This window comes from Cupressus sempervirens, chromosome 1 (genome assembly GCF_028749045.1).
Source record: "Cupressus sempervirens isolate cs-2001-9-10 chromosome 1, ASM2874904v1, whole genome shotgun sequence".
Classification (NCBI taxonomy): Eukaryota; Viridiplantae; Streptophyta; class Pinopsida; order Cupressales; family Cupressaceae; genus Cupressus; species Cupressus sempervirens.
Genome location: NC_143118.1, coordinates 206162063 through 206234151, shown reverse-complemented (window position 1 = coordinate 206234151; position 72089 = coordinate 206162063). Strand labels below are relative to the sequence as shown.

At 36.3% G+C, this 72089-nt stretch overlaps 1 pseudogene; it reads right to left on the bottom strand.

Moving 5' to 3' along the window:
* Positions 1-14144: 14144 nt before the first annotated feature.
* LOC149576847 (allene oxide synthase 2, chloroplastic-like) lies at positions 14145-59697 on the bottom strand (annotated as a pseudogene).
* Positions 59698-72089: the final 12392 nt, after the last annotated feature.

Genomic DNA, 72089 nt, shown 5'->3' with positions numbered 1-72089 from the left:
TTAGGGATGAAATATGAGCCCATTGTTAGGGATGTGTTACAATTAGATGGTAGTATCGTCAAAACTGTAGCTATCCTTAGGAATGTGGAAATGGCCCTACATGCATGCCTAGGTTGCACTATAATTCAAGACATATCCATTGCCGAGGTCAAGCCATGCATTGCTATTTGTCTGTCAAGAGACTTGACTACCCAAATAGGTGGATTCATATCTGCTGATTGGTCATATATGTCTTTTAAGACCAAATATGGAGCCAATGCCTCAATTAGAGCAGAACCTCAAGCTCTTCATCACACTGAATCTTACACCCCCAATCCCATCAACATGAATTGCCCTATTCTAGAGATGGATGAAAATGACATAGGAAATGAGCCTACCACTTCCATAGTAGAGATTCTTGATTTCTTCTTGGATGAATGGGCTAGTACATATCAGTTTGAGCCTATGTCAGAAACTCTTGAGACAGGCCTTAGTACATATTGCATAATAGAGAAAGACGTTCAAGTCCCTAATCTAATTGGAACTAATGATTATATAAGTGGAATATGGAGTATGTACTTTGATGGCTCAAGGAATAGAAATGGATCAGGGGCTGGTGTTATGTTGATCTCTCCTGCACAAATAAGATATTACTTCTCCTTTAGGCTCCAATTCAATTGCACCAATAATGTGGCCGAGTATGAATCCTTGATTCAAGGCCTTTTACTTGCCCAAAAGAGGGGAATTTGAGCCTTGAGAGTATATGGAGATAGTGAGTTGGTAGTGAACCAAGTGAGAAACCAGAACATCACCGAAAATGGCCTGCTCAAGTCTTACAAACACAAAGTCTAGGATTTTCTTGAGGGCTTCAACACATTTAATATTCAGAGCATTCCTAGGAAAGAAAATAAACATGTCGATAGACTTGAAGCAGTGGGTGCATCTTATGATGTACCAGGGAATCTTGAGGAGGAGAGGGAGAAACAAATAAGGGTGGTAGTGAGACCTGTTGTCCCTGATAATAATACTCATTGGCAGGTGTTTGATTCTGATGAACAAATTGTGAGCTTCTTGCAGAATGAGGCAAAGTTTTCAGGGAGAAATCAGTCAAGGTTGCAAGACCAATATGGTGACTAGATTATTCACCTCAGTTCCAAGAAGTTGCCCAAGGGTCTCATTACCTTGGAGAGTGTCTTTAATCCTGATGATCAGACAAGAGACAAGAAAGGAATGAATCTAGCTGCAGAAAGGGATGATCATGCCCCAGTTACAATTGCTAATGGAAAATCTCTGAATTTGGGGAAGGTATATTTGAAACTGAACAAGAAAATTTCATTCATCTATGTCAAGAGTTTAATGATGTGTTTGCTTGGACATATGATGACTTAAAAGGGTTTAACCCTAGTTTGTTTCAGCATACCATAGATTTAGTTGATAGGGTCAAACCAGTAAGGCAAAAACAAAGGCCAGTGAATCCCAATATTGAACCTTTAATGAGGAAGGAACTATCCAAGTTGATTGAGGCTAACATAATTTTTTCTACCAAGCACTCATCATGGGTAGCTAACCTTGTCCCTGTAAGGAAGAAGAATGGAGAAATCAGACTATGTGTGGACTTTAGGGATCTTAATCAGGCTTCTCTTAAAGATCACCATCCTCTCCCTTCCATGGAGCAAATTTTGTCCAAGGTCAGTGGGTCAAGGAGATTCTCTTTTCTTGATGGGTTTTCTAGTTATAACCAAGTGTTGGTTAAAGAATCTGATAGACATAAGACAACATTCACTACTAAATGGGGCACCTATGCTTATTGCAAGATGCCATTTGGGCTAACGAATGCAGGTGCCACATTTTAGAAGGAAATGGAGATGGCCTTAAAAAGGTTAATTGACAAGTTTGTCTTAAGTATACCTTGATGATATAACTATATATTCAAAGAATGTAGAAGATCATTTTGATCATCTGAGACAGGTATTTCTAAGATGTAGAGAGTTTGGGGTTTCCCTCAACCTAGCCAAGTGTGTCTTTGCTACAAGCCAAGGAAAATTATTGGGACACATTGTATCTAAGGATGGGTTGACCATTGATCCAGAAAGAACAAAGGCAATACTTGCCCTTCCTCTCCCTAAACACAAGAAGGGGCTGCAAAGTTTCCTTGGTAGAATAAATTTTGTAAGAAGGTTTATTCCTAATCTTGTTACCATGGTGAAACTTCTTACAACTATGCTTAAGAAAGGTATGGTCTTCTCATGGATCAAGGAAGGGAAGGAGAGTTTTGAAGAAATCAAGGTAGGCATAGCCTCGGCCCCTACTCTCACGAACCCAAATTTTGAGAAAGATTTCATCCTCTACACTTTAGGTGGTGAGTCAAGTATTTCTGCTATCTTGACTCAAACAAATGACAAGGATGAAGAGCAACCAATAGCCTTCTTTAGTGAAGGGCTCAAGGAATATGAAGATAAGTATAGCTTTATTGAAAAGCAAGCCCTTGTGGTCATTAGAGCCTTGAAGAAATTTAGACACCTCTTATCCCACAATAAAATCCATTTGTTGGTGCCCCATGCCAGTGTAAAAGACTTCCTATTAAGCAAGGATATCAATGAAAAGAGGGTTGGATGGATCACTAAGGTAATGGAGTATGATGTTGATATTTAGATTACCAAGCTACTAAGAGGGAGAGGATTATGCAAACAAATGTTATCAGACCAGGATTCAGATGAAGAGGCTGCTATGGTAATAACAGAGAAGCAAGAGGTAAGGAATGTTAACGGTCCAAGGAGCTGGATAAATGATATGGAGAACTTCCTATTAGGGAATGGATACCCTCAGGGATTGGACAGATCTAAAAGGAGACAATATAGACTGTAGTCCATTCCCTACGTTGTGATTGATGGTATCTTATTTAGGAGAGATTTTAATGGGACCCTGTTGAGATGCATCGAAAAGGATCAGGCTGAGAGGATGATTAAGGAACTTCATGATGGCCCTGATGGTGGCCATTTCTCTGCAAAAACAACTGCTATGAAGATCATGAGGGCTGGTTATTACTGGCCATCCTTGTTTCATGATTGTTATGGATATGTGAGAAAATGTGAGAAGTGTGCTTTCTTCTCAGGAAAACAGAGGCTTGCAGCCCTCCCCCTTCGTCCTATTCAGGTTGATTAGCCCTTTACCCAGTGGGGGTTGGATTTTGTAGGCCCCATTAATCCTCCATCTAGTGCAGGCCATAAATGGATTTTGGCCGCTACTGATTATTTCACTAGATGGACAGAGGTAGTTGCCTTGAAGGATGCCATAGAGCCATCAGTTGTTGAATTCCTTGATGGGATTGTGTCTCGGTTTGGTGTTGCTTCTACCATCATCTTGGACAATGCTAAGTCTTTTTTTGGGACCCAAATTTGTGCATGGGAAATGGATCACAACATCTACCTGAGCACATCATCAAATTACTATCCCCAGGGTAATGGTTTGGCTGAGTCTTCTAACAAGAATCTGACCAGAATCATGAAGAGGACAATAGAAGACAATCAGAGGGCCTGGCATAAGAAATTAAGAACTGCTCTGTGGGCTGATAAGATAACACCCAAGAGGTCTATTGGGAATTCACCTTTTGTGTTGGTATATGGTAGGGAGGCCAGACTCCCAATCTCATTGGAATTCCCATCCTTGGAGTTGGCTCATCAGCTGGAATTAATTGAAGATAGTGCCATGTCAGTAAGGATGGTAGAGCTAATTGAACTAGAAGAGAAGAGAAATAAAGCTATGCAAACCCTAGAGATACATCAGCAGTAGATGAAGAGGACTTTTGATAAGAAATCCAGGGTCAGAACCTTTAGAGAAGAAGATTTAGTCCTCAAATTGGATTCAGATAGACCAAAACCAGGAAGACATTCTAAATTCGATGCACTATGGAGTGGCCCCTATCTAATTGCCAATTGCAAATAGGCCAATGCATTTCAATTAAGCAGGCCCAATGGAGAGATTTTGCCCATTCCAGTCAATGGGATCTATCTGAAGTCTTGCTTCTGATGAAATTGTAAAAACCATGTACATCTCAGTTTAGGTTCCTTTCTGTTGTTTCTTGTTTTCAATAAGTGCATGGGCACATGGTTCTCTCTTTGAGTTGCCAGCTTCCAAAATTTTGACAGTTTCGAGGTTGCAGAACAGTTTTTTGTTTCTGGTACCAGTTATAGGTTTTCATGTTTTGATCTCCTCATAGAAGGGTTAGGGTTTTCACAATCCTCAGTTTTGTACCTTTGAGATCCATTTTTGACTCCATAGCCCAATGGATTTTTTACAGGCACTGGTCATGCATTGAGCAGGCTCATGCCCCCTGTGAGTCACCAAAAATGTTGTATTTTAACTTCCCGCCAAAATTTGTATTTCATATTGCCCTCCCGACCTTTTAAATGCCCATATTCAAATACCCGTAGAGATATTAAAATTACTAAAGCTTTAAACCTTATAATATATTTTTGCAACCCGTAAGTTCTCTGCCGTCAGATCGAGGTGGATCGACAGATGGCACCATCGCGCTATGGGGAAGTTCCATGAGATTTACGATGGCGACATAGCGCCTGGTGGACATGTGTCTCGCTGGCCTAGTCAAGGTCGACGATCGACAGCTGGCAGTTAGTGTAACCGTCACAATTAGTGTTAATATTTGAAAGGTGGCGCTGTTAGGTGGTCAAACGTGGAAAAGGTGCCCAAGATGGAAAAAGGAAGAAATGTGATTGGCCCGTGTGGCCCAGTCAACATGTGGAACCGTTGACTTTGATTTGACCTCGCAGATTCATGAGCTGGGAACGATAAGGGATTAAAGTTTTGTCACGAATCTAATCGTGTGATCAATTGCCACCAACTCAGAATGAATGCAGTGTGCAGAAGGACCTTCCATCATTGTTGTCAATCCATCTACAGATCATTCATTGGCGTCGCTTCTGTCTACTCGAGGCATTTCTTTTAGTTGAATTTTTTATTTTTGTACCTCAGAGCCATGCCGCAATCAAATTTCCATATTAGATTTCAGTGCAGAACTTATGGCAGTGGTTGGATAGTAATTGCAAAGTAAAATATCAATTATGCCTGAACTATAAAGGAAATTTTTGTACATTTTGTCAGGGGGGACCCTTCTCTGTTGTTCTCTGCTATTGCTCTGCAATTCTCAGTGCAAAATTCCCTGTGCCTCTCAACTATGTGACATTCTGTATCATCTCCTTCAGCCATCAATGTGCATGTGCATCCATCTTGCCTCTCATTGGTGTATTGTTGAGATCTTTAGCCTGCATACTATATCTATTTTGCCTATTGGATAATATATAAGTGAGATCCTTTTTTCCTTGTGTTATTCTATTTGGTTTCCTGATCTGTATGTAGTTATTGATTGACATAAATCTGGATGTGTATGTCTCTTGAATGTTATCTCAGTTTTGTAGTGCATATATGGGCAGAAATGGGTCTGAACACTCTATTTTGGTGCATCACCTCCGTAGTTTAGGTAGGGTAGGGTTGTTTTCTGCATCTCCTTCTTCCCCTTTTCCTTCCAAGAGTAGATAGGTGCACCCTGATAGTAAGAGGAAGCCATCCTTCTCCAGAAACTCAACCTCACAGTTCAAGTCCCACAGCTTGGAGGTTGTTTCCATTGTTTCACTAGGTTGTCCTCGCGCATAGGCCTTGGACAAGGGTGCAAACCTAAGTGACAACAATATGGTTACTAGAGTATAGGTTTAAATTTGGCTACAATTTCTCTTTATTTTGTCACCTTTATGACTCCTCCTATGGATTTGAAATCCTCTCCTACTGTGGCGGAGAGGATTGTTGCAAGTATGGTGTAGATTGGATAGCAGGATGCTATGATTCAAAATTATATTTTACTTTGGGGATCCATTTCAAACCCCAATTTAAAGGTTTGGGGAGCCTTTCAAAACCATTTGGTCCTCTTCTTCTATTGAAAAAAATCATGTCAAGGGAACACATTATCATGTTAAGGGAGCCTAATAAAAACACTTTACTTTTATTTCTTCCAATGAGAATTTATTATTTTCTTTGGTTGGTTGTAAAAGTGAAGGTTACAAGAGCCTTGTTAAAAAAACCTAGGGCCTATTATTACTAACATTAGGGGAGCCTTTAAAAACGTTGATGTTTGATGCTTCATCTTATTCTTCCTTTAGCTTTTCATTAGTATCATGATACTATTCTAGATTTCTATTATGTGTTGTTGGTTGTCTACTACTCTAAAACATTTTATGTAAGATGTAATTATTTGATGTTAGGTAAATTAAACTCCTCTTCAAATTGATTTGTAATAAGATTTTGGGTAGCCTTCAACACTTCTTTTCCCATACTAAGAAAATGAAGAAATAATTATAGTGAAATTATTATATTGATTTGAGGTATATTATACTTTATCTCATGTAATTATTACCCAAAAATCAATCCTCAAATTTTTAATGGCAATCCTGCACCTAATAGTATTAAGGGAATACTCAATAATAAGTTCTCTATGCTTCTCAAAATTCAATGAATTGTTTGTATTATATATGATTAAATTATCTTTAGTTTATATTCTTGACATACTGCCTCTCAATTAAACTTGAAATCTAGTTAAGCATTGTGAATAGTATTTTTCTCCTTACACAAAGTGGACAAAGGTTGGAAACTAAATTGTTTGATTTGGAATTCTACATTAATATGATTGAGATATCTTCAAGTTCCACTATCATTTGATTCATCCATACTGAAATATAAAGAAGTTTTGGGTCTCACTTTTGGGCAAAAAGTGGAAGTTTTTTTCCTATTTTTGAAATTTCTTGTCAATTGATGTCAAAATTTGATGTATTTTGAGATCGAATATACAAAAAATTCAAAAATAAAAATTGTAGCATTCAGAATCTACTTTTTGAATATGTAATCTATTTGTGTACCCATATGATATAGTTTTTTTTTTTGGTATATATCTTTAAAAACCACTTTTCCAAAATGCCTATTTCAAGACCATACCAGACTCATGTACAAACACCATAATTTGAAACAAATAAATAATTTTTTGTAAATCCTTTTTAAAAAAGTTACCTAACACACCAAAGATTGATGATAGTATTTTTCATTAACTATTAATTATTAATTATTAATTGGCTATAGAGGTAAATTTTAAAACCTCTCATATATGGACACCATAATTTGATCAAAATTTCACTTTTTTCAAATTTTTATCCTTTTAAACTTCAAAAGAACTCAATATAGATTGATGACATATAAATTAATTTAAAAAAATCATAAAATAAAAATGTTATTAAAGTTTTAGTGAATGTCACTATTTTACATTTAGATACCATATTTGATTAAAAATAATACAAAAATAGTAAATAAAATCATACCACTAAAAATTTATATTTCTAAAATCAGGATAGTGAGAGCTCTAATGAGTTTTTTGTTTTGTAAAAAAAATTGATCGGGAAGACCCTCTAAAAATTATGGCAAGGAATAAATTTGTCTGTTCAATGCCTTAGCCAAATCTTGAGAGGCCAAGGCATAGGCTTGGCCTCACCAAGCCTATCTTGAACCAAAACCTGAGGTAGGAAAAAAAAAATCCTACCTCATGTTGTAAGAAATAGGCACCTATTATTTGAAATTCAAAAAATGAGTACATGTTTTGAAAAATTAAAAGAAACATTTAAAATCCACCCATAAATAATTTTTTTTAATTTTTTAGAAATGGGTACCCATTTTTTACTTTAAAAAAATGGGTACTCGTTTCGAAAAAAAATATCTTTTTTTTTTTTCAAAAATGGGTACCCATTGGGTATCTAATTTTTTTAAAATGGGTGCCCATTTTTTAAATTTAGGGTTAGGTACCAGAGCCTAAAATGGGTGCCCATTTTTAAAATTGGGTACTCGTTTCTAAGAGGTCTCATTCTACAGATTTGACTTCCACGAAGTTGTCACCCAACTTTGTGCATTCACCCTATTTTTAATGAATTCATTATTTGCGTTATTTTAATTGGCCAATCCTTCATCATGTGATAAAAAAAAAAATGTAATTTCTTGAATAAGGGAAAGATTCACTATTCTATAACAATTTATCACTATTTATTCAATTAATGTCTCATTTTTTATTAATGTGTTACTTGTATGTTAAAAAATTAACTCACATTGACATAACTCATATAAGATTTCAAATGTAAGCATCAAATGTTAGGAAGCTAAGGACCTTATATCCCTTGTGAGAAAGGTAGCTAAATGTAATACAAATGATGAATACATAAATTACCTCTTATAAAATTTCAATCTACCTTTTTTCTTTTAGAAAAACAAATTCTCCAACACTAAGTCAGTATAAATTGTATAAAAAACTAAAATTACTACAACTAAAATTTGAAGTTATCCTTTTTCATTCAAAAACATAGACTTTCCAACACTAAGGCTATTCAAATTGTAAATAAATAAAAAGTGTGGCAACTTAAGAACTTCAGAAGCTTAAAATTATTGTTAATGTGTAGAGTATTTATACTTGACTTAGCTATGGCCCCAGCTATCATACAACTTATATACACCATTTTCTAATGAAAATACAATATATTTAGGTTATTTAACAATTAATATGGGTGCATATAAGTTGCTGCATAGCCACTAGCCTCAAGAAATATAACCTTTTTACCTAAAATACACAAAACATATATAAAAGTAATCAACAAATATACTTGAATCAAAATAAAAATCTTTCCAAGTATATAAACTACTTAAGACCCTAACAGTAAAAGAATTTTTTTATAGTTACCTCTACTCATTATCTGGTCAAGAAAGTTGCCCTATCCCCATATTGATTATTCTTCTAAATCATGACATGCAACAACAATAGAATAAAAAACTCTACAATCATCCCACATATATGTAGAAAGGTTTGATTATGCAAACGAAGAACACTCCTATTTCTGAGAAGACTTGGTGGGCTCTGTAAAAATGGTAGACAATGATGACTCATCAAGAGTGAAAGAATCATACTGAAGGAATAGATGCACCACAAGAATCTTGATGACCATAACAATAAAATAATTCCCCACACACTGCTTATTATTAGTCATCGGCGCCTACGTTTTGGGCCCATTATACCACACCACATACTATAACAACATCTCCCCTTCCTCTCCCATAAACCTCACCATGAAAAACTCTTTCGTATTGGCAAAAACTATAGGATATGAACAATAGAAATTTGAAAAGAAAATTGAAAAGAAAATTGAACAAAGAATACTCTATTTTCAATAATAGATATAAATTTATTTATTTTTCTATATTAATTATAAAATAAACTAATTAGATATATATAATCACCAAACAAACTATGTTTGAAAACTTACGCTGAAAATGAACAACACTTAATTGTTTGTAATAGGAGTTCAAATAGTTAATCACTACCTTTACTCATTCAAATATATAGTGGACCGATTTCTCTTAATCAGGCAATTGTATAAGACTGCGATGAACTCTCAAAACTAGTACATTGACTCAGCCTAACTACATTGTTCATTGCCTTTAATTTATGCAACTAAAACCAAACTATTCCATCTATTCAATCATGCTTTTTTTAAACTAAACTAAACTAGAGAATTAATGGAAGAGTTAAAGTTTGGTGAAGTGGTGGATCTGGAATAGATCTTGGCATCAATCTTTATACTCCTCCATGATGCTGAGAGGACTCATAATCTAATCTTTGAGTGCAAAAAACTAATCATTTGCAATTGCTTTTGTGAAGATGTCCACTATTTTCTCTTTTGTGCTTATATACTTCAATTCAACCACTTTATTTTGAACCAAATATCTGATGAAATGTTGTTTCAAATCAAAATGATTTTCCTACTATGATGAACTAGATTTTTGGCCAATTTAATGGCATTGATGTTGTCACAAAATTTCATAGTATGCTAAACCTAAATCTCTCCAATTTCTTCAAGAAGTTTTTTGAGCCATAAAGCTTGTGTGCCTATTGAACTAACTACAACATATTATGCTTCTATAGAAGAGAGGGAAACCATACTTTTCTTCTTTGAAATCCATGTGATTAAATCAGTAACCCAAAGAAAAATAGTTACCAGATGTAGATTTTTGGTCTAAACTACCTCCCCAATCTGAATCGCTGAAGCCAACAAGCTCAAACTTATTAGAAGAATAGTGAATGCCAAACTCTATAGTGTTTTTCACATACCTCAAAATTATTTTTCCTACCTTTATATGTTCCTCTGAAGGATTTTTCATATAAATTGAAATCAATAAAATTGAATGAGCAATATTAGGCCTTGTGTGTGTTGAAAACATCAAACTCCTAACTATGCTTCTATATGATGTCTCATCAACAATTCTAGCAGCTTCATCTCTACATAATGCAACTCCATGAGAAATTTGAGCAGAAAGAGGTTTACAATCAGCCATATCAAATTTCTTCAACATATCTTTTGCATATTCTTCTTGAGAAATAAAACTTCAATCTTTACCTTGATAAAATTCCATACCAAGAAAATACTTTGAGACCTAAATCTTTCATCTCAAACTCATTCATCATAGAAACTTTGAAATTATCTTTCATCAATGAACTACTACCCGTATATAGAAAATCATCAAGATATAAACTCACAATGAGAATATCATTACTTTCTTGTTTATAGTATAGGGTAGGTTCACTCTTACTTCTTTGGAAGCAATTTTGTAAAAAATATCCATCAATTCTTGCCTACCATGCATGTGGTTCTTGAGGCCATACAAAGCCTTTTTCAAATTGTAGACATGATCTTCTTTGTCTTGAATCTCAAAACCTTATGGCTATCCAACATATACGTGTTCTTCTAAGTACCCACTCAAGAAGGCACTTTTCACATCCATGTGATGAATACTCCATTTCTTTTGAGTTGTAAGAGAAATTAGCATCTTAATAGTTTCTTTTCTTTCTACTGGTGGAAAATTTTCTTCATAATCAATGGCATACCTTTGAGTGAAACCTTAGCAACTAATCTTGCTTTGTATCTTTCAACACTACCACCACTATTATACTTGGTCTTGTAGACCCATTTTGTGCTAATCATCTTCTTCTTATGTGGAAGATCTACAAGCTCCCATTCCTCACTCCTATTAATGGAATTTAATTCTTCATGCATTTCTTGCATAAAAGCCTCATTAGCACATGCATCTTCAAAACACGATGGGTCAAAATTAGCTTTAGAAAGTAATGCAAAATTTATTGTCTTTCCTATTGGATCTTCTTCATGCACTTGATTTTGACACCTCTCATAGATATCACTTAATCTTCTTACCTTTCTTGGAGGACTTGAGGATGGACTTTCTCTTGAAATTGGTGAGGGGTTACTTGGTGGGATTGGTGATCTTGTAATAGATCCATTAGCTAGCTAATCATTATCATTATTAGAAATAATATCATCATCCAAAACTGATTTTGGCTTTTCAACATGGCCTTTTTTATGACCATCAACTCCCCCTTCATCAAAAATCACATCTCTTGAAACAACAATCTTATTAGTAATAGGATTAAAAAAATTGTAAGCCTTGCTTTCCTCACTATAACTCACAAAAATGCATGATTCACTTTTAGTATCTAGCTTTTTCATATTCTGATAAGGAATGAGAACATAAGCCAAACAACCAAAACCATTAAAATGATTTACATTAGACCTTTTCTCATACCATGTTTTATGTGGAGTCATCTTGTCCAAGGCACCTATAGGACTCCTATCAAGAATATATATAGTTGTAGCAATTGAATTAGCCCAATAGGAATTTTTCAAACCCTTGGTTTGTAACATGCTCCTTTCCATTTCTACCATAGTACGGTTCTTCATTTTAGTCACTTCATCCTATTAGAGTGTGTATGCAGTTGTGAGTTGTCTTTTGATCCCATTCATCTCACAAAAATTTTGAAAATCTTTTGAGAAAAACTCTCCCCTACGATCTATTCTCAAACATCTAATTGTGTCCCCTTTCTCATTCTCTATACAAGCTTTAAGCCTTTTGAATGTATCAAAGGCTTCATCCCTAGTCTTCAAAAAATACACCCAACACATGTGTGCATAATCATCAATAAAAGTAATGGAATATGATGACTTACCCAAGCTGTGTGTTTGTATAGGACCACAAATATCTGAATGAATAAGCTGAAGTGGGTATTGGGTCCTCCATGCATTTCATTTAGGAAATGATTCCCTTGCATGCTTCCCTTTTGCACACCCTTCATATATCTATTTATACTCTTCAACCTTAGACATTCAAGGAACAAATGCATTTGGCGTTAGTATTTTCAAACTATTTAAATGCAAATGGCCATACCTAAGGTACCACAACCAAGTTTTATCCTCATAAGCCATATTGACAAGTTGATTGTCATTTTTACAAAACTTCAAAGGAAACATCCTATTCTTTGTCATAGGAACAACTATAATCACTTTATTTTTCTGATTCTTATCATAGATAGTACATTTCACATTCTCAAATACCACTCTATAATTCTTCTCACATAGCTCCCCAATGTTCAATTAATTATGCTTAAATTTGGGAGAATAATAAATATCTTGAACACTTTTCATACCTTCCTTTGTCGGAATATCCATGATTCCTTTGGCTACAACATCCACTATATTGTTATTACCAAGTGTAATATTAGATCTATAACCATCATCAAGCTCTAGAAAAAAATTCTTGTTACCAGACATATGGTTAGAGCATCTAGAATCCAAATACCAAATATCATTCACATTACTCTCACCTTTACCATAACACAAAAATAAATTACCTGAGGAAGGATTCTTATCTTGTTGAACATAATTTGGATTATTGTTATTTGATTTTAGTCTACACTCTCTCTCAATGTGTCCATAATTATTGCAATGATAGCGTTGGATGTTCCTTTTATCAAATCTGTCTCTACCTCTTCCTCCATGAGCACCTCCTCTTCCTTTGGATCCTCTTGAATAATTATGATTTTGACCCCTTCCTAAGCCTTTGTTGTTGTTATTACTACTACTAGCACCATCATTCTTTAAAACTTGCAATTGGGAAGCAAAAGCCTTCTCATTAACACTAGTAGACATGTCCCTTCTTCTATCCTCATGTGATATGAGAGATGCAACAAACTCATCATACTCCATGGTAGCTAATTTTTCTCTTTCTTTGATAACAATTGCTACAGTATTCTATCTTGGGGTTAGAGATCCTATTAACTTCTGTATTACATGCTCTTGACTCATAGGTATACCCAAAGTGTCCATTTTATGAGGCATGTCTTTGACTCACACAGAAATCTCTCACATTCTCTATTTCCTTCATCCTTAAGTTCTTGTATTCTCTTTTCAAGGTTTGTAGCCTGACAACCTTGATATGATCATTGCCATGGTAAGCATCTTTTAGAGTCTTCCACACCTCTTTTGTTGTCTACGCATCAACAATTCTGGGAAACAAGCTCTTCTCAAAAGCCATCTCAATGTGAAACAATGTCATTGCATTCTTCTTCTTAATTTCTTTCTTCAATCTCCTATCATTAGGGTGGAGAGTATTCCAATCTATAGGCCCTTCATATCCATATTCCACAATCTCCCAATAATCTTAAAAATGTCTTCATCTTGATTGACCGGTATTGATAATCAACTCCATTAAACTCTGGGATTTATAAATTATTTTCCATGCTATTGTATTACAAACACCTTGAGCTCTAATACCAAATGTAGGATGTGAACAACAACAATTTAAAAAGAAAATTGAACAAAGAATACTCTATTTTTAACAGCAGAGCTAAAATAATATTCATTGTTGCATTAGTTATAACAAAGACTAATTACATATATAATCACCTAACAAAATATACTTGAAAACCTACACTAAAAATGAACTACACTTGACTATTTATAATAGTAGTTCAAATAGTTAATCACTACCTTTATTCACTCAAATCTATCGTGGACTGATTGCTCTTAATTAGGCAATTGTACAAGACTATGGCGGACTTTCAAAACTAGTACATTGACTGAGCCTAACTGCAATGTTTATTGCCTTGAATTTATAAAATAAAATTATTTCATGTATTCAATCATGCTTAATTTAAACTAAACTAAATTGGAGAATTAATGGAAGAGTTAAATTTTTGTGAAGCCATCGATTTGGAGTAGATCTCCGCATCAATCTGCAAAAACACAAGGATCCTTCATTGCCAGTGGCTAATATCCAATGAGCAACTCACCTTTCTTCACTTCATATGTTGCATCATATGACTCGACAATAAAATCCATCTTTGCTCACCTATACTACAATGCACAAGTAGATCCATCATCAATAATTCATACACAATAGAGCTTACAAGCAGCATGGACTCCAATGCCTTCATATTTGCCCTTGGCTAAATAGCTGAACAAATGCACCCAAAGTGACAATTTTTTAATCCTCCATTCCCTTACAGTGTCCCACAAACATCTTTTACAATCTCTCTATGCAAATCCTCACCCGCCTTGGCAACATACTTGAAAATACTAGGGAAAATGATAGGCATTCCCCTGAATACACTGAACCCCAAGATAAAAAGAAAGTCGTGGCAACCCTCGTCTCTTAGAAGCCCTAACTCCTTTATGGTGAAATTGAGAAGAGTAGACCCGTGCTTATCAATGAAATTGTAGTGTTGGAATATTTAATATCGAAGTTGACATTTGCCCCTAGAGCCAAATGCCCACCTACCACTTGACGACCAGTAGAATAGATAGAAAACATAAATATGGTGGGTGAGATTTTGAAATAAAAAAAGAGGGAAAAAATGGAATGTGACAAAAGGAATGTTTATTCATTCATTCAGTGAGATCAAGCAGATCAAAAGTTGCAGAGGAGAAGAAGGGAGAAGAAAGGAAGTGTGTGCCTACAGTTGCACATGTTTCCCCTATTCTCTCTATAAATTTTTGTTTGGATTCGTCTTATTGAAGCAGTGATTTCTCCAGGCACCATTGTATGTAGCCATTAGAGTTGCAGGTTTAAAGTTTATTGAAGCTTGAAGTTTTATCAATTTAGGGTTATTTTAGGGTTTTTCTGGTTGAAGCTGAATGCTCCTAGATTTTGTAATAGTTTAATGAAAGATTGAATGGAAAGCAAGTAGGCATACTTGAATCTATTTTCCTCTTCTATTCATTGCATTTGACAAGTTTTCTTGAAAGGTTAAAGCTTTGGCTTTGTAGTTTTAATGGTGAAAGCATTCACTTGAATTTCTCTAAGTTATAAATTTTTCAGTTTGGAACATAACACTCGGCATCCTCTTCACTTTATTGTGGATGCTGAGCATTTCCTTTGTGAGCTGAGCTCACTCGACATCCATTGGTTCTGAGCATTTGTTGTCGTGCATTTTCTATTGTATGCCGAGCTCAGTCGGCACCTGTTGCCTATCACTCGACATCATCAAGTGCCGAGCAACCTGTCACTCGACACCATCATGTGCCGAGCAATCTGTGACTCGACACTTTCAAGTGTTGAACAAGTGCGGAGCGAATTGCCACTCCGCACCTTCATGTGCCAAGCATAACTAGCACTCGTCAAATAGCTTGTGTTGAGCAAAATTTTTAGGTTTAGGGTTGTGAGTTTAAATTGAATTTTATATTTCTCACATGGTATCAGAGCTTTGAGGCCCCACATCCATATTAAGTTAGGAAATTTTTTTTCTTGAGATATTTGACATGGCAGAAGATGCAGGAAAGATATGGCAGCAGCCACCATCCTTTAATGGGCAAAATTATGATACATGGGCAAAGAAAATGAAAACCATTATGATTGCAAATGATTTGTAGGAGTTTGTAATTAATGGGTTCAATGATGTAACAGACCCAACTCCATATGCTGCTCTCACAAATGCATAAAAGACTCATTTATAAGAGTCAAAGAGGAAAGATGCAAAGGCATTAAGTCTTATTGAAGTAGCAATGATAGAGACAATATTCTCAAAGATTACAGCAGAAAATTATGCAAAAGAAGCATGGGATATCCATGAGATGAACTTCAAGGGGACTGATACAGTTTGTATTGTAAAGCTACAGAACATCAAGAGGGAGTTTGAGAACCTTCAAATGAAGGAGGATGAATCTATTCTAGACTTCAGTTAAAGGACCTCCAATGTAATTAACCAATTGAAGTCAAATGGAGAATACTATCAAGAGCAGAGGATAGTGGAAAAGATATTGAGGAGTTTACATCATAAATATGACAATTTGGTTATGACCATAGAAGAGGCAAAAGCCCTCACTATTTTGACAATGGATGAGTTAATGGGTACACTTCAAACCCATGACCATAGGATCAATAGATCCACATCTTCTTCTTCCTAAGAGCAAGCATTCAAGGCTCAGTCAAATCGAAGAGGAAGGGGGAGAGAAAGAAATGGCTCAAGCAGAAACTCTAGAGGTAGAGGCTGAGAAAATTGAGGACAAAGAGATGCTACAACATAAAGCTCAGGAAGAGCAGATGGAGCAAGTAGCTGACAAAATACCTCAAGAGGAGGTAAGAAAAACTACAACTCAAATAAGAGTAATGTAGAATGCTACTACTGTCATAAATATGGGCATTATGCAAATGAATGTTGGAAGAAGTAGAAATATCAATTAGGAAAAGAAAATGTGGCTGACGTGAATATGGGAAGTGAAAACACTACCTTCATCATGTGTAATGTTGGTGAAGAAGGAAGCCCTGAGGTTTGATACCTCAATAGTGGATGTAGCAACTACATGAGTGGCAATGAGACCTTTTTTTCATTCATTGACAAGAGTCTCAAATCAGAAATTAAGATAGGTAACAATTGAACCCTACCAGTTGTTGGCAAAGGATCTATTATGGTTTGCACCAAGAAAGGTGAGAAGAAATAAATACAAAATTTTTATTTCACCCCTGGTATGAAGCACAATTTGATGAGTATTGGTTAGCTCATTCAAAATGGATAAAAAGTGCTAATGGAAAATGACACGTGTGTCATTCATGAAAAAGATGGGCGCAAGAACTTACTTGTAGCAGTTCAAATGACAAAGAACAGAATGTTTCCCTTGAGGATAAAGACATGTTTCTCATCTCAAGTTTGTGCTGCACCTCACACACAATCAGCTCTAAGGAGTGTGATTGAAGACCCTTCACAGTTGTGGCATCTCAGGTATGGTCATCTTGACTATGTTTGTTTAAATTTATTTTCAAATAAAAGAATAGTAGATGGTTTTCCATGTGTAGGAAAGTCTTGTGACAAGTGTGAGGCTTGTATTTTTGGTAAGCAACATAGGCTTCCCTTTAATTCTGGAAATTCTAAGAGGGCTAGATATCCATTAGAGTTAGTGCATACCGACCTAGTTTGTCCTATGCAAGTTACTTCCATTGGGGGGAGTACTTATTTCATGACATTCATTGATGATTTCAGTTGTAGGACATGGGTGTATTTCTTAAAGAATAAATCTGAAGTATTTGATAAATTTGTAGAATTTAAAGCCCAGGCTGAAAGAGAATGTGAACACTATATCAAGGTCCTAAGGTCAGATAGAGGAGGGGAGTATAGCTCCAATTCTTTTGTAAAATTTTGCAGGAAACATGGCATAAAGAAAGAGCTCACAGCCAACTATACACCATAGCAGAATGGAGTGGCTAAAACAAAGAACATGACCATTGTTGAAATGGAAAGGAGCATGATAAAAGAGAAAGGTGTCCAAACTGAATTTTTGGGAGAGGCTATGGCAATAGAAATTTACCTAATTAATAGGTGTCCTACAAAGGCAGACTGTGACAGGATTCCAATGGAAGCATGGTCATGAGGAAGATGGAGAGTTGAACACCTAAGGGTATTTGGATGTATTGCATATGCACATTTTCCTAAAGAGAAAAGGTAGAAATTGGATGACAAAGGTGTGAAGTGCATCTTCACAAGGTACAACTCAGAATCAAAAGCATATAGATTGTATGACCCATTGAACAACAAGATGAATCTTTCAAGAGATGTGTAATTTTTTTAAAATCAGTCTTGGTATGGTCCAACTAATGAGTCAGCGAGCACTTCAAGTAAAGTGCCAACTATGAATGAAGAAGATGCTAATGAATAGTAAGAAGAAGGATTAAGTAGAAGAAAAGGCAAGCAGATTCAGACATTGTCAAGCTCCTCTAGGCATGACTGAGTATCAGTACCTAGTACCAGTGAAGACCGAGCTAGTCAGCAATGTAGCAGCAGTGAAGATTCTGATCCCACACTCTCCTCTTTGTTACCAAGAAAGACCAAGAGTCTTAGGGAGTTATAGCAAGATGAAAGGTACGAAGATTATGATGAGAGCATTAATTTTGCATTATTTTCTCATAGTGATCCAATATATTTTGAAAAAGCAATCAAGGAGAAGAAATGGTGTAAGGCCATGGATGAGGAAATAGATGTCATAAAAAGAAATGTGACATGGGAGCTAACTGAATTGCCTCCCAAGAAGCATGTGATTGGAATGAAATGGGTCTATAAGACCAAGTGCAATGTTGAAGGCAAGATTGATAAGCATAAGGCAAGGCTGGTAGTCAAGGGCTACAAATGGCAGTATGGAAGAGATTATGATGAGACATATGCCCCGGTTGCAAGAATGGAAACTATGTGTGTTGTCATTGCAATTGTAGCTCAGCACAAATGGAAGGTATACCAAATGGATGTGAAGTCCGCCTTCCTAAATGGTGTATTGAAAGAATAAGTATATGTATAGCAGCCACCTAATTATGAAGTTGCAGGTGAAGAGAACAAAGTATATAGATTGAAGAGAGCTCTTTATGGGCTCAAGAAAGCTCCAAGAACATGGTACAATTGAATTGACTCATATTTGATGAACAATGGCTTTAGCAAAAGCAATGGTGAGCCTACTCTCTACATCAAGGTAGCAAATGAAAATGTGTTAATTGTTGTCTTGTATGATTGGAAGTCTAATGTATTTGACTACAACTCAGCCAGAGCTAATGTATGCAGTAAGTCTAATTTTTAGATTTATGAAAACACTAAAGGATTCCCATTGGCAAGTGGGAAAGAGGATCCTAAGGTATGTGAAAGGTACAAAAGGGATTTGGGATTTTGTATACTACAAATGATGATTTCAATTTGGTTGGTTATACTGATAGTGATTGGGATGGAAGTATAGATGATAGGAAGAGTACTTCTGGATACATGTTTCATATGGGATCGGGTGCAATTTCATCGACATCCAAGAAGCAACCTATTGTTACTCACTATACAGTAGAGGCTGAATACATAGCAGCAAATGCAGTAGCATGTCAAGAAATTTGGCTAAAGAGGATCTTGACAGATTTGAATGAAAGGCAAGAGGACGGAACCACAATTTATTGTGACAACATCTCATCAATTGCATTGTCCAAGAATCCCGTCTTCCATGAGAGAAGCAAACACATAGAAATCAGATATCACTTCATCAGAGAGCTGGTGGAAAATGGGGATATTGAAATAGAATTTTGTAATTTTGAGAAGTAGGTACCAAACATATTTACTAAGCCTTTAGGCATTGGAACATTTGTACACCTAAGAAAGTGTCTTGGTGTAGTTGATGTGGATCAGTTGTGATCCTTGTTTTTTTTGGCTTGGGACAAAGGGGGAGTGTTGGAATATTTAATATGGTAGTTGTCATTTGTCCTTGGAGCTAAATGCCCACCTACCACCTGACGACCAACAGAATAGATAGAAAACATAAATACAGTAGGTGAGATTTAAAAATCAAAAAAGAGGGGGAAAATGGAATGTGAAAAAAGGAATGTTTATTCATTCATTCAATGAGATCAAGTAGATCAAAAGTTGTAGAGGAGAAAAAGGGAGAAGAAAAGAAGTGTGTGCCTGTAGTTCCACGTGTTTCTCCTGTTCTCTCTGTAAGTTGTTGTTTGGATTCGTCATGTTGAAGTAGTGATTGCTCCAGTCACCATTGTATGCAGCCATTAGAGTTGCAGGTTTAAAGTTAATTGAAGCTTGAAGTTTTATCTGTTGAGGGTTATTTTAGGATTTTTCTTGTTGAAGCCGAATGTTCCCAGATTTTTTAATAGTTTAATGAAAGATTAAATGGAAAGCAAGTAGGCATACTTGAATCTATCTTCCTCTTCTATTCATTGCATTTGATAAGTTTTTTTGAAACATTAAAGCTTTGGCTTTCTGGTTTTAATGGTGAAAGCATTCGGATTGAATTTCTCTAAGTTATAAATTTTTTAGTTTGGAACATAACACTCGGTATGCTCTTCACATTGTTGTGGGTGCCAAGCATTTTCTTTGTGAGTCGAGCTCACTCGGCATCCATTGGTGTTGAACATTTATTGTCGTGCATTTTCTAGTGTGTGCCGAGCTCACTCGGCACTTGTTGCCTATCACTCGGCATCACCAAGTGCTGAGCAACCTATCACTCAACACCATCAAGTGCCAAGCAATCTATGACTCAGCACCTTCAAGTGTTGAGCAAGTGCTGAGAAAAATTTCACTCCGCACCTTCATGTGCCAAGCATAATTGGCACTCGGAAAATAGCTTGTGCGGAGCAAAATTTTTAAATTTAGGGTTGTGAGTTTAAATTGAATTTTTTATTTCTTACACGTAGAGCTTCTTATAATCGTAGGAGATAAGAGAAAATGGGAGAGGGCTTGTGTGTATTGTGAGCTCACTGAGAACCTTGGGTAAAATCCCTGAGCTCACAATTGGAGCAACTTGCGGTGCAAGCCAGGTGGTAGCATAGGTCGGCCCATCGGTGCCCAGATTGCCTGGGCTAGGAGCCATAGGATCTGCCTTGATGAGTGCCAAGATGTTGAAAATTAAAAATCAAAAAGCCTACAGGTTGTCCTCGAATGCCATGCCCATCTACCCATTCAGGTCACGACAGGCATTCATTTTTGCTAGGTGAGATTTTGAATTTGAACGTTGAGAGGGAAAGGAAGAATGTGACAAAAAAGAAATGTTTTACTCATTCATTCAAGTGCAAAGAGTTTTTGCAGATCAAGAAGATCAAAGAGAAGTTGCAGAGAGCAAAGAAAGTGATCAGAAAATCCAGTTTGTTGCAGGGATAGAGGAAGTTCATTTCATGCCTGTAGTTGCACGTGTTTCTTCTCTGATCATTCTATAAGTTGAATGTTATTGTTTCATTCATCCTGTTGAAGCAATGATTGTTCCAGGCACCATTGTATGCAGCCAATAGAGCTACAAGTTTAAAAGTTTATTGAAGTTTGAAGTATTATCAATTTAGGGTTATTTTAGGCTTTTCTAGTGGAAGCCGAATGCTCCCAGATTTTGTAATAGTTTAATGAAAGATTGAATAGAAAGCAAGCAGCATACTTAATCTATTATTCTTCATCTTCTATTCATTGCATTTGACATGTTTTGTTGAAAGGTTAAAGCTTTGGCTTTCTGGTTTTAACGGTGAAAGCATTCACAATGAAATATTTTCTAAGTTATAATTTTTAAGTTTGAAATAGAACACTCGGCATCTTCTTTCTCAGTTGGAGCTGAGCTCACTCGGCATCCATTGGTGCCTAATATTTCCTGTATGTGTGCCGAGCTCTTCTTGCGCTGAGAATTTTTCTTCTTGTGCCAAGCATTTTTTCTTCAAGTGTTGAGCTCACTCGGCACCTACTGCCTATCACTCGGCATCTGTTGGTTTCGAGAAAATTGCCACTTAGCACATTTATGTGCTAAGCAAAACTGGCACTCGGCAACTGTGAGTACCGAGTAAAATTATTTGGTTTAGGGTTGAGTTGTGAGTTAAATTTTTAACTGATATTTCTCACATGGTATCAAAGTTTTGAGGCCCCACATCCATAGTGAGTTAGGGAAATTTTTTTCATTGGATATTTATCATGGCAGGAGATGCAGAAAAGATATGGCAGTAGCCACCATCATTTAATGGGCAGAATTATGATACATTTGTAAAGAAGATGAAGACCATAATGGTTGCAAATGATTTATAGGAGTTTGTTATTAATGGATTCAATGATGTGACTGATTCAACTCAGTATGTTGCCCTCACAAATGCACAAAAGACTCATTTGAAAGAGTCAAGGAGGAAGGATGCTAAGGCATTAAGTCTTATTGAAGAACCAATGACAGAGACAATTTTTCCAAAGATTGCAGCAGTAAATTATGCAAAGGAAGCATGGGATATCCTTGAGAAAAAATCCAAAGGGCTTGATAAAGTTCGTACTGTAAAGCTACAAAACATATGAGGGAGTTTGAGAACCTTCAGATGAAGGAGAATGAATTCGTCGCAGACTTCAGTTCAAGGACCTCAAATGTGATTAACCAATTGAAGTCAAATGGAGAAGACTATCAAGAGCAGAGGATAGTGGAAAAGATATTGAAGAGTTTACCTCATAAATATGACAATTTGGTCATGACCATAGAAGAGGCAAAAAAACCTCACTATTTTCACAATGGATGAGTTGATAGGTTCTCTTCAAATCCATGAGCATATGATCAATAGATCTATATCTTCTACTTCCCAAGAGAAAGCATTCAAGGCTCAGTCAAATCTAAGAGGAAGGGGGAGAGGAAGAAATGGCTCAGGCAGGAACTCTAGAGGTAGAGGCCGAGGAAATGGAGGACAAAGAAATGCTGCAGCAAAAAGCTCAGGAAGAGTAGATGGAGCAAGTAGCTCACAAAATACTTCAAGAGGAGGTAAGAAAAATAGGAACTCAAATAAGAGTAATGTATAATGCTACTACTGTCATTAATATGGGCATTATCCAAATAAATGCTGGAAGAAGCAAAATGATTAGTCAGGACAAGCAAATGTGGCTGATGTGAACATGGGAAGTAGACCCAATGCTGCTGCCTTCATCATGTGTAATGTTGGTGAAGAAGGAAGCCCTAAGGTTTGGTACCTCGACAGTGGATGTAGCAACCACATGAGTGGTAATGAAACCTTGTTTTCATTCATTGAAAAGAGTTCCAAATCAGAAATTAAGATGGGTAATAATGGAACCCTACCAGTTGTGGCCAAAGGATCTATTATTGTTTGCACCAAGAAAGGTGAGAAAAGGGAAATACAAAATGTGTATTTCACCTCTTGTATAAAGTACAATTTGATGAGCATTGGTCAGCTCATTCAAAATGGATACAAAGTGCTGATGGAGAATGACACGTGTGTCATTCATTAAAAACATGGGAGCAAGAACTTACTTGTAGCAGTTCAAATGACAAAGAACAGAATGTTTCCCTTGAGGATAGAGACATGTTTCTCATCTCAAGTTTGTGCTACACCTCACAGACAATCAGTTCCAAGGAGTGTGATTGAAGACCCCTCGCCGCTATGGTACCTCAGGTATGGTCATCTAGGCTATGCTTGTTTATATTTGTTGTCAAATAAAAGAAAGGTAGAAGGTTTGTCACGCATAGGAAATTCATGTGACAAGTGTAAGGCTTGTATTTTGGGTAAACAACATAGGCTTCCCTTTAATTCTGGAAATTCTAGGAGGGATAGATATCCATTAGAGTTAGTGCATACTGACCTAGTTGGTCCTATGCAAGCTACTTCCATTTGGGGGAGTACTTATTTCATGACATTCATAGATGATTTCAGTTGTAGGACATGGGTGTATTTTTTAAAGAATAAATCTGAAGCATTTGATAAATTTGTAGAATTTAAAGCCCAGGGTAAAAGAGAATCTGGACACTATATCAAGGTCCTTAGATCAGATAGAGGAGGGGAGTAGACCTCCAATTCATTTGTAAACTTTTGCAGGAAACATGGCATAAAGAAAGAGCTCATAGCCAGCTATACACCACAACAGAATGGAGTGGCTAAAAGAAAGAACGTGACCATTGTTGAAATGGAAAGCAGCATGATAAAAGCAAAAGGTCTCCCAACTAAATTTTGGGGAGAGCTTGTGGCAACAATAGTTTACCTAATTAATAGGTGTCCTACAAAGGCAATCCGTGACAGGATTCCAATGGAAGCATGGTCATGAGGAAGATGGATAGTTGAACACCTAAGCGTGTTTGGATGTATTGCATATGCACATGTGCCTAAAGAGAATAGGCAAAAATTGGATGACAAAGGTGTGAAGTGCATCTTCACAAGGTGCAGCTTAGAATCAAAGGCATACAGATTGTATGAACCATTGAACAACAAGATGAATTTTTCAAGAGATGTGGAATATTTTAAAAATTAGTCTTTGTATGGTCCAACTGATGAGTCAATGAGTACTTCAAGTAAAGTGTCAATTATGAATGAAGAAGATGTTGACGAACAGTCAGAAGAAGGAGTAAGTAGAAGAAAAGACAAGCAGATTCAGACATTGTCGAGCTCCTCTGGACATGACTGAGTGTCAATACCTTGTACTAGTGAAGATCGAGCTAGTCGGCAATGCAACAGCAGTGAAGATTCTGATCGCACACTCTCCTCTTTGTTACCAAGAAAGACCAAGAGTCTTAGGGAGTTATAGCAAGATGAAAGGTATGAAGATTATGATGAGAGCATTAATTTTGCATTATTTTCTCATAGTGATCCAATATATTTTGAAACAAAAATTAAGGAGAAGAAACAGTGTAATGCCATGGATGAGGAAATAGATGCCATAAAAAGAAATGCGACATGGGAGCTAACTGAATTGCCTCCCAAGAAGAATGTGATTGGAGTGAAATGGGTCTATAAGACCAAGTGCAATGCTGAAGGCAAGATTGATAGGCATGAGGCAAGGCTGGTAGTCAAGGGCTATAAATAGCAGTATGGAAGAGATTATGATGAGACATATGCCCTGGTTGCAAGAATGAAAACCGTGCGTCTTGTCATAGCAATTACAGCTTAGTACAAATGGAAGGTATACCAAATGGATGTGAAGTCTGCCTTCCTAAATGGTGTATTGAAAGAGGAAGTATATATGAAGCAGCCACCTGGTTATGAAGTTATAGGTGAAGAGAACAAAGTATATAGATTGAAGAGAGCTCTTTATGGGCTCAAGCAAGCTCCAAGAGCATGGTACAATAAAATTGACTCATATTTGATGAACAATGGCTTTAGCAAAAGCAATGGTGAGCCTACTCTCTACATCAAGGTAGCAAATAAAAATGTGTTAATTATTGTCTTGTATGTAGATGATTTAATTTTTTTTGGCAATGATAAGGCTCTAATTGGTGAGTTCAAAGAGGCCATGAAAAGTGAATTTGAAATAATAGACCTAGGTCTCTTGAAATACTTTCTAGGCATAGAAGTAAAACAAATGCATAATGGCATTTTCATCTCTCAAGAAAAATATGCAAGGCAAATCTTGGAGAGATTAAAAATGCAAAATAGTAAGGTAGCCCCCACACCAAAAACAATAGGTCTAAAGTTGAACAACGAAGACTCTAGCAAGAGAGTAGATCCAACATTATACAAGAGTATGGTTGGAAGTCTAATGTATTTGACTGCAACTCAGCCAGAGCTAATGCATGCAGTAAGTCTAATTTTTAGATTTATGAAAACACCAAAGGATTCCCATTGGCAAGCAGGAAAGAGGATCCTAAGGTATGTGAAAGGTACCAAGGGATTTGGGAATTTGTATACTGCAAATGATGATTTCGATTTGGTTGGTTATACTAATAGTGATTGGGTTGGAAGTATAGACATGATAGGAAGAGTACTTCCGGATACATGTTTCATATGGGATCGGGTGCAATTTCATAGGCATCCAAGAAGCAACCTATTGTTGCTCAATCTACAGTAGAGGTTGAACACATAGCAGCAAATGTAGTAGCATGTAGAGCAATTTTCCTAAGGAGGATCTTGACAGATTTGAATGAAAGGCATGAGGATGGAACCACAATTTATTGTGACAACATCTCATCAATTGCATTGTCCAAGAATCTCGTCTTCCATGAGAGAAGAAAACATATAGAAATTTGATATCACTTCATTAGAGAGTTGGTGGAAAATGGGGATATCAAAATAAAATTTTGTAATTCTGAAAAGTAGCTAGCAAACATATTTACTAAGCCTTTAGGCATTGGAACTTTTGTACACCTAAGAGAGTGTCTTGGTGTAGTTGATGTGGATTAGTTGTGATCCTTGTTTTGTTTGGCTCGAGACAAAGGGGGAGTGTTGCAATATTTAATATGGTAGTTTCCATTTGCCCCTAGAGCTAAATGCCCACCTACCACCTGACGACCAGCAGAACAGATAGAAAACATAAATACAGTAGGTGAGATTTTAAAATTAAAAAAGAGGGGGAAAATGGAATGTGAAAAAATGAATGTTTATTCATTCATTCAATGAGATCAAGTAGATCAAAAGTTGCAGAGGAGAAGAAGGGAGAAGAAAAGAAGTTTGTGTCTACAGTTGCACGTGTTTCCCCTGTTCTCTCAGTAAGTTGTTGTTTGGATTCATCTTGTTGAAGCAGTGATTGCTCCAGGCACCATTGTATGCAGCCATTAGAGTTGCAAGTTTAAAGTTTATTAAAGCTTGAAGTTTTATTAGTTGAGGGTTATTTTAGGGTTTTTCTTGTTGAAGTCAAATTCTCCTAGATTTTGTAATAGTTTAATGAAAGATTGAATGGAAAGCAAGTAGGCATACTTGAATCTATCTTCCTCTTCTATTCATTGCATTTGACAAGTTTGTTTGAAATGTTAAAGCTTTGGCTTTCTGGTTTTAATTGTGAAAGCATTCACATTGAATTTCCCTAAGTTATAAATTTTTCAGTTTGGAACATAACACTTGGCATCCTCTTCACTTTGTTGTGGGTGCCAAGCATTTCCTTTGTAAGCCGAGCTCACTCGGCATCCATTGGTGCTAAACATTTATTGCCATGCATTTTCTATTGTGTGCCAAGCTCACTTGGCACTTGTTGCCTATCACTCAGCATCATGAAGTGCCGAGCAACCTGTCACTCGGCACCATCAAGTGCCAAGCAATCTCTGACTCGACACCTTCAAGTACCAAGAAAGTGCAAAGAAAATTGTCACTCGGCACCTTCATGTGCTGACCATAACTGGCACTCGGCATATAGCTTGTGTCGAGAAAAATTTTTAAGTTTAGGGTTGTGAGTTTAAATTGAATTTTATATTTCTCACACATAGAGCTTCTTATAATCCTAGGAGATAAGAGAAAATGGGAGAGGGCTTGTGTGTATTGTGAGCTCATTGAGAACCTTGGTTAAAATCCCTGAGCTCACAATTGGAGCAACTTGCGGCGCAAGCCAGGTGGTAACATAGGTCGGCCCATCGGTGCCCAGACTCCTTGGGCCATGAGCCATAGGATCTTCCTTGATGAGTGCCAGGATGTTGAAAATTAAACGTCAAAATGCCTGTAGGTTGTCCTCGAGTGCCACGCCCATCTACCCTGTCAGGTCACGACAGGCATTCATTTTTGCTAGGTGAGATTTTGAATTTGAACGTTGAGAGGGAAAGGAAGAATGTGACAAAAAAGGAATTTTTTACTCATTCATTCAAGTGTAGAGAGTTTTTGCAGATCAAGTAGATCAGAGAGAAGTTGCAAAGAGCAAAGAAAGTGATTAGCAGATCTAGTTTGTTGCAGAGATAGAGGAATTTCATTTCATGCCTATAGTTGTACGTGTTTCCTCTCTGATCATTCTGTAAGTTGAATGTTATTGTTTCGTTTGTCCTGTTGAAGTAGTGATTACTCTAAGCACCGTTGTATGTAGCCATTAGAGCTGCAAGTTTAAAAGTTTATTGAAGTTTGAAGTATTATCAATTTAGAGTTATTTTAGGCTTTTCTAGTTGAAGCCGAATGCTCCCAGATTTTGTAATAGTTTAATGAAATATTGAATAGAAAGCAAGCAGCATACTTAATCTATTGTTCTTCATCTTTTTTTAATTGCATTTGACAAGTTTGGTTGAAAGGATAAAGCTTTGGCTTTCTGGTTTTAACAGTGAAAGCGTTCCTATTGAAATATTTCCTAGGTTATAATTTTTAAGTTTGAAATAGAACACTCGACATCCATTGGTGTTGAGCATTTGTTGTATGTGTGTCGAGCTCTTCTTGTGCCGAGCATTTATCTTCTTGTGCTGAGCATTTTTTCTTCAAGTGTCGAGCTCCTTTTTGTGCTGAGCTCACTCGGCACCTACTACCTATCACTCAGCATCTGATGGTGCTGAGAAAATTGCCACTCGAGACATTCAGGTGCTGAGCAAAATTGGCACTCAACAATTGTGAGTGTCGAGTAAAATTTTTTGGTTTAGGGTTGAGTTGTGAGTTGAAATTTTAACTTATATTTCTCACATGGTATCAGATCTTTGAGGCCCCACATCCACAGTGAGTTAGGGAATTTGTTTTCTTGGGATATTTATCATGGCAGGAGATGCAAGAAAGATATGGGAGCGGCCACCATTATTTAATGGGCAGAATTATGATACATTTGCAAAGAAGATGAAGACCATAATGGTTGAAAATGATTTATGGGAGTTTGTTATTAATGGATTCAATGATGTGACTAATCCAACTTAGTATGATGCCCTCACAAATGCATAGAAGACTCATTTGAAAGAGTCACGGAGGAAGGATGCTAAGGCATTAAGTCTTATTGAAGCAGCAATGACAGAGACAATTTTCCCAAATATTGTAGCAGCAAATTATGCAAAGGAAGCATGGGATATCCTTGAGACAAACTCCAAGGGGAATGATAAAGTCCATACTATAAAGCTACAGAATATCAGGAGGGAGTTTGAGAACCTTCAGATGAAGGAGAATGAATTAGTCGCAGACTTCAGTTCAAGGACCTCCAATGTGATTAACCAATTGAAGTCAAATGGAGAAGACTATCAAGAGAAAAGGATAGTGGAAAAGATATTGAGTAGTTTATCTCATAAATATGACAATTTGGTCATGACCATAGAAGAGGCAAAAGACCTCACTATTTTGACAATGGATGAGTTGATGGGTTCTCTTCAAACTCATGAGCATAGGATCAATAGATCTACATCTTCTACTTTCAAAGAGCAAGCATTCAAGGCTTACTCAAATCTAAGAGGAAGGCGGAGAGAAAGAAATGGCTCAGGTAGGAACTCCAGAAGTAGAGGCCGAGGAAATGGAGGACAAAGAAATGCTGCAGCAAAAAGCTCAGGAAGAGCAGACCGAACAAGTAGCTCACAAAATACTTCAAGAGGAGGTAAGGAAAAAAACAACTCAAATAAGAGTAATGTAGAATGCTACTACTGTCATAAATATGGGCATTACGTAAATAAATGCTAGAAGAAGCAAAATGATCAGTCAGGACAAGCAATTGTGGCTGATGTGAACATGGGAAGTAGACCCAATGACGCTACCTTCATCATGTGTAATGTTGGTGAAGAAGGAAGCACTGAGGTTTGGTACCTCGACAGTGGATGTAGCAACCACATGAGTGGTAATGAAACCTTGTTTTCATTCATTCACAAGAGTTTCGAATCAGAAATTAAGATGGGTAACAATGGAACCCTACCAGTTGTGGCCAAAGGATCTATTATGGTCCGCACCAAGAAAGGTGAGAAAAGGAAAATACAAAATGTGTATATCACCCCTGGTATGAAGCACAATTTGATGAGCATTGGTCAACTCATTCAAAATGGATACAAAGTGCTGATGGAGAATGACACATGTGTCATTCATGAAAAAGATGGGAGCAAGAACTTACTTGCAGCAGTTCAAATGACAAAAAATAGAATGTTTCCCTTGAGGATAGAGACATGTTTCTCATCTCAAGTTTCTGATGTACCTCACACACAATTAGCTCTAGGGAGTGTGGTTGAAGACCCCTCGTGGCTATGGTACCTCAGGTATGGTCATCTAGGCTATGTTGGTTTATATTTGTTGTCAAATAAAAGAATGGTAGAAGGTTTGTCACACATAGGAAATTCATGTGACAAGTGTGAGGCTTGTATTTTGGGTAAGCAACATAGGCTTCCCTTTAATTTTAAAAATTCTAGGAGGGCTAGATATCCATTAGAGTTAGTGCATACTGACCTAGTTGGTCCTATGTAAGCTACTTCTATTGGGGCGAGTACTTATTTCATGACATTCATAGATGATTTTAGTTATAGGACATGGGTGTATTTTTTAAAGAATAAATCTAAAGCATTTGATAAATTTATAGAATTTAAAGCTCAGGCTGAAAGAGAATGTGGACATTATATCAAGGTTCTTAGATCAGATAGACGAGGGGAGTATACCTCCAATTTATTTGTAATCTTTTGCAGGAAACACGGCATAAAGAAAGAGCTCACAGCCAAGTATATACCACAGCAAAATGGAGTGGCTAAAAGAAAGAACAAGACCATTGTTGAAATGGCAAGGAGCTTGATGAAAGAGAAAGGTCTCCAAACTGTAATTTGGGGAGAGGCTGTGGCCACAGTAGTTTACCTAATTAATAGGTGTCCTACAAAGGTTGTTCGTGACAGAATTCCAATGGAAGGTTAGTCACGAATAAGATGGACAGTTGAACACTTAAGGGTGTTTGGATGTGTAGCATATGCACATGTGCCTAAAGAGCAAAGGCAAAAATTTGATGAAAAAGGTGTGAAATGGATTTTCAAAAGGTAGAACCTAGAATTAAAGGCATATGGATTGTATGACCCATTGAACAACAAGATGATGCTTTCAAGAGATGTGAAATTTCTTGAAAATCAGTCTTGGTATGGTTCAATTGATGAATCACCAAGCACTTCTAGTAAAGTGCCAATTATGAGTGAAGAAGATGCTGATGAACAACAAGAAGAAGGAGTAAATAGAAGAAAAGGCAAGCAGATTCAGGCATTGTCGAGCTCCTCTAGGCATGATCGAGTGTCAGTGTCGAGTACCAGTGAAGACTGACCAAGTCAGAAATGTAGCAGCAGTGAAGATTTTGATTCCACACTCTCCTCCCTGTTACCAAGAAAGACCAAGAGTCTTACGGAGATATACCAAGATGAAAGGTATAAAGATTATGATGAGAGTGTTAATTTTTCATTATTTTCTCATAGCGATCCAATTTATTTTGACGAAGCTATTAAGGAAAAGAAATGGTTTAAGACCATGGATGAGGAAATAGATGCTATAGAAAGGAATGAGATATGGGAGCTAACTGAATTTCCTCCTAAGAAGCAAGTGACTGGAGTAAAATGGGTCTATAAGACCAAATGCAATGCTAAAGGAAAGATTGATAGGCATAAGGCAAGGCTGGTAGTCAAGGGCTACAAATAGCAATATGGAAGAGACTATGATGAGACATCTGCCCCAATTGCAAGAATAGAAACCATGCATGCTGTCATAGCAATTGCAGCTCAACGCAAATGGAAGGTATTTCAAATGGATGTGAAGTTCGCCTTCCTAAATAGTGTATTGAAAGAAGAAGTGGATGTGGAGCAGCCACCTAGTTATGAAGTTGCAGGTGAAGAGAATAAAGTATATAGACTGAAGAGAGCTCTTTATGGGCTTAGGCAAGCTCCACGGGCATGGTATAGTAGGATTGACTCATATTTGATGAGCATTGGCTTTAGCAAAAGCAATGGTGAGCCCACTCTTTACATCAAGGTGGCAGATGGTAATGTATTGATTAGTTTCTTGTATGTAGATGATTTAATTTTTACTGATAATGATAAGGCTCTAATTGGTGAGTTTAAAGAGGCCATGAAAAGTGAATTTGAAATGACAGAACTAGGTCTCTTGAAATACTTTCTAGGCATAGAAGTAAAACAAATGCATGATAACATATTTATCTCTCAAGAAAAATATGCAAGGCAGATCTTGGAGAGATTTAAACTATAGAATAGTAAGGCAGCCCCCACACCAACAACAATAGGTCTGAAGTCGAGCAAGGAAGACTCTAGTAAGAGAGTGGATCCAACACTATACAAGAGTATAGTTGCAAGTCTAATGTATTTGACTGCAACTCGGCCAGACCTAATGCATGTAGTAAGTTTGATTTTTAGATTTATGGAAACACCAAAGGATTCCATTGGCAAGAAAAAAATATGATCCTAAGGTATGTGAAAGATACCAAGGGATTTGGGATTTTGTATACTGCAAATGATGATTTCAATTTGGTTGGTTACATGGATAGTGATTCGGCTAGAAGTATAGATGATAGGAAGAGTACTTCCGAATACATGTTTTATATGGGGTCGGGTGCAATTTCATGGGCATCCAAGAAGCAAACTATTATTGCTCAATCTACAACAGAGGCTGAATACATAGCAGCAAATGTAGTAGCATGTCAAGCAATTTGGCTAAGGAGGATCTTGACAGATTTGAATGAAAGGCAAGAGGATGGAACCATAATTTATTGTGACAACATCTCATCAATTGCATTGTCCAAGAATCACATCTTCCATGGGAGAAGCAAACACATAGAAATTAGATATCACTTTGTCAGAGAGCTGGTGGAAAATGGGGATATCAAAATAAAATTTTGTAATTCTGAGCAGTAGCTAGCAAACATATTTACTAAGCCTTTAGGCATTGGAACTTTTGTACACCTAAGAGAGTGTCTTGGTGTAGTTGATGTGGATCAGTTGTGATCTTTGTCTTTTTTGTCTTGGGACAAAGGGGGAGTGTTGGAATATTTAATATGGTAGTTAACATTTGCCCCTAGAGCTAAACGCCCACCTACCACCTGACGACCAGCAGAACAGATAGAAAACATAAATACAGTAGGTGAGATTTTGAAATCAGAAAAGAGGGGAAAAATGGAATGTGACAAAAGGAATGTTTATTCATTTATTCAATGAGATCAAGTAGATCAGAAGTTGCAGAGGAGAAGAAGGGAGAAGAAAAGAAGTTTGTGCCTGCAGTTGCATGTGTTTCTCCTGTTCTCTCTATAAGTTGTTGTTTGGATTCATCCTCTTGTTGCAATGATTGCTCTAGGCACCATTGTATGTATCCATTAGAGTTGCAGGTTTAAAGTTTATTGAAGCTTGAAGTTTTATCAGTTGAGGGTTATTTTAGGGTTTTTCTTGTTGAATCCGAATGCTCCCAGATTTTGTAATAGTTTAATGAAAGATTGAATGGAAAGCAAGTAGGCATATTTGAATCTATCTTCCTTTTCTATTCATTGCATTTAACAAGTTTGTTTAAAAGGTTAAAGCTTTGGCTTTCTGGTTTTAATGGTGAAAGCATTCATATTAAATTTCTCTAAGTTATAAATTTTTCAGTTTGGAACATAATACTCAGCATCCTTTTCACTTTGTTGTGGGTGCTGAGCATTTACTTTGTGAGCCGAGCTCACTCGGCATCCATTGGTACCGAGCATTTGTTGTCGTGCATTTTCTATTGTGTGTCGAGCTCACTCAGAACTTGTTGCCTGTCACTCGACAGCATCAAGTGTCGAGCAACCTATCGCTCGGTACCATCAAGTGTCGAGCAATCTGTGGCTCAACACCTTCAAGTGCCAAGAAAGTGTCGAGAAAATTGCCACTTGGCACCTTCATGTGCCTAGCATAACTGGCACTCGACAAATAGCTTGTGCCGAGCAAAATTTTTAAGTTTAGGGTTGTGAGCTTAAATTGAATTTTATATTTCTCACACGTAGAGCTTCTTATAATCTTAGGAGATAAGAGCAAATGGGAGAGGGCTTGTGTGTATTGTGAGCTCACTGAGAACCTTGGGTAAAATCCCTGAGCTCACAATCGGAGCAACTTGCGGTGCAAGCTAGGTGGTAACATAGGTCAGCCCATCGGTGCCTAGACTGCCTGGGCCAGGAGCCATAGGATCTGCCTCGACGAGTACCAGGATGTTGAAACTTAAATGTCAAAATGCCTGCAGGTTGTCCTCGCGCCCCATGCCCATCTATCCTGTGAGGTGACGGCAGGCATTCATTTTTGGTAGGTGAGATTTTGAATTTGAACATTGAGAGGGAAAGGAAGAATGTGACAAAAAGGGAATATTTTACTCATTCATTCAAGTGCAGAGACTTTTAGGAGATCAAGCAGATCAGAGAGAAGTTGCAGAGAGTAGAGAAAGTGATCAGCAGATCCAATTTGTTGCAGGGACTGAGAAAGTTCATTTCATGACTGTAGTTGCACGTGTTACTTCTCTGATCATTCTATAAGTTGAATGTTATTGTTTCATTCGTCCTGTTGAAGCAGTGATTGCTCCAGGCACCATTGTATGCAGCCATTAGATCTGCAAGTTTAAAAGTTTATTGAAGTTTGAAGTATTATTAATTTAGGGTTATTTTAGGCTTTTCTGGTTGAAGCCGAATGCTCCCAGATTTTGTAATAGTTTAATGAAAGATTGAATAGAAAGCAAGCAGCATACTTAATCTATTGTTCTTCATCTTCTATTCATTGCATTTGACAAGTTTGGTTGAAAGGTTAAAGCTTTGGCTTTATGATTTTATTTGTGAAAGCATTCACGTTGAAATATTTCCTAAGTTATAATTTTTAAGTTTGAAACAAAACACTCGGCATCTTCTTTCTCAGTTGGAGCCGAGCTCACTTGGCATCCATTGGTGCCGAGCATTTCTTGTGTGTGTGCCGAGCTCTTCTTGTGCCGAGCATTTTTTCTTCAAGTGCCGAGCTCCTTTTTGTGTCGAGCTCACTCGGCACCTGCTGCCTATCACTCGGCCTCTATTGGTGCTGAGCAAATTGCCACTTGGCACATTCACGTGCCGAGCAAAACTGGCACTCGGCAATTGTGAGTGCCGAGTAAAATTTTTTGGTTTAGGGTTGAATTGTGAGTTAAATTTTGAACTTATATTTCTCATACGGGAACAGGAAATTGAATATTAGATCATTCACCTGCTTGCTGAACGACGCCTTCCCATCCTTCTCGAGGTCCTTTTCAATTTCCACCACGATCTCTTTGAACGCCCAGGCGAACTCGGGGAAGATCCTGGGGTGAGCCATTTTGAGGACGTGGAAACAGAAGGCCTTGAGCTTACCGTGACTTTCCTCGCAGGGGTCCTGATACATAGCCGTTCAATACCCACTGGTGAAATCGGTGCTGGGCATGTGGGCTCCCGTGAGAACGTTGGCCTTGTCCACTTTGGTGAGGTTGAAGAGCGTGGGGAAGCTCTTTGCATCCATGAGCATTAAGACCCTTGGGTCCGACACAGTGGGTGGGCTTGGTGGCATGTTGACTCTGAGAACGGTGCTCTTGTATTTCTTTATGCGGGTCTTGAATAAGTTCTCGGCTCCTTTTGTGACGAAGTAGTCAAAGTGGTTGATGAGAGGTCCGACGAAGGGGAGGCCATATGAGCCTGGGATTTCCTTCACCAGGAGTCCCGAAGAAATCCCCAGCGTAGCCATGCATGCAAAGATGGATACAAAACTGGAAGACGTAGACTTGACTAGATTGGGAGAGGGCATTACATTATTGACCTCATTTGCATGTTTGCAGGTGGTCACTGCAATAATGGCGGTATTTTTACTTTCTTCCGCTCTGCGGCCAGCACAAAACGTGCTCTTAAATTATATGTTCTATCCCCATTCTGATATGATAGATAACGCAAGCTTCTCCATCCAGTCGTGCAGGATAGAGAAATCTAGCAACTCTGGTATTGTATTAAATTTGTAGCTTTGCACATTTTCCAATTTGTGCAACTTTATATGGCAACGTCTCAATAGCAAGGTAAACTGCATATCTAAGCAAGGAGGGACACGTTTTGGTTGGCTTTTAGCCACGACAACTTTATGGCATGCGCGGCACCCTGTGTCGCATCCAAGTACCTGCAGAATGCTTTTGAGCAAGATATGGGATAAAGACGATTAGCATTTGGATATGGAATGTTCGGTTGTTATCGAATATATGTCATGGTGGAATGATCATACGATAGCTAAAATCTCGCGTAGTAAGGTTTTTCGTGCGGGTTAGCCAGCCAATTTAGCCTTCATTAATCTTATGCATATCAAGTTTAAAGTTCATAGTGTTTTCACAATGCAATCCAATTTCCCACAAAATAAGTTGTTTTTTAAGTTTATATAACATTAAATTAAGGTGGAGTTTTTTTTTTTTTAAACATTTAATCAGTTAAGAGTCTAAATTTAATTGCTTTTCACTAGAGCTATGAATTAGTGAGAGGTGAATATCAAGTAACTTTTTATTAATGTTTTTAACTATTGAGATCTAATTTTAAGAGGCATCATCCTTATATTTGTTTGACATTACACTCTTATATCTCCTTATGTCATCCTAAACTTCTTCTTCAATCTTCTTCCTAATATAGTTCCCCTCCTTGTCACTTTGAGGCCTTATGACTTCATATTCCCTTCATATCTCTCATCCTTATTGTTTAATGACTTCGTCTTATCTCTGCAAACAATTTCCCTTAACTCTCTCCTTATCTCCTCATCTCTCAAAGCAAATCTCCTTATCCTTCTATCCACACTACTCCTTTGAACAAATGACCCTATGAGGTATCCCAACTCCATGGCGATGTCTCAACTTGAGGTATGAGCAGCTTCTATTGATATGTCTCATGTAATTGTCTTCAAGTGGATGCCTTATCAATCCAATAATTCCTTATTGCTCTTGTCTACATGTCTCTCAAAGCACCTTATAAATTCATCTCCTTTTCTTATATTTCTATATCACCCCATATAACCCTTATTGCTCCAACAACTCCTCCTTACATCTCCTTATACCACCCCTTCTACATTGACCATCTACCTTATCACTCCATCATAACCCCTTATCTCTCCAACTGTGTCTCTCCATTAATAAATCCTTTTTTTCTCCCATAATTGATACCTTATCTCTCCTTGCTATTAGGTTTTGGAGGGCATACCAATGCAATTTCCATGAAATAAACCCAGTTTTTAGTAGCCCAACTATAGTAGAAGGAAATAAGGCATTTCTTCAAAAATTCATTTGTCCAAAGTGCAAGACCTCAAAACAAAAGACGTCATATTAAACATGCTTCCAATTAGTCAGCCTAGGCTTCACATAATAAGTACTAATGTAATTATTTCCCCCTATAAGAGACTCATGAGTTATAGTAAAATTGAAAACTTTTAAATAGAACCATCAAGAAAAGGCAAAGGAAACACAGAGGCTGCCAAAAAGTTAAAAATAAAGAGGAATCCATAAGACCCCTACTCAAAAAATAACTAGACCTCCTAAGATAGAAGATGAAAGGGTATTAGATAAAAGAATAACATTGATTTCATACACATTATACCCAAGAATCCAAAGTAGATATATTTTACCAAAAATATTAGAAGGAGGCCCTTGCTATGAGAAATGAACTCTAAAATGCACTACTTGAGGAAAAGAAGACTTAAAAAATTAGAGAATCTCTTTCCCACACAAAGCCACCATCCAACATGGAAGAAGTTATCATTAGAAAAGAAGGGAGAGACCTCTAAAAGATTAAATGGTTTCATATGAGAATAGGGGCAGCAGCCAAAATTATTTCTTTGTTAAGAAATAGCAACTCCATCTAAGAAAAAGCCATTCCCTATTTCGGTTGTGAAACTTGAAAGCATTGTAATATAAAGATAAATCTCCACTCCAAATATACTCCCAAGATGAATACAAGGGCCAGAAAGAAAACAAACCCAAAGTCTAAAAACAATATAACCACCAAAGGCCCTTTACAATGATCTTAGCAACTAATTCTAGTGAGGTACTAAATACTCTGATATTTCTACTTTTTGTGTGGACATCTTATTGCATCTTCTTGATGACCAATTAGTTTTGTCTCACTACTTCGCTTACTCCAAAAAATAGAACCCTTTTTCTTTTCAAGCTCATTCATTTTCTAATGTTATGAGTTGACAGCATTGAATCAATAGATCACAGATGACCATAAAAGCATCATAAGGCAAAAATGACCACCAAGAAAAAGGGGTTTCTATTAGGAATGAATCAAAAAACCACAAAGTATGACCAAGCCATTTCTATCATAGAAAGCATAAATAAAATATTCACAACCCCAAAGTTGTAGGGGAAATTCTCTCCAAATCCATGAAATCACACCAACTCTCTCGAAAGAAGAGAACATAATAGAATCGATATTTTTCATCAAAATTTTATTCTATGAGTTGATATTTCAATTACATTCATGGGAATTATAAAGCCTTTCACTCTTATTATAAAATATCTACTAGAATGTAAATTCATGGAAACTAACAATCAACTAATTATTTATTTATTATTCTAAACTAAATTTAAAATATTTAATGTAATATTCCAATATTCCCCCCTTATTACATTAATAAAAAAAGAGTGGATGTTGCAAGGTTATTATTCCAAACCCATGGAGACTTTGATGAATATCCTTTGCCAATCCTCCACACTTGCTAAAGAAATACAAAACTGGTTACATTAGTGGTTCTCCAACCATAAAACTTGAAGTTATCTTCACAACATGAATGTTCTAGGCACCTCTCCTACATAATGAGACACATTTCCTTTGAGATTTCACATCTCCTCCAAGTGTGTCTAATGCATCATCTCTAGTATTGCACATGAGATGTCTTTCCTCCAAAAGTTTACATCTCCTTTGAGTGTGTCTAGTGCCTCCTTAAGTATTGTAGAAATAATTATCACTAATATGTCTTTATATGGGATGAAATTCCTTTGAAAGTTCACATCTTCTTTGAGTGTTTTTAATTCATCCTTAGGTTCTCAAAAAACTATACTTCAATCCTCCCCCCACAATCTGCCCCTTTGCTCCTTTGAAGGACAATATTGTTATTGAGCCCCCTCTTCTCTTTAGGGATGAATCTACCAAGTTGCATGTTTATAGAGATACAGATAGTTTCTTGACATTAATAATCATTGGTGATTGAGAATCTTTATTGAAATGATAAAAGTCCTCCTACATCTATTTCCTCCAACCTCATGTATAATCTTGCTTTAGTTTATAAGGAATATTTTAATCAAAATCACAATGTTGCCAATCTTACAAGTCTTTGAAATTGTAAGGTGTACTATAAATCGGCCTAAAAAAAAAAAAAACAAATCATTAAAGAAATTCTATTCAGTTATTCAAAACATAATATCTAAAATATAATTATATCCTCATGCACTCTCTCCATTTGTTATTTATCCTTGAATGAATCTATTAAAAGAGATAATTTTTATCACATATTTCTCTCTTTCAGAAGTCAAAGCACTAATTCTACCTTTTCACCTTATGTAGATAATAGCTTTTTTTCTTGTTTGTAAAAACAATTAGTAGTGAAATGAAAAATAACAATCGTAAACATGGTTCTAGATTTTACGTTCCCTTTGAAATCTCTGTTATTCATAAAAACTAATCATAAACATGGACTATATTGCAAAATTGCTCCTCCTTGTGTTATGTTCGCATGAAAAACTAGCATAGTCTACTTCAACTTTTAAATTACTAAGAATAAAATTTGGTGCATACAACCAAGATTCTCCTCAACACATTGGAAGATCTATCACAATCAATTTAACATATAATGTTAAAAGATACAATATTATCCTTAGCAGACAAGAGACATAATTCTTAATTTTAAGTAACTGAGATGTATGATTGATTTTCCTAGGAAAATACTAAAATGACACAAAAGACTTCTCTTTAAAAATTGGTAGAAATAAATTTAAGCACACACCATCGAACCTCCCTTGAAAAATGGAATAAATCATTCAAATATGAAATATTGGTATGAATCTAAAAATGGCAAGTGATTTTTCTTTCTAAATTTAAAAACTTATATTGAATGAAACCCTCAAAATAGCTTAAATCCATGAAAAAAATTCTAGAACACAAACTTATTTTGATTCTCAAATTCAATTTATTTCCACTTGTTTGGTATGTTTAAAAAAAAGCCTAATCATTGAATATAGATGCCATATTCCAATAATTAATTTTCCTTGTGACCATAAAAGACAAAATAAAAATATAGAAAGAGTTATTTTCCTCTTCATTCACTCAAGATCTATGTGTTGCTATTTCTTGTGTCTTTGAATGCAAAATAATTTAGTTTAAAACACAAAATCTTGTTTTAACAAAAATTGTAGCATGGTATTTATTTTTGAAAAACAAACAACTCACAATGAACACTTTTTCATGTCATCCCCATTTGGCCTCATTCACTCACATGATAGGATCATTGGATGAATTGATACCATATATAAATGAGATTATAATGTGATAGATATTTTATCTAGATTTAAATTCAATTATTTGGTATTTTAATTGCATTCATGAGACATACAAATATTTTTATTCTTATTATAAACTATACAAACTAGAATGTAACTTTCTGGAAACTAAAAGCTAACTAGTTATTCATTTATTAATATAAACTAAATTTTAACTATCTAATTTTATATTTCAATACTCCATATACTCAAATAGAATGGTTTCCTCAAGAGAAAGTACCTCTAGTAGCAAGCTCACAAAATCCCCAAACTACAAAAAACACTAGAGCCCCAAATAACCTAAGCAACAAGGAATTGTCTTCATCTACATCTACTTCATTGGGCACCTCCTCTGAAGCTCCTATGTTATAACCACAACCTATACCTTTAAAAGCTCCACATCCTCTTAGTTGAGGATATTTCTTAGGAATCAAAACCAAAATAAATTAATGGTAATTTCATAAAGTAGACCTATTGTCTCATATTTTTGTATGTATATTTGATATTTTGAAGATTTGATTGTAAATATTATTTCTATTAGGTTTAAACCTATTTAGTAATATAGTGATGAAAAATAGTTATCCACAAAGTGTTCTTATTAAATTAAATGTATTGGGAAGGAAAAATATTTTAAATTGAAGTTTATAGTATAGAGATGGAAAACTCATTTCAGAAGTACAAATTGTAGGAAATAAGAAACATGGCAACAAAAGATATGATTCAATATCTAAGAAGCTATTGGGATTGTGCATGTGTTAGCACAATATCTCTCACAAAAGATAATCTTTATCTAATATGGTTTCCTAACAATGTCATCTTCTCACTAGATTATAAACTCACTTGACTAACAAAATCATATAAAAAAAATGAGAAAAAAAGTGATAGAAAATGCATGCAATAACATAATTTTTTTATCAACTAAAATATAAAGAAATAGATGGGAAGACGCAAAGAATTGCCAAATTTTAATGTTTAAAATCCTAGATAGTTTAAGGAGAGATACTATGAAGGATATTGAAATATTTTTTGTGAATTGTTAATTATTTCTTAGATCTTTTGATAGTCACAAGTATATAAAGTTATGTTTAATTTTATCATAAGTCATTTAAGGGAGTCACTCTTGAACGGGGTTGGGAAGGTTGTTCTATCTATAAGCCTGTGAGAGGACTACTATGGACTACTCCACTCCTACGTGGGTCAAATTTGAGTGTGATGTCTTGATAAAGATTTAAAAAATAAATAAAATCAAATAGACTTCAGTAAATTTTGGGATCATAACAAATAATGAGGTAGAATTTGGTGTTTATTTGATTAGTCTTGAATGTAGGAGAGAATATTGATGCTCAAAAATTCAACTAGAAGTGACTCTTTAATACCATTCCATTATATTCAAAAACATTTTTTCATAGATTCAATTTCCTTAGGGGTTACCTTGTGCCTTGTTAGAAAGTTTGTCTCTTTCTAACCTACAGTGGATATGGTCAGAAAATGGTGCACAACGAAGTGGAAACTAAAAGGTTTTGTATCCATCTCTACGATGGTTGGGGCTCTCTTCTTGTTTAGCTTCATGGCTAAAAAGGACCAAGATTCAATCATGGATGGATCCTGGAACTTTGGTAAATACCACTTAATATAGAAAAATAGAAAGTAGGTTTTAATCCAAAGAGTGACCTTTATAGATCCACCCCAATTTGGATATGCTTGCCTAGGCTCCCCATGGAACTCTAGTAAGTGTATCTTCAGATGGATTGGCAACTCCTTTGGGTAGATCATAAAAATGGACTCGATGACTGGTTCAAAAATTAAAGTTGGTTTCGCTAGGATCTGTGTGAATGTGGGAATGAATAAACCCCTACCAACCATGGTGGATCTAAAGTCTAAATGGTGAACTTGGTCACAACCATTGGATTATGAGAATGTTTGTCCTTTCTACCAAAAATATAACAACTTTGGCTATCTATTTATGGAATACCCAAAGAGTGAGAAACTCAAGAACAAGGTCTCATCCCCAGGCGTGGAGGTGGTTGAAAGTTCAAAAATAGTTGAAAGGGTTGTTGTACGCAAAACCCAAGAACAAATAGAACTAATTGGTTCCACCAAAACTTGCATGGAGGTTCCTTAGTTGAATGGAACCCCTTGGATTGATGAGAGCACTAGAACCCCTGAGAAAGAGAAGGTTGTAGTGTAAGGTGAGGATATGACTGATTTAATGGATCCTACTACTTAGGAAGAGGGGGAGATTGTTGACATATAGATCTTGGAAAACCCACATCTAAGTTATGGTTTTCTAGACAAAGAAATGATTGTTGAGAGGGTTATGAGCTACTATAACAACCCCCCCCCCCCCCCCCCCCCCCATCCCCCTTCCCCCAACTTGGGGCTGGCTTACTCACTACTCAAAAATGGAACCCGTGTGGTTCCTCTTCTAGGTATTGTTGAAGTCATTTCCCCTACTTCTGAGGGCCAAAGCCTTGATTTCCTTAGCAATGAAATTGAATGGACAGTCCTGAAGAGAAATATTAGAGGAGGGAATAGGGCAGATGTTGGATCAACTACAAGGATTGGGAGACCTTTCATCAAGAACATCCACCAAAAGGAAATATAAAAGTATATTCCACAGGGGAAACAAAAAAACTTGAAGGAAACCCATAACCATAAAAGATGAAGATCATATCCTAGAATGTGAGAGGGTTGAATAGCCCCAGGAAGTAGTACAAAATCAAACAGAATAAAATTGAACTTAACACTGGTATGATTCTTTTGTAGGAAGTGAAAGTGATTGAGCAATTCTTTTGAAAGTGGCTAATTATATTGGGCTAGGTGCTAAATATACCTATAGTGATGCTAATGCAACTTTTGGTGTATTGCTATGATGTGGAATCGTGACAGGGTTGTGGGCATAGATATCTCTATCAAGACCCCTTTTGTTGCCACTAATTTCACCACCCAAACTGCTAGTTGGACTATTCTTAATTTCTATGCCCCCAACACTCACAATGGTAGGATTGGTGTCTAGAATGAGGCTACGATTATTGTTGATTCCATGAGATAGGAATTTTTTTTGTGTATGGGTGAATTTTACACCCTGTTGTACCCTTTAGAGAATTTGGGGGGATTGGAGGATTTTTTGGATATTATGCAAGACTTGGAGGAATTTTTGAAAAGAAATGATCTGATAGATATTGATCTCCGGGGTTTTTCCTTCACCTACTCTAATAATAGACTAGTGAACAACTTGATTCAAGTTAGGCTATATAGGGATCTAATATCTTCTTGATGGGACATTATTGAGCACACCTCCCTAAAGGCATATCCAAGGACCATTTCAAATCATTCTACATTGCTTCTCTCCTGGACACAAAGTTCTACTAGACAAAGGCCTTTAAGGTATGAGAGCATGTGGCATTTGCATAATAAATTTAGAGAATATATTGCACTGTGGTGGAAGTATCTAGAAGAAGGCATGGTCATGTTCTTTATCGATAGAAAACTCAACAAAATAAGAATGCAAGTGAGAGAATGGAGCAAATACTAACTTCGTAATTTATCAAAAGAAAAGAAGGTTGCTAAAAAGAAGTTGGATGCTCTTCAAAACAAACTTGCACAAAGAAATATATAGAATGAGCAAAAACAATAGGAGAAGGAGTGTAGAAATAAATGGAAAACCCTCATGAATAGGGAGGAAGTCTTCTAGAAATAGAGATCTAGGGGCCAATGGTTGAAAGATGGAGAAGAAAAATGATAGTTTTTCATAGATTGGCCTTGAGAAAGACAAAGAGAAAGACTATCAACATGTTGATGGATAATAATGACCATGAGGTCACTAAAATGGAATAGATAGAAGATAAAGTCAATTCCTATTTCTAGGAATTACACAATCCCTCGGCTACCCAGGTTAATAGCAATTTACAAAGTGATATCCAGATGTAGTTTCAACCAATGATTAATGACTAAATGAATGAGAAAATCACTTGCAAGGTCAAAGAAGAGGAAGTAAGAATGACTATTTTTAGTATGGATCAGTATAAAGCCCCCAATCCTGATGGATTCTCTCCTACTTTCTTCTAGGAATTGTAGGGCATTGTTATGTATGACATCATCCATGTTGCTTTTGACTTTGTTAGGAAAAAAAAGCTCTTGAAAGAACTTAACCAAACCTTCATTTTTCTCATCCCTAAGACGGAGCGCCCTCTAAGGTTGGAAGACTTCAGAACCATTAACCTTTGTAACACAATTTATAAGGTTCTTGCTAAGGTTATGGTGAATCATATCAAGCCCCTCCTATAAAAATTCATTAGCTCCTATCAGAATGGCTTTGTTCCCAGAAGGAAGATTCTTGATGTAGTTATAACCACCCATGAGGTAATAGACTCTATAGAAAGGTCTAAGAACCTAGGTATGACACTTAAATTGGATATTTCCAAAGCCTATGATTAGGTCAGGAATGATTTCCTCTTTGCTATTCTTACCAAACTCAGCTTTAATGAAAAGGCTAATAGTATTATAAAAAAAATTTTTTACCTCTGTCACTTTCTTGGTGCTCATTAATGGAGCCCTTTGCAATTTCTTCTCTTCCTCCCAACATCTTTGCCTAGGTGATCCCCTATCTCCCTACCTTTTTTTTATTGTAGAAGAAGTTCTAAGTAGGAATTTAGTTTCTTTGACTAACTCTAGTAGAATTAAGGGCATTAATCCTACCTCTTGGTGGCCCCCATAAAGCATCTAGTAGTTTGTGGATGATACTTTCTTATTCGGCATCTCTTCCATCCATGAATCTAGAGAATGGAAAGACACCCTAAATTAGCATGCGCTAGTCTTTGGTCATTACATAAATTACCTAAAAAGAAAAGTGTTTTTCTTTAACACCATTTTTGGTTTGAGAGAAATGGTGATAGGTATTCTTGGTTGCTAGGAGGCATGCCTCCAAGATACTTATCTTGGTCTACTACTTACAATAAATGAAGTTCCCAATCAATATTGGAATGGTCTAGTTGAATGCTTCAGGAAAAAAATTGGCGAGATAGAAAGGAAAAATATTGAGTAATGCTAGGAAATTCTAGCTTCTCTCTACCTCACTATAGGACATCCTGATTATTTCCTCTCCATTTTCAAAATCTTAGGTAGATTCAGAGACATTATGGAAAAAATCTAGTGGAATTTCTAATGGTCCAACACTGAAGAGGTGTCTAGAATAAATTTGGTTAGCAAGGAGAATGTCCATTGGTCAAAAGCTCTTGGAGGTTTGAATTTAAGAGGAATACGATACTTGAATAAGGCCCTATTATCTAAAATTGGCTAGAAATTGCTAAACTCCCAAGGTAGTTGGTGTAACATTATAATGTTAGATTGTGGTGACTGATCAAGAAAGTACTATACATACTTCATAAATTCTTTGGGGTTCAGGGCATCACCACAGAAAATAAAATTTGGGCCTTATTTTATCAGGACTTTTGGCCGACATGTAATTATAACCCTAAAGTGGTTAAAATACTTGTATACAAGGGCTTAGGGTTAGGGATTTTTTCATAAGGTGTGATGCAAAATTAGTTCTTGCGGTAATATTGAGTTGTAAGGGATTACAGATTGTAATTAGGTTGTAATCACTGGATCATAAAAATATTGGACTTGCTGTTTGATGGACATTAAATCTTGATGCCTTTTGTTCTTTTCTATGTGACCTATTATTTTCTATTATTGTTTATATTTTCTTGTAATTGTTATTTCTATCTGTGGTTTAATCCTAACAAGTGGTATCAGAGCCTAGTTGTTTCTCAGTTGTCCTCTGTAGGACAGTTTCACGATTGAGTGGGAGTCTCACAGTTGAGTGAGAGCAATGGTAAATGAGGGTAAGCTAAGGGTTGATAGGTTTAATGGGTATAACTTCAAGTTATGGATGATGCAAATAGAAGACTATCTTTATCAGAAGGATTTATGGAAGTCATTGGAAGGCAAAGCCAAGAATCAAGGATCTATGTCAAATGATGAATGGGATCTTTTGGAAAAAAAAGGCACTTGGAAGCATTTGATTATGCCTAGCACCATCAGTGGAATTTAATATTACAAAAGAAAAGACAACAGAAGAATTGATGAAAACCCTAGTGATATTGTATGAAAAGCCCTCCACTACAAACAATGTATTTCTCATGAGGCATTTATTTAATATGAAAATGGAAAAAGGTGGATCTATTATAGATAATTTAAATGAGTTTAATACTATTACAAGTCAGTTATCTTCTATGGATATCTATTTTGAAGAAGAAATTAGGGCTCTCTTGATTTTGTGTTCTTTGCCTGAAAACTAGAATGGCTTGGTAATGGCTGTAAATAATTCTATTCCTAGATCTAGTACCCTAAAATATGATGATGTGATTGGTGTTATTTGAGTGAGGAAACTCATAGGAAAACCTTAGGTGGATCTACATCAAGAAGTGCTTTGAATGCACAAAGTAGGGACAGAATGACTGAGAGAAGAAGTAATTCTGAAAATCGTGCGAAATCAAAAAGAAATTCAAAAGGGAGGAGGTCTCAATCGAGAGGACCGAATGACTGCTAGTATTGTGGGAAACTAGGGCACAAAAAGAAAGATTGCTAGAGTCGAAAGAAAAATGAAGGAGATAAATTAGATGAAGACAAGGAGGCAAATGTGGAAAGTAACTGTAAGAATTTGGCTTAGGCCAAAAGTCACCTAAGAACTAAAGAAATCAATACAAGCACATAGTAGACCAAAATAGACAGAGTATGATCAGAATGATGATATTCATTCAATATTAGCTTAGCCAACTTGAGAGTACACTAGGAGTGCCTGTATATAAAGGCCTCAAGAGAACTTCTAGAATGCATAGAAGTCAGCATCATGATATATCATACAACCAGGCACATGTCCACCAGAGATGGGTTATCCTCCATTTAGCACGGGAATAAGTGTGATGATGTGAGGATAAGCCTACAATGGTGTAGCACGCAAATCAGTGGTGTAGACAAAATGTGCTAAATGAGGAGTGCAGATAACTGTGTTGTCAACATGACAACTTAGTGAATGATGCATAATCCTGTGTTGTAGACACCATGTGCATAATTAGAGTTGGATAACTCAATGAGAGTACACAAACTCCTGAGTGTCTCACCTAAAATAATAATAAAATAATGAAAAATAATTAAATAATGCATTAACCTAAATAAACTTAAGTAAGTGTAATAAGTAAATACTTATTTACACCAACACCCCCCCTTAAGTGCAACTTAGGGGAATGCCCTTAAGCTTACGAAATCTAGGATGAAATGCAATATGGGTCCCGGCTACTAGGCCATGTTAGGTACCCATGTACATAATGATATGCAATCTCCCATAAAGCAGGGAAAGAGGCAAGACCTCATGGGAAAAACCCTCCCCCTAAAAGAGGGATAAATAGGGATGCATGGATGGATGGAGTAATCAAGACCCCCCCATTACAACATACATCTAGTATATACATAAGAGAATGATGAGAAGAGGAAGAGAGGTAGAATAGGCTCCTTGCCTCCCAAAGAAGAATGCCAAATAGTGACTGCTCTGATGAAGAAGCTGATCCAAGACTACAGAATGGTGTTCCTCCCCTTAGGAAGAAACAATGCCAAAGGTACAAATGAGATGCTTCCATTGTGTGTGGAAAGAATCCCATGAATAAGTGATGTCTTTGAAACCTGCTCAACTGGCTAAAGAACCAATCCTGAAGAACTATTTGTCTCTGCAATTGATGAAGAACCCTGCTACAATTGTTGATCATAAGTATCCACAATCACTTCAACCTATGAGGACTAATCATGTAGAGAATAAAAAAGAGAGTCGGATTGAACCCTCATGACAACTAAAGAAGGTAATTCTGCATCAAGAAGAAGAGGCAGATCATGAATACTGTCCCCCAAATTTGTCACTGAACCAATATCTGGAAGACTAGATGTATCCTATTGTTCTAGACCTATCATTATGGTGATGTATGCATGTGGATTGAACTGATGAAGTGACCTCTCACTGTAACTGTTGATAGAACCCCACATGTTTGAATCTGTTGAAGCACTATCGCTGAAATCACTATCAGTTTCCACATTGTATGATGTGTGAAGAGGAGTAGAGGACAAGCTTTTTGATCTTTCCTCAAAATTTACATCCTTCTCCACAAATATCTGATGTGTCTCAAGATCTAGAAGTTTTTATGCCTTCACACCATCTTCATAACCAATGAAGGTACAAGGCCGAGATGATTGTGCCTTGCATCCCTTGGAAGATCTCTTTGCCTATGCAGGACACCCGAAGACTCTGAAGTGTGTCACAATAGGTTTTCTACCATACCATGCGTCAAAAAGAGTTTTCCCATCTAAGTCTGGATGAGGAGAATGATTAAGAATGTGAGTGGCACTGGAGATTGCTTCAACTTCTAATGATGGATCTAGAGACTTGGCATGAACCATGCAACTTTCCATAGACTTAAGAGTGTGAATCCTCAAAGATGCAACATCTGTCCTATGCAGATTGAAAGCTGGTGGATTTTGTAGATCAATTCCCTCATGTCTGCAAAATTTTGAAAGTCTTTTGTTCACATACATGCTTCCATTATCCATACGGAGTACTTTGATGGCTTTCTTGGATTTCTATTCTACATGAGTCTTGAAGTCTATAAATGTGTCCAACACTTCATTTTTGTTATGTAGAAAGTAGACCCAAGTGAACCTTGAAAAGTCATCAACAAAGGTAAGTATGTAGCATCCCTGGTTGAATGCAAAAGGACCTGCTAATACCATGTGAACCATTTGTAAAACACGTGTTGCTCTAGAAGACTTCCCTCTCTATAACTTCCCTTGTGGATGCATATCCACTGAATCTGTTGAGCATTCACCTTTGGAAAACTCAATTTGAGGTAGACCTTTCACCATTTAGTTTGTGCAAAGTTGTTGAAGATAGCAGTAGTCAAGATGACCATACCGCTCATGCCATAATTGCATGTTTGAATTGGATTAAGATAACAAGGCTTTTGAAGGAGACTTAGGCACAAAATGAGAGAAAGAGTACAATCTCTTGTTATCATCCACTTTCCCTACTACAACCAAGGAATTGTCTATAAGACTGTGCACTTTTACTAAGTCTGGAAAGAATTCAACTCTACATCCATCTCCAAGGTGAGTGATTTGGTAGATTGAGAGGAGATTCAAACTTAGGTTTGGAACATAGAGAACCTCTTGAAACTCTCCATTTTCCATCTCCACATTTCCTTTTCCATCAACTTCCATTTTACTATCATTCCCCATGAAGATGTGTGGTACCTTTGAGTGATTCAATGAAGAAAAATCCTCCTTTGAAGAACCCATATGATAAGAGGCACCTGAGTCAAATATCCATTCCTTTGAAGGGTTGGAATTAGCCATGAGTGCTTGCCCTTTGCCCTTTGAATCTAAAGATGATCCTTTCTCCTTATAAGCATTAGGCAATGGAACATTATGTTTCTTCATGATGTTGGTTAATTCATCAATCTTTTTAAGATAATACTCATGCTCTTCATGACCCGATTTCTTGCAATAAGCACACTTCTCCTTATTGTTGTTCCCTTTCTTGTTGGAATTTGAGGACTTTCCTTGTTGATTGGATTGTGGTGTTGTCTTTTTTGCATCCTCAGATTTTTCCTTCTTCCATTTTTGATGCAGGAAAGAGGATGAAAGACTAGGGCCAATGGCTCACCAAGCTATCCAAACCACCCTGCAAGAGTTAACACAACAGAAGAAAATAGAAGGAACAAAAACCAAAGGAGAGAGAAGAGCAAATACTTCTATTGATTCATCAAAATATCTTCATACATGCCCAGCTATGAGACCTTCGGGGTTACAACCAATTACAAATACATTCACATTCAAAGATCCAACTACAAATTCGCACTTTGAATTTTGCTCTCTAATCTTCTTCCCAAAAGCTTCTCTAAAACTTCCTCTCTTCAAAACTTACTTAACTCTAAGCCTAAACTCTCTATTTATACTTGCCAAAATGTCTTATAGAACATTATAAAACATTACATAAGAGGAAGGCTGACACAAGATCCTATCATCAAATTCACAATAGAAATTAAATACACAAGTCAGCTCCCACTAAGAACCAAAAATAGACAACTCGACACCTACTAGGAAACTGGCACTTGGCATCAACTAGAAATTGGCACTTAGCATCACTCAGCATCAACTAGGTAACTTGGCACATGAAGGATTGCTATAATAACTCAACACATGAAGGGTGCTACAGTGACTCGACACCAACTAAGTAACTTGGCACCAACTATAGAATGAACAAAAATGAGCAAGATAACAAGGCAACCCAGGATGCTCCTCCATTAAACAACTGGAGTTGAAAAAAATGATTCTGCTGAATCATTGAGATGTCCCAACCTGAGCTAAATCCAACTCAATTTGAGAAATCTATGAAGCATCTTCAATAGGTCTTTTTTTCCACTTCACCAAATATTCATAGTAATCTTTCCCTCTTGTACTCTTTCCAACTCTCTGATCCAATATCTATTCATCTTCCTCAATCTGTCAGCTAAAATCACAAATCCCAAATACACAATCTCCTATTGCATAAAAGAACACTTTTTCAGATTAATCAGCAACTTTTCCTCTTTCAACCTCTGCAATACTTGTCTAATATGATGAAGATGTTCTTCCTTAGTTTTTCTTAATATCCGAATATCATCCAAATAAACAATCATAAACTTACCAAAGAATCTTTTCAAAACTTCGTTCATCAACCTCATGAAAGTACTAGGTGCATTAGTCAAACCAAAAGGCATAACCAACCATTCATACAAACCATCTTTTGTCTTGAAAGTAGTCTTCCATTCACCACCTTCTCTGATTCTAATCTAATGATAGCCACTCTTCAAATCAATCTTGGTAAAATACTTTGCTCCACTCAAACAATCCATTATGTCATCCATCCTTGGCATAGGAAACCTATATTTCACTGTTATCTTCTTAATGGCTCTAGAATCAGTACACATTCTCCATTCTTTTTTTTTTTTAGGTACTAATACAATAGGTACAACACATGGACTCAAAATTTGTCTGATCAAACGTTTCTGCAACAACTTATGCACTTGTCTATTAAGTTCTTCATTCTCTGCAGGTGTTAAACTATATGGTGCTTTGTTTCACAAACCATCTCTAGGAATCAGATCCATACAATGACTTATACTTCTTATAGGAGGTAAACCATCAGGAATATCTTCAACAATAATGCCTTTACATTCATTCAGAAACTCTACAATTTCTCCTGGCACTTGGTCAATACTACCATCTGTCACTTGGTCACCACTGACTGGAACTCAGTTAACATTTTTTCTAGCACTCAGTCTCCATTGACAAAACTCAGTTTTCTTGGAATTATAGCAAAACAAACCTGATTCTTCTTCACTTCCTTTTCAAATTGTTTCCCATTAACCATGCAAATTTTTATAGCAGTACAATTAACCTCATCTCAACTTTCGATCAAAGACAACAATGTTCATTCCTTTCCATTTACCCAAAGATTATATTGATTCAATATTCCATTATGTATAGCATATCTATCATATTGCCAAGGTCTACCTAACAAAATATGACAACAATCCATGGGCATAATATTACACAAAACTTCATCAAAGTAATGTGCAATTTTGAACTTCACAAGGCATTGCTCACTTACCAATATCTTATGCTCATCTTTGATCCATGAAACATGATAATGTTTGGGATGTTTTAGCCTCTATAACTACAAATTTGTAACTAGCTCTTCTAATGCCATATTTGTAGAACTTCCACTATTAATGATCTCTTTACAGCATTTTCCAGCCATCTTACATCTTGTCTTGAAAAGACTTCTCCTTAAAATAGGTTCCTCATCACTTCCCTTATTGCATAAGGTTCTTCTCACCATCAAATTTTTTCCAGCCTCAGGTCCACTTGGTGAAATCTCAATGTCTTCTTGAATCATAGCATTTCTATTATGTTGCCCACCTTCAGAAGATCTACATTCAAAGGATCTATGCCCTTCATTGCCACATCTAAAATAATTACCATGAAATCCACCTCTAGAATAAGAATTACCTCTTCCTCAGTAAGAATTAGTGCCTCCTCGGTAAGAATTACCACTTTTCCATCTAGTCTTGCCTTTGTCATCATTCTTCCATTCAGATTTTCCTTTATCCTGCAAAAAACTATCAGATATACCACTTTCTCCATAAGATCTACCTCTGCCTCTCTCGAATCTACCACCTCTACCTCTCTGTCTTTGTTCATGCTTCTTTGTCAAGATCTCCTTAGCTTTCAAGGCATATTGATATGCTTCTTCTACACTTTCCAGCTTCACAAAACTTATCTCATCTTGTATTCTAGATCTCAATCCATTAATGTACCTTGCAATTTTCTCAACATCATCATCCACATGTTTAGATCTGATGTCTAATCTATAGAATTTATTAGTATATTCTTTTCCAATCAGGTCCTTTTGTTTCAAATTTTCCATCTTTCTCAAAAACCTAACTTGGTAATCAGCAGGAAGGAATTTGTTCTTTACCTTGTTCACCATCTTTGGCCAAGTTCTGATCTTCTCCTTTCCTCCCCTTTGTCTATTAGTTTGCAAGTGCTCCCACCATAGTGATGCATGATCTTTTAGCCTAGTGACTGCAATCTTCACCTTTCTATTGTTAGGAGTATTTTCATACTCAAAGAACTTCTCCATATCAAAGATCCAATTCAACATAGCATTGGTGTCCAATTTTCCATCATAAGGAACAACTTCTACAATAGGTTTTGAATGTGCTCTAGACAATACTCTCAACAATCTTGCTTTATCTTGGTCTTCTTCAGGTTCTTGATTAGGGTTTGGTGCTACTACTTCATCATCACTTACATTATCAAGATGTGCTCCTCTCCTCTGGACTATCTCCACAGCATCTAATTTGGCTACAATTTGTCTCAACTAATCCAATATAGCATTATCAACATTATTTCCTCTACCATGAACCATCTTTACAAATCAGATTCCTGCAAGATCATAACCCTCTGTAAGTTACAGGTCAAATCTGTAGATCTGCCACCCTACAACCAAATCCAAATCAAGGTTCTACATGATCTAATCTCCATAAGGACAAACCTCAAGCTTTGATACCAACTGATGTAGGCAAGAGGATGAAAGACTAGGGCCAATGGCTCACCCAGCTATCCAAACCACCCTGCAAGAGTTAACACAATAGAAGCAAACACAAGGAACAACAACCAAAGGAGAGAGAAGAGAAAATACTTCTATTGATTCATCAAAATATCTTCATACATGCCTAGCTTTGAGGCCTTCTAGATTATGGCCAATTACAAATACATTCACATTCAAAGATCCAACTGCAAATTTGCACTTTCAGTTCTACTCTCTAATCTTCTTCCCAAAAGCTTCTCTAAAACTTCATCTTCAAAACTTACTTAACTCTAATCCTAAACTCTCTATTTATACTTTCCAAAATGGCTTACAGAACATTCTAGAAGATTACATAAGAGCAAGGCCGACACAAGATCCTATCATCAAATTCATGATCAAAATTAAATACACAAGTCGGCTCCCACTAAGAACCCAAAATAGACAGCTTGACAACCACTAGATAAATCGGCAACCACTAGGAAATTGGTACTCAGCATCAACTAGAAACTAGCACTCAGCATCAACTGGGTAACTCGGCACATGAAGGGTGCTACAATGACTCAGCACCAACTAACTAACTCAGCACCAACTATAGAATGAACAAAAATGATCAGCATAACAAGGCAACCTAGGATGCTTCTGCATCAATTTCTTCTTACCCTTTCCTTTATTTGAAGATTGTCTAGCTGAATTTTGAGAACCCTCATTTTCCACCAATGCTTTGGACTAAGGTGATTTGAGAATCCCAATTGATTTTAACTTCTTTTCTTCATCATCCAATAGTTTAGCATATTCATCAAAAGTGACTTTCTTGTAGGCAAACCCTAATGTAGTCTTTGATGTGTTAAAAGAAGATACGAATGTGGAATATTCTGATGGCAGCTTGTTATGAATGAGATAGATCAGTCTGTCATCTTTAATAGAACTCCCACAATCAATAATCTTTGTCCTTAGTTCATGCACCTTGATGATGAAATCCTGTATGGAGTCATATGACTTAGGATCTAAGGATACAAGCTCATCTTTGATTTTGAACACATGCTCTTTAGACACTTTAGCATATAGGCTTTTGAGGGTATCCCAAGCTTCCTTGGATGTAGTACATTTATTGATTTGATACATGGTCTTATCATCTACCCCCAAACATATATCACCTAGGGCTTTCCTGTCCATTGCAACCCAATCAAAAATATCACTTGCTAAAACATTATCACCTGTTGGTTTAGCAAGAGTGTCATCTACATATTGTGAAACTCCATTATGCATTAACTGATAAAACATTTTGATTGACCATGAAGCATAGTTATGAGGAGTTAAACTAGGAAAATTAAAGTTGCCCATTAATGGAAAAAATGAAAGAAAAGTGCAAAAAAGAGAGAACACAACACCAAGAACACCCTCCCTTTTCACTAAATCAAGAAACCCCCCAAAATAGATGCTTTGGGTAGTTTATCAGTAGTGCGATTATAATGGGCCACTTGCCAATTTTGGTCTTTGTGGACTTCTAATTTTTCATGTTACAATCTCTTAATGGAGTACATTTTTGAAACTTTACAATGTGTTACAATTCTGAAGCATTACAAAGCAAAGAAAGGCCCTATTGCTAAAATTGACAATTTGTCCACAAAACCCTACAATTTGATAGCAGATCTGGAAAGCAGACAAAAAAAATAGACTTTCAAAAAAAAATGGAACCTATTTTTGACTCTAGATGTGCCTGTACAGAGCATTTGAAGTTGCAACATATAGGATTATGTAGGTACAATCATCAAAAAATGTAATTTTTGAACAATCCTTGGACCAAAACTAGAAAATAGCTACACCATTGAAAAATTTAAGAAATTCTACCCAATTTCATAAAAAATTACACCTAATTTGGAGTCCAAATGTTTGAGTTATGGCCTCCTGAAGTTACACTGAAAAAACTAAAATGAATCTGGAGAGGGGTTGCATTACTGAAATATGACATTAAATTTGATGGTCATACGACTATCGCAACAGTTAAAATTTGGCATGTTTTGACATCCAGATGGCTGTCAAGCTTAAGATAATGAAATGATGATGTCACTGTACTGGTAGGTTGGGATGATGTTAGATGAGCTGTTATCTATACTATATGGACAGTACGAAAAAAAATTTTGTGGCAGTATGACTGGATTACCATGTGGGTGCTGACTAGATGTGGATGTCACTACTGACTAGGCAATGACTTGGCAGGATGTCCTACATGTCACAGTTGTTTGCAGGTTGCATGATTGAATATCCGTCGCATGTTTGAGGTGGGTGGGCAGCACTCTGTCCGTGTGGAGTGAGGACTATCATCATGGGTGCCTCGTGGCACCAGGTAGATCATGTTGTGTGCACTAGGGATAGTTGCAATAGATGCCAGAATATACTTCCACCTGCCGAAAGATTCGTTGCCAAAATTTTGTGGGTTTTAATCCCACATGGATGGGATCTGCACTTTAAGTGCTATTTAAAGTGAAATGTCCATGCACACAAATTTCAATATCTCATCGCCGATGAAGGGAAGGCTTGGTCGAAAATTAAAGTTTCTAGTGCTAGTGATGTGATTCACTAGGGCTGAGGGTTAATGTGGCATCTATTTGTTGTTGTCACAGGTATCACCTCTGTGGATTTTTAGAGGTACGGCCAAGGGATTAATGACTTGCCGATTAAAGGAATATCCCTACAAAAATTAATACAAATATTCCATCAATTACAGAGCTGAGTCGGGGTGTCACTACCTAGTTTGGGAAAAAAATTGTTTGCTTGTAGAATTGACGAAAAAAATTATTCTGAAAATAACATAGAAATTCATAGCTGAAAAGAAAAAAATCATATCAATAAAATGACCATACCCAAAATAAAAATTGGGGCCTCCGAGTTTCAATTTACAAAAAAAAATTGCCTCACAATCAACTTTCACCCAACATAGGCAAATTTATAGTCGATCTTCACCAAATTGACTCTCTAAATGCAACAATGAGGTTAGATCTGGCTCTAAACACTCCCAATTTCTACGGATCCTCTAGATTCATCTCGAGGTGCTGAAGCATGAACGGTCTCAAATGGCTATGTGTAGAGAATCTCCCTCAACTCTGATACCATGTAAGAATTTGGCTTAGGCCAACATTCACCCAAGAACTAAAGAACTCAACACAAGCACACAATAGACCAAAATAGATATAGTATGATTAAGATGACAATATTCATTCAATATTTAACTTGAGATTACACTAGGAGTGCCTATATATAAAGGCCTCAGGAGAACTTCTAGAATGCATAGAAGTCAACATCATGATATGTCATACAACCAGGCACATGTCCACTAGATATGGATTATCCTCTACTGAGCACGAGATTAAGTGTGATAATGTGAGGATAAGCCTACAATGGTGTAGCATGCAAATTAGTGGTGTAGACAACATGTGCTAAATGAGGAGTGTAGATAATTGTGTTATCAAGATGACAACTCAGTAAATGATGCATACTCCTATGTTGTAGACACCATGTGCATAGTTAGAGTTGTGTAACTCAGTGCGAGTACACAAACTCCTAAGTGTCCCACTTAAAATAATGAAAAATAATTAAATAATGCATTAACCTAAGTAAACATAAGTAAGTGTAATAAGTAAATAATTATTTACACCAATAGTAACAAATTCGAAGAGGATTCTTTGCTTCTATCTTTAGAAAGTGTTGATGATTCATGGGTTTTAGATTCTAGTGCTTCATTTCATGCTACACCTCATAGAGGTTATTTCATTGATTATGTCCAAGGGGATTTTGGGCTTGTTTATTCGGGGGATAATGGATCCTATCAAATTGTTGGAAAGGGAAAAATTAAGATTAAGTTGTAGAATGGGAATCATTGGCTACTACATGAGGTAAGACATGTTCCAAGACTGAGTAGGAATTTAATTTCAGTAGGGCAACTCGGTGATGAGGGTTGTGTAGTTACTTTTTATGATAAAAATTGGAAGGTTTCAAAAGGTTCCCTTGTAGTAGAAAAAGGTTTCAAAGTAGGCACCTTATATATTTGTACAAGTCATATTGTTCCTTCTACTTTAATTATTTCAAAGAAAAATGAATGTTCAAGAACAATTATTGCAGTTGAGCAAGGAGAACAAATAGTTGCTGTAGATTTTGATACAATATTGTGGCACAATAGACTTTGGCATATGAGTGAGATAGGTATGAAAGTACTTCATTCAAAGAAAGTTTTACTAGGTCTAAAATGTGTTAATATGGATTTCTATGAAAGTTGTGTGTATGGAAAATAAAAGAGAGTGAGTTTTGTAAAGACTAGGAAGGAAAATAAAAGGGAGAAATTAGAGCTTGTGCATACCAATGTATGGGGACCAGCTCAGGTGTCTTTCCTTGATGGCTCTCATTAGTATGTTACATTTATTGATGATGCAACTGTTGTCACTTAGGTTTTCACCCTTGTCCAAGGCCTATGCGCGAGGACAACCTAGTGAAACAATGGAAACAACCTCCAAGCTGTGGGACTTGAACTATGAGGTTGAGTCTCCAGAGAAGGCCGACTTCCTCTTACTATCAAGGTGCACCTAACTACTCTTGGAGAAGAAAAGGGAGAAGGGGAGCATGAAAGCAAATCTACCTAGTCTAATCTAAAGAGGTGATGCACCAAAATAGAGTACTCAGACCAATCCCTACCCATACATGTGCTACTGGACTAGAATGAAACTAAGGATATACACATCCAGACTTGCTTTGATCAAATAACCACATACAGATCAAAAAACTAAGATAAATGATACAAGGAAGAGGTTCACTTATATATCATTCACAAGCCATAAAAGATACAGTCATGTAGATTACAAATCATCACAAAATAATGGCAAAGGCAAAGAGTTCTTGCACTTTCATACCAATGGCTGAAGGAGATAAGTAGAGAATCATACAATTCAGAGGCACATGGGAATTTACACTTAAATTGCAGAGCAATAGCAGAGATAAATCAGAGAGAAGGTCCCCCTAACAAAATCTACAAAATTTTCCTTTATAGTTCAGGTATAATTGAGATCTTTTCCAACTAAAGTGACTTCGTAGCTACCTGCCATTAAGTCCTGTAGAGAACAATCATGGGGGTCTGAAGAAAATCTGATCTTTGTCACAAAAGGTGTTTTGAGAGGATAGAAAATGGTGCCATTGATGTTCTAACCAGGTAGATGGATCGACTGAGACGGTGGAGTGTTCCTCTTCATTTTGCATTCATTCCGAGTAGGTCGGGATTGATCATGAAGATCAAATCACACAACAAAATCGATTACCTTCATTTTTGGTTCATGAATTAGCAGGATTAGTGAGTCAACCTAGTCCCACAAGCCAATTGGGCCATGCAGGCCAATCACCTCTTTTCATTTTGCCACCTAGGAAGTCTTTCTGCGGTTGACCACCCTCCTTTTATTGACTGGGCGCTATGTCGCTATGGGAAAAATACTTAAAATTTGTGATAGTGCCATAGTGCCTAGTGGTGAACTTCTATTCAACTAACCGTGCCACCCTTCAATTCTAGCTGTGATGATTACACTAACTGCCAGCCATTAACCATCAACCTTGGCTGATCCAGCAAGACACATGTCATCAAGGTGCTATGTCGCTATGGCATGCACCGTGCAACTTTCGATGGCGAGATAGCACCAACCGTTGATCTGCCTTAAATCGGACGATCATGAAGACTTGTTGTACTACTATGTTGTTCTTACCCTGGGCCCATCATACCTGGTGCCACCTCAACAACCGCACCACACTCAAATGACACTTGGCAATACTTGGCACACATACCTTGGCGAGACTTGGCTCCGCTAATCCACGTGGCAAAAGGGCGCTATGTCGCTATGGCTAAAATTCTTGTAGTTCTCCATAGCAAGATAGTGCCCGTTGTTGATCTAAACTGATTTGACAGCGAGCAAGATAGATCTTACCTCTCAGTGTATCAATCAATAGGAACTGACCACGTGCCAAATGTCTGATAAATCCTCGTTGATATCTGACAGGGCACACTTGGGACTCACCAGACATGCAACAGAAAGGCACTATGTCGCTAACATATTTACTGTGCAACTTCCGATGGTGAGATAGTGCCAATCATTGATCTGCGTCGATCCAATGGCCATGAAAGACCTGCCCTAATCTTACTGATCACATTGGAAATCTTGGCCCCATAATACATGTGGCGACCCCACACTGGTCCATGTAACATCATCCTGGTGAATTGTACTACCTCGACCCATTGAGTAGCTCTTCCTCACAAATGTGGCATGTTCTAATTTTTTAGCGTGGATCGAGGACCCTTTCAATTGGGCAAATGAAGTATGAAATGGAACCCAACTCACTTGTCTAAAGTTCTTCTTCATGGCAAACTTTTTGTTAGGCGCTATGTCGCCATCAAAAATCTCGTGAGTTTTTCGATGGTGCCATGGCGCCCCACCGGCATTTCTCATCTCTAGCCCATGAAAATGACCGCTCGCCATGAAACTGGGGCCCACAAACACCATAAAACTCTGCTCACAATCGGGCGCCATGTCGCTATGGCATTATTCCGGCCAACGCACGATAGTGACATAGCGCTCACAATGCCGCATAAACTTTTTCGTCCCGCCAAAGAACCTTGGATGACCTATCTTGCGAACTGGACCCACCGGACATGTTTGATAGGGCACTATGTTACTATGGTATCCACCGTGCAACTTTTGATGGCAAGATAGTGCCAACTGTCGATATCCCCAGATCTAACGATGGAGAACCTGCGAGCCACAGAAACTTTTTATGAACTTTGATCACTTAAATTTTTTGATGTTTCTCAAGCATTAAAATAATATTAACTTTGGGAATTAGCCGTTGGATGGACTGGACATTTGAAATTTGAATCTTGGCAGGGGCGTAAAAAATGATAACAGCAACTAGAAAAGTATGGGTTTATTTCCTTACACATAAATCTAATGTATTTCAAACTTTTAAGAAATGGAAATGCTTGGATGAAAATGAGACTGGTAAAAAATTAAAATGTCTCAGATCTAATAATGGTGGTGAGTATTGCAGTCATGAATTTGAATATTATTGCTCCACTAATGGTATTCATAGAAAAAAAATTGTTCCAAGGACTCCACAAGAAAATGGAGTGTTGAACACATGAATAGGACTATAATGGAATGTGCAAGGAGCATGAGCTTGCATGTTGGGTTGCCCTTACACATGTGGGTGGAGGTTGTGAATACTATTGTATATTTGATTAATAGAGATCACAATACTCCTTTGGGCTATGGTATTCCAAAGGAGGCATGGACTAGTAAGAAGGTGAGTTACTCTTTTCTCAAAACCTTTAGTTGTGAAGCATTTTCTCACATAGATTTTGAAAATAGAACCAAGCTAGAAGCTAAGTCAAACAAATGTATATTTCATGGATATGGCATTAATGAGTTTGGTTATAGGCTTTGAGATTTTGAAAATCAATAAATTGTAAGAAGTAAGGATGCCATATTCAATAAGAAAGTGTTGTACAAAGATCTATTGCAGTAACATGAGAAGAAAGAAGATGATTATGTAGTGTTGGATGATACTCCAAAAGCTAATGTTCCAGCCATTCTTCATGATGTGCAACAACCACAACAACAAATATGACACGCACTAGTGAATTTTAGATAGTCAACAAGGCAAAGTAGACCTATACAAAGATTTTCTCCCTCTTTGTGTTCTATTTTACTTACTGATGCTAGTGAACCTGAGAGTTATGATGAAGCTATGTAGGTGGATACTAAGATTCAGTGGGAGTCTGCAATGAAAGATGAAATTGACTCTTTGTTGAAGAATAAGACATGGAATTTGTGCAAGTTAACTGCAAGTAAAACAACTTTATAGAATAAGTGGGTTTACAGGTTAAAAGAAGAGGATGGAGTTAAGAAAAGATTTAAAGCCAGGTTAATTGTAAAAGGATTTGCACATAAAAAAGGAATTGATTTTGATGAGATATTTTCTCCTGTTGTTAAAATAACTTCTATCCATACTATTTTAAGTCTAGTGGCTACTAAAGATTTACATTTAGAGTAGCTGGATGTTAAAATAGCCTTCCTTCATGGTGATTGTGATTAAGAGATATATATGGCTCAACCATAGGGATTTTTGGTCAAAGGTAAGGAGAACTTAGTGTGCAAATTGAAGAAAAGTTTATATGGCTTGAAGCAAGCACCTCGGCAATGGTATCGAAATTTGATAGTTTTATGGATGAGCATGGTTATAGTAGATGTCATTTAGATCATCGTGTCTACTTTAAGAGGTTGGATGATGGTAGCTACATTATTTTATATTTATATGTTGATGATATGCTTGTAGCTGGGTCTAACATGGATCACATTAAGGGGCTAAAAAGCCAATTAGCATATGCATTTGCTATGAAGGATTTGGGGGCAGCAAAACAAATCCTTGGTATGAAGATGTGAAAAGATAGGAAAAATAGAACATTGACGCTATCTCAGGTTGATTATGTTGAGAAGGTGTTGCAATGTTTCTCTATGGAGAATGCTAAAGCTATTAGCACACCTTTACCTGGTCATTTAAAATTAACTAAGGAGATGTGTCCCAAAACACAAGAAGAGAAAGATAAGTTGTCTAAGGTACCCTATGCTTCAGTTGTAGGAAGCTTGATGTATGCTATGGTATGTACTAGGTCAGATACTGCACATGTAGTGGGAGTTGTTAGCAGGTATATGAGTCATCTAGGAATTGAGCATTGAAATGCAATCAAATGGATTTTAGATATTTGAGAGGAACATCCAATAAGTGTTTACACGTTGGGTGCTCTACTATTGATTTATAGGTCTATGTTGACTCAGATTTGGTAGGGGATATTTGTACCAGGCAGAGTACTATAATTTACATCTTTACTATTGGTGGGGCAGCCATGAGCTGGGTTTCTAGGTTACAAAAGGTTAATGCTTTATCCACTATAGAGGAAAAGTATGTAGTTGCTATAGAGGCAACCAAGGAGATGATATGTCTTTAGTTCTTATTGAAAGAATTGGGACATCCTCATAAGGAAAATTATTTGTTGACAGATAGTCAAAGTGCCATTCATCTTGCAAAGAATTCAGCTCTGCATTCAAAAACCAAACACATACAATTGTGGTACCATTTTATTCAGTCAATTTTGGAGGATGGACAATTAAAGCTGGAGAGGATACATACCAATGACAATCCAGCAGATATGTTGACAAAGGTAGTAACAAGGGTGAAGTTGAACTCCTCTTTAGCTTAAGTTGGTCTTCTAGATTGAATATGAATAAAAGAATAGTAGAGTCCAGGGTGGTTTGATCCAGTGGGAGCCCCATGTGGTAGCAGTATTGCTATAGGATCAGTCTCCAAGTGGGAGATTGTTGTTTAGTATGGAGCTTGATCAGTCCCCAAGTGGGAGATTGTTAGATTATGGTGACTGATCAGGAAAGTACTATACATACTTCATAAATTCTTTGGGGTTTGGGGCATTGTCCCCAAAAAAAAAAAGTTGGGCCCTATTTTATCAAAAAATTTGATCGACATGTAATTATAACCTTAAAGTGGTTTAAATACTTGTATAAAAGGGCTTAGGGTTAGGGATTGTTTCATAAGATGTGATGCAAAATTGGTTCTTGTGGCGGTATTGAGCTGTAAGGGATTATAGATTGTAGTTAAGTTGTAATCACTGGATCATAAAAATATTGGACTTTCTGTTTGGTGGGTGTAGCCCATGGATTGGGTGAACCACGTTAAATTTTGGTGCCTTGTGTTCCTTTTTGTGTGATCTATTATTTTCTATTATTGGTTATATTTGCTTTTAATTGTTATTTCATCTATGGTTTAATCCTAACATATAAAGAATAAATATCTTGGAAGATTGTTTCCCCACTAATTCCCTTGGGGACACGATCTCCCCCAAGTCTCCAAGATTTGGAACAATTTGGTTGACAATGGAAAGATCTTGAAAATGTGGCATCACTAGATTATGGAGAATGGAATTTTTATTGACTTCTAGGAAGATCAATGGATTCATGATAAGCCCCTTATACATACTAAGTTCTTACCTCTACATGATATGTGTACTAGATTGTATGGCCCTCGAACTTGAAACTTTACCACCCCTAATAGCCAATGGATTAATTTCCATAATCTTGAGCCAACAGAGTTGGGGCTTGCTTAGGAGCAATAGGACCTTCTCCATACCTATAAGATCCCCCTCACCCCAGTTGAGGACTCCTTAGTGTGGAAACTCACATCCTTGGGGGGGAGTTCACACTTAAGTCTTCTTATCTCTATTATATGATGGGAGAGGTGGCCCAAGCTAACTAGAGAAAAGCTTGGAACCCTTGGATCCTACCAAATATAAACTTATTTTGGTGGACAACTTTGCATGGATCAATCCTCAGTATTGATAACCTCAAGTATGGAGGGTGTCGACTTACTAACTATTGCATTTTATGTCTCCAAGATGTGGAATCTATTCCACACCTACTTATCCACTACCCCTTTTCCAAAAATGTTTGGAGAGAAGTCCTTGTCTCATGGGAAGTCTAGTGGTGTATGGAGAGTGAGTTGAAGTAATTTATTCATTGGGATGGTCTAGCTTCTCATCCATGCCTTAGAAATAATGGTCGATTATCCCCCAATATGTAACTTGGCAAATTTGGAATGAGAGCAACAATAGGATTTTTAGGGTACAAACCACTACCGATTGGGAGGTGGCCCAATAGATTATCAGGATCCTAAAAGAATGCAATAGGATTTGGTGTTGGAAGCCACCACCTCTGAACCCCCTGGGTGGACTAGATATGAAATGGGCATTAGCTTAGAATGTTGATTCAATTGTGGCATAATTTGACAATTCAAAAATCTTGGCTAGAAAGAAGACGGTGTGGCACCCACCCCCTGAGTCTTGATTCAAACTAAATTTTTATGGCTCGATCATGATAAGCAGCATTGTAGTGGGAGGTGTCCTTCATAATAGTATGGGAAATATGGTGGCTACCTATACTAGAAACTATGGAGGAGGCTCTAACAATGAAGCTAAAGTACTAGTGCTCTTGTGGGGGTTGAGAATTGTGAGAGCTCAAGGAATCAATAAGCTTTCCATTGAGGGTAACTCTATGCTTATCATTAAGGCTAGTAAGGGTGAGGGTCAATGCAACTAGTTGATTGAAGTCATAATTGATGAAATTAGAAGGTTGATGGAAGATTACCATGAGATTCACATGGCTCACATATATCAAGAAGGGAATGGCGTAGTGGATGAGCTGACCAAATTTGACCATGGTGTCATGATATTAGTTGAATGGGAGGACATTATATTGTTGCCTTCCTCAACACAAGTTGTGGTAGAAAGGGAGTGCACTTTCAAAAATGCCATATGGATAATCAAAACTATTAGTTGACTTTCATTTTTTATGAGGAAAATGAGCTCCATAAAGGGATTGTTTTGAAATATTGTATGATGATACATATTAATGTTTCAACTTCTATGAGTCTTGATTACTGCCAAAAAAGGACATAGAGGTTAGATTTAGTGAGATATAGAGAATGGCCTATTCATGATCAAAGTGACAAGTTGTTGAATTCTCACACAAACTATAGCTAGCGGGAACCATTTACGGATGGAAAGAGATCACTCACACATGTCATGGAGGGTGGATTTTTTTTTTTGGAAACCTTGTAGAATATTGATGGTTATGCACTACCTTTTTATTTTAATCATTGAGGCTTTTCATTTTATATTTGGTAACTGCCAAACTTGCAACAAGGCTATGTCATCTAAAGAATTGGTGGTTGAACTAGGAGAAGGCATGGGCATTAGTGATTTCATTGAATTGGTGGGTGTGGAGGAATGTATCCATACCAGTAAGGTAGTGATGGTTTACTTATAAGAGGGCAACCTTTTATCATATATGGAGGGTATGATGAAGCACGATGAGATTGACTCAATGCAGCTCTTCCAAACTTGGAAGGATAGAAAGGTGAACGTCAATGGAATGAGATTTGAAATCTCAATGGAAACCATTTATAGGGTTAGAGAAATAACTGTGGAAGGAGAGAAATGGTGGAGGCAAGCCAAGGTTAATGAGGAAGCCAGTTTGCAGATTTTTTTTCAAATTCAAGGAGGAACCGATGCGACTACATGAAGGGTTTTCTTGGGAAGCCCTTCCTAAGCCTTGAGATGTCATCTATTCTACAATTATGTGGTATATCACCCTAGAGGACTGCTTTTAGGTAATTTATTATTACCACTTCCCTATTTTGAATCACTTCAAGAATCTCAACCACATTTCCTTCATATTTTTGTTATTACATTTTTTGGAAGATTGTGTTTATAAAGCTAAGAGGAAACATGAGGAGGGTAAAAATTCCTAACCTATCCATCAGAGGCTTATGAACAAACTATTTATCCAACATCTAGTCCAAAATCTGTCGCTCTTGGTTTAGAACCCTCTGGCCTCTATCACGCCCCAAGTCTCCTTGGACCTTGGCCCTAACCCTAACCACAAGAAATTCAAAAAAAACCCTAGCCCAAAGGTCAAAATTGACCCTAACATTGAAATTAGCCTCATAGAGTTAGATTCAGATACTAGGAAGGGTACACAAAGTGCTAGGAGAACCACTAAACATCTCTAGTTGGAAAAATTTAAGTCCCCCCAAGCATGATTCCACCTTTGAGTCTTCTGAAAGTGATGCCAAACCTATGAGAAAGAAGAGATTGCCTTAGGACACCAAGGGTTCCCCTAGCCCTCTATGTCCTTCCCATATCTTTGGCACTCTAGAGGCTACCTTGGCTAGAAGTGGGGGGAAGATATCACATCCCCAAGGAAGGAAACCATCAAAGATGCTGGGAAGAAAAGAAAGTATAGCCAGAGTAAGGCGAGACTTGAAGGGCTCAAGCAGTCTATCAGGGACCTGACAGAGAATCAAACTAGTATCTGGCATAAGTTTGAAACTTTGGTTGAGTTCTCCACCAAGTTTATGCACTCCATGGCCACAACCTTCTACTTTATGTAGGTGAATAAAGAGGAGGACCTGGGAAAAGCTACTGAGATAAATTGATCCATCTATGGGTTTCTGACAGAGAACTAGCTATAGACCATCTTGGAAAAATTGATTAAGGTGGAGGTGGAGGATATGGATAAGGATGTGCCTAAAGAAAAGAAGGAGGATAAGCATGGGCAGGAAAATGGTAGCTAGCTCTAGTTCTGGTATTTATTTTTGCTTTTTTTATGCTCGTAACTATGAACTTGGTACCCCATAGGGTCTTATTTTATATGCTTAGGATGATTAAAGGGACTAATAGTGGTGACTTGTTTTGGTGTTGTTGGTCTATTTTATAGTCCTTTTTTGCATATTAGTTTAAGAACTGATAGTACTATTAATTATGCTATGGTTATATATTATTTTTTGAAGTTCAAAGTTGGCATAGGGTAGATGACTAGGAGGTAACCTCTAGCTAATTCTTCAACATTTTTGTACTTTGGTGTCAGCCCCCTGTCTTTTTGGTTGCTATCTAATACTTCAAAAAAATTCAATTTCAAATTGGATGTTGAAAAATCTCTTCAAAATAATCTCAAATTTGGTTGATCAACTCAAAAAAAATGTCTTGGTTATAAAGAGAAGGAAATGGTGTGCTTGAAAACCTAGCCAAACAAGCCTACAAACATGTAGAATTTATTTCATTAAGTGTGCTAAGTTGATAGTTTTTTTTGTATGGATCATTAGATGAGGTAGATTGATATGGACTTGTGATGGGCTTCACTCTATAACATATCTATTCTCTAAAGCCCTTAAAAAAATAGAAATAATCTCTATTAGAATCTACAAAGACTTGTATTAGATGAAGAAGATTTAGATGGGACATGTGTTACCTATATGTTAGGGATTCTTTGATGTTTGCATGGATATGAGATTTTGTAGTGAGTGGTTTTAATAAAGACTAAGAAATTATGTTAAGATAGTGGTATTCATGACTTTTGTTAGAACACGATTAAATTAACTATTAAACATTTTGTTAGATCATTTATCACTACATTTTGTTAGATCATTTATCACTAATAGTAATAAACTACATCTACAACAAGTCAAATTTACAATAGTTAGGATCAAACTTGTGATAACAATGATTGTCTTGAGCATTTAATATGTTGCACTTGATTGTGAGATAAAAAATAGATTAAAGTTGTTGGCTTTTTCATAGGAAATGAATCAAACATGGACAATAACCACACGGACCACCTCCAACTTTATACCTAGCTTCATTTGTATTAAAATGTACCTTGTATACTTTGTTGTTATTTTATTTGGGTCAATTTAATGTTATGCTAGCTATATTATTTTGTATATAATTGTTTTAGTAGTTCTTACTTCCTTCACAAAAAATTATAATAATAAAATTTCAACAAATATATTATAATTTTTTTTCCTTATTATAATTCATTCCATGAACTAATATATTCTCAAGTTAAATTTAGCTTAAAAAGCACATACATAAATTAATTTCCTTTTACCGAAAATACAAATGTCTTCTTCGTGATAAACCAATAATTCATAAAACAAACTGCAATGATGTAACGCCCCGCTCGGGAACCCAAGAGAAATAAACCTAACATGTTACAATGTTTACTGAACTATTTTTTTTTTTGAATTTTATACAACATCAAGATAACATTAATGTGGAAGCAATAAGAACATACATATCAAATACACATTTGCAATTACAGATACAGTTTCAATTCCTCAAGGATTCTTTTACGTTGAGTCACATTTAATAATTTTAAATTAATTAGTTTAAGTTTCAAGTACAATGTCACATGATCATAAAGAAATAACAGATACATAAATCGCATAAGCAAATGCATAAGTATAAACAATACAATGAAAGTACATCCAATCAATAACATCCACTGCACATGTCGTAGGGTATGTGAGAATAGATAAAATACATGATAACATATATACATCATCAGAAAAGAAGTCTCCAAGATAAGAAATAAGAATGATATAGGTACATCTTCTGCAACGAACATCCAATAGCTAGCAATGTGAAGGGGGACCCAAATGGTAAGAAGGCACTACCTCCCGACCGCGTGGTTACCTAGTCAGGCTTCCACTCCCACCGTGCAGGGAAGATAATGAACGATCCACATATGGTAAAACAAACATAAAACATTCCTAGGAAAGGTACCCCTAATAGCCAAAACTACCTCAAAGGTAACACATGCTACTCAAGAAGATAAAATAATCCAAAAGTAAGAACACTCAATCCAATACTGACACCACATAACCAAACATCATACACGAACCAAGTATAAACCAAATACCAAGATCATAAAATAAAGACAACGAAAGATAATCATCTCAAGTCAAAAGTCACATGTCAAAAGTACAACATCCATGAATCACCAATCATCATTAATGAAAGTAAATAACCATAATAAACACATCCAACAATAGATACACCACCATACAATAAGTACACCACCAGAGATACACAAAGTCCACAAGATCTACAGAGGAGACTTAGGCTACATACTAGACTGGTCGACATCTAAACAACACCAAAATCCAAAAAGAAATATAGACAGTACATAGAAAACATCATAGTCTCACAGTTCGATTTGATTGATAATATATTGTTGAATTAATGTAAGGTTTCAATTTTCGTTTTCAATATAAGTTTCAATTTGCGTTTCAATGTATGTTCAAGTGTATACGATTCTCAGTATTACTCATACAATACACCCGTGTATTTGTTTGAATTAAGGTTTTAAATTTCCAGTTTAATACATGTTTTCAAGTAAGTTTTCCAGTTAACCTTCATAATTAACCCTTGCAATTAAACTCATTCTTGTTCATATAATAACATATCAAGACTTAGAAGTAATATTAATCATTTATTAAATTATTCGATTACTAAATAGAAATATTTCCCAGTTCCATTAATAATTCAAATGGTTAAATAGTAAATATTATTAACCATACCACTGCTGTCGTAGCCTGCGTCAGCAGCGTACGGCGCCGGCAGGGGTTATAAAAAATTTCGTTTTTTTTTTTTTTTTTTTTTAAAATTAATTTTTATTTATTTATTTATTTTATTTTATTATTATTATTATTATTTTTTTTTAAATTTTTTTTTAACTAAGTCAAATTTCAATAATTTTGTTTATTAGAAGAACAACCCTTCTAATAAATTTAGATAAATTATTATATATGAAAATTTTAAGAATTGTATTATAATTCTATATTCTTTATTTTATAATATTTTTCTCAACGAACTTCATAACAATATTATTTTAATATATACATATTTTAATAACATTTACGATATTAATCTGATAGGAAAAATAAATTGAACCCTTCGAATTTTCAATCCTAAGATTTTCATTTCCAAAAACAAACCCCTTCCAAATTTAAATTTCTTAATTCCATTTTAATTCAAAACCCAAATTTCAATTTAATACTAAATTTCTTTCAGAAGTAAAACAAGGTTTTCTAAATAGTTTTTCAATCCCGATTCCTAGAAGAAATCAAATCGCAAAAGATTCAGAAGAAAGGTAGCAAGATTCATTCAATAAAATTTGAGAAAGCAATTTTCAACAAGCACGAAGAAGACAAAGATCCGAAAGTGTTTCTAGAATGGTTCACAAACCCTACCTTGATCTGATGCTAATAATCTGGTGAAACCCTTGCTAATCCGAACCCTTCCAAGCTTCCAAAGATTTCTTTGCTCCCCTTTCCAAAAGTGTGTTCCCTGAAAACCTCTCCCCCTAATAATGACCCCAAAACCCTCTAATATAGAATCTAATTACCTTTTAGGGCTTCTGTCCCCACAACTCTAAAATAATAATTACTTTATTTAATTAATTCATTCATGCACAATTAATTTCCCTTTTAATTAAAATATTCTTTTATTAATCCTTCATGCACTTTAAGTGAATTGTTAAATTACTTTATTTAACTTTCCACTTTGACTTTGCTTTTAAAGTTAATTTATAATTTTAATCTCATGCGTACTTTATTAAAATACCTTTATTCAAGTTCACATGTTTTTATCTTTTAAATTAATCTCTTATATTTAAAACTCATTCATGCGAACTTAAATCTTTTCCATAAATTAATATCTTTTTTCCTTTTTAATATATTTTTGAACGTTTTAATTTGATAAATATTTATTAACTTAAATAACAATAATATTTAGCATTTATTTAAAAATGAACTCTAAATATATTATTATTAAATTAATAAATATTATTACGTTCTAAATTTAATCTTAAAACTTTTATCTTCAATTTAATTCTTTATATTTAATTAATTTCTCAATTAATTAAATATAATTAAATATTTATCATATCATAATAATTTTCCATTAAATTAAATTATTAATTTAATCTACTAATTAGACTTAATTAATAGAAAATGCATCAAACACTCACAAAACAACATACACACAAAAATACTCACGGGTTTTAAAAAGGGTAGACAGTCTGTTACGAGTCCTCCTTGCAGGACAAGTATTATAGGCTTATGGCTAGGATTGGACCTGATCATTATCTTCCCATTCTCACCATTTGAGTATTTGTAATAGGGCACGCTCATCCTGGCAATTCAGGGAAGTCGATGCCCGGTACCTGCATCCTGCATAAAAGACGAGCATATACATGTATATAATATATCTAAACTAAACAGACAATGGCGGGGAGTGGTTCATCGTGTAGATCCCGACTAGCAGGTGACTACGACTCCCTCCCTTAACCACATCAAACACGTTAGACAGAAAGATAAAATAAACACGTGCACCATACACATGCAAGTATGGGGTAAGTATCATCAAATGCGTACATATAATAATGCATCTCTATCAATACAACATAATCATCATTAAAGACATCATGTTAACATTTTTATAAAAGAAACCACATTTACTAACTAGGATCATCAAAATATCATTAACAACACATGAATGAAATCAACTAAGCAATAATAACCGATGCATTTGTAATAAAAGTCATGAAATAATATCATAATAATGTAAATCTAGTATCTCTAAAACTAATCAATGCATAAAATCAGCCTAAGGAATTTGACAATGATAATAGAATGTGAATTAGGGGCAGGCACTACATCCACCCCCCCTAGAATTAGGCTTACTCCTGGAAGCCCACAAGAATGATAACACTAAAGGACTCACTGTGCGGGTCCCATTGAACCCTTCCCCCCTATAGAAGGATATGACTCTACTAATAACATTACAACACACTTAGAGCAATATGATTCTAGTTTAATAATAAACCGAAAATCATATTGATCCAACATTCATCTTTTAAACAAATACTGAAATAGATCCCCTAGCAATGGATCTAGAACTAGAAGTCATCTCTCCTACAACACCTAAACACAACAACAACATCTAAGAATCCATCATAACCATAGGGTCATAACTACCGACATAAACCAATAATCCAAAAAGTTTTATAAGTTTTCTAGTTCCATGTTTAGAATCTATATCATTTCAAAGTTTGTTGTTCAACAGTTTGGTTTCAAGTTTGATGTCAATATAAGTTTGTCATTTAAATACGTTGTAAGTTTACTAATTGCTCAAGTGATGGCACACATAATGCCCAGAGTTCCCAATGTTGAAACTCAGGCTCTGATACCACATGTAACGCCCCGCTCGAGAACCCAAGAGAAATAAACCTAACATGTTACAATGTTTACTGAACTATTTTTTTTTTGAAGTTTATACAATATCAAGATAACATTAATGTGGAAGAAATAAGAACATACATATCAAATACACATTTGCAATTACAGATACAGTTTCAATTTCTCAAGGATTCTTTTACGTTGAGTCACATTTAATAATTTTAAATTAATTAGTTTAAGTTTCAAGTACAATGTCACATGATCATAAAGAAAT